At 43.0% G+C, this 69,502-nt stretch overlaps 4 protein-coding genes and 1 non-coding gene across 6 annotated transcripts; 2 read left to right on the forward strand and 3 right to left on the reverse strand.

The window, feature by feature from the left end:
- Nucleotides 1–4,166: 4,166 nt before the first annotated feature.
- TRNAD-GUC (transfer RNA aspartic acid (anticodon GUC)) lies at nt 4,167–4,238 on the reverse strand. Its single transcript has one exon. It is a non-coding gene; the product is annotated as a tRNA-Asp (tRNA).
- A 256-nt stretch (nt 4,239–4,494) lies between these two features.
- On the forward strand, nt 4,495–20,325 carry LTA4H (leukotriene A4 hydrolase). The gene is made up of 19 exons (XM_054183220.1): nt 4,495–4,695; nt 5,773–5,903; nt 8,011–8,131; nt 8,633–8,701; nt 9,400–9,504; nt 11,805–11,857; nt 12,482–12,554; nt 12,854–12,994; nt 13,217–13,240; nt 14,266–14,336; nt 14,448–14,559; nt 15,496–15,640; nt 15,722–15,825; nt 16,077–16,147; nt 16,720–16,774; nt 17,509–17,604; nt 18,097–18,179; nt 19,374–19,478; nt 19,794–20,325. Exons 1-19 carry the CDS (start codon nt 4,549–4,551, stop codon nt 19,912–19,914), a joined length of 1,827 nt encoding a protein of 608 aa, XP_054039195.1. The 5' UTR covers nt 4,495–4,548; the 3' UTR covers nt 19,915–20,325.
- Nucleotides 20,326–22,848: 2,523 nt separating this feature from the next.
- On the forward strand, nt 22,849–37,611 carry HAL (histidine ammonia-lyase). The gene is made up of 20 exons (XM_054184417.1): nt 22,849–23,230; nt 23,680–23,740; nt 23,918–23,945; nt 24,244–24,318; nt 24,413–24,485; nt 24,574–24,640; nt 24,843–24,880; nt 24,961–25,086; nt 26,335–26,474; nt 27,993–28,040; nt 29,030–29,177; nt 29,262–29,357; nt 29,475–29,533; nt 30,358–30,438; nt 31,304–31,369; nt 31,475–31,640; nt 34,075–34,209; nt 35,736–35,844; nt 35,939–36,008; nt 37,042–37,611. Exons 1-20 carry the CDS (start codon nt 22,984–22,986, stop codon nt 37,189–37,191), a joined length of 1,983 nt encoding a protein of 660 aa, XP_054040392.1. The 5' UTR covers nt 22,849–22,983; the 3' UTR covers nt 37,192–37,611.
- A 3,391-nt stretch (nt 37,612–41,002) lies between these two features.
- AMDHD1 (amidohydrolase domain containing 1) lies at nt 41,003–53,551 on the reverse strand. 2 transcript variants are annotated; one of them, XM_054184427.1, is made up of 9 exons: nt 53,363–53,551; nt 52,052–52,158; nt 51,041–51,105; nt 50,196–50,473; nt 45,863–46,088; nt 44,769–44,893; nt 42,315–42,408; nt 41,748–41,908; nt 41,003–41,294 (listed from the first exon to the last, which is right to left on the reverse strand). In XM_054184427.1, the coding sequence occupies exons 1-9, from the start codon at nt 53,497–53,499 to the stop codon at nt 41,180–41,182; spliced, it is 1,308 nt and encodes a 435-aa protein (XP_054040402.1). In that variant the 5' UTR covers nt 53,500–53,551; the 3' UTR covers nt 41,003–41,179. The 2 variants fall into 2 exon arrangements, with proteins under 2 accessions (XP_054040402.1, XP_054040411.1); XM_054184436.1 differs by lacking the exon at nt 53,363–53,551 and adding an exon at nt 52,314–53,229.
- Nucleotides 53,552–59,954: 6,403 nt separating this feature from the next.
- On the reverse strand, nt 59,955–61,373 carry SNRPF (small nuclear ribonucleoprotein polypeptide F). The gene is made up of 4 exons (XM_054213493.1): nt 61,220–61,373; nt 60,961–61,086; nt 60,642–60,706; nt 59,955–60,071 (listed from the first exon to the last, which is right to left on the reverse strand). The coding sequence occupies exons 1-4, from the start codon at nt 61,220–61,222 to the stop codon at nt 60,005–60,007; spliced, it is 261 nt and encodes an 86-aa protein (XP_054069468.1). The 5' UTR covers nt 61,223–61,373; the 3' UTR covers nt 59,955–60,004.
- Between the last annotated feature and the right edge of the window lie 8,129 nt (nt 61,374–69,502).

Here is a 69,502-nt window from a genome sequence, read left to right on the forward strand (position 1 = left end):
GGCTTTTATTAGCATTGCTCCACTGACCCAAGCGGGGCTGCAGCAACATGCAGCACCTGAAGACCCAGATCTGTGTAAAGACATGGGAAATTTTCAATGAAAGGACTCGATCTCCAGCTCCTTGGTGGCACGCTGTGCTCACTGACCTGCATCCTTCTCCGCGATGGTTGGTGTGCCAGGGAGCCGCGGGAGCGGGCTGCTCCTCGGGGGCTGGCAGGGGCATGCTGCCACCAACAAGGGCGCAGCCTCCCAGCACCCGCACAAGGAGAGCAGGGCAGGGACAGTGACAGCAACCGGGGACAGCCACGGCCCAGCTGGCATCCTCACGCAGCTCTTTTCCCAGGGGCTGATCCAAGGCTGGCACCGTCACAGAGCTGGTCGAGGGGCACCAGCAGTCAGACTCCTCAGTGCAGGGAGAAGACTGCAGAGCTCATTGGGGTCCTCAGGGCCGACAGTCAGTGGACACTAACAATGACAGGCTAAAACTTCCTGAGTTAAAATTAAATTCTTCCAGGTGCTTTTTTTTTATTTATATGATCAGCTGGTTCACCGTGTGTAGGGATCAGAAGCATATATCAGCTACTGCTGCAAATTGTTTCAGCACCTTATGAGGGCCAACCACGTTCCCCTCTCCTCTTACCAGGTTTAGCACCAGGGATGTCTGTAGAGAAATCAAGGTGCAGTAGAGGGCTTGTATCCTCTTAAATGGTCAGTCCATCATGCTTACGTTGGATGTCCTGACCTGCAAGAAAGCTTGTGAACAATTCGCCACTGTCTATTCCTGCTATTAGCCCTTGCTGAGCACTTATAGCGACAATTTTTACTCTGCTGTACCTGATCTCCGTATTTATTGATTAGTTTCCTTCTCAGTGAGAACACAAGTAGCATATTTTCCGTAGATGGTTCTGTTTAAGTTCCCCCCTTGGGACTGCCTAGAACAATTGCCAAGCACTTCTTTTTAACTGGGCTTAAAACATGAATTTATTGCTATAGTTATTAGGTTTAAGAAGGGGATCCTCTCCTCTTCTCCTTAGAGTAACCAGCATAAATCTTCCAAGATTCTCCGTCCTCATAAGTTTGTGTTTCGCCATTAAAAATGACATAAAGCAGTTTCCAACGTTTTGGAAAGAAATCTTTTGCCTTCCAAAAATCTTCTTGACAAAGGTTAATTAAAACATTTGGCAGAGTTAAGCATACATAAAACACGCTTGGTTAAATACACATATGGACACAGCACAGGGGACTGGATACGCAGAGTTACACCATACCCAGGGCTTGAACACGCTTAAACAAGATGCTTTAGCAAGATGCTGTTAACATGCTCATGCTGAGCCTCCAGCCCAGACCTCCCCTCAGCGCTGCTTTGCTACCACACTGTGTGATCAGCAAGGCTGCAAGCTGTAGTTTACTTTCCAGCCTGCTCTCATCTTGCTGGTTTGGTCACAGCTTTCTCTCCCAGCCATAAGGCTGATATCGGCTTTCCTTGAGCTTTTGATAAGGTGAGGATAATAAAACCCACACGTGACGGGCAAGCCGAGTGGGATGACTAGAAGCCTCAGAAGAGATGCGGATGAAAGCTGTACGTGGATAATTCAGTAGGCATTTGAAGAAGAAATCAGGGCAAGATTTCTACTAGCAATACGGCAGTGTTTGCTCCTCCAGATTTCATTAGTGCAGGCCTTCATTCAAACTTTCCTTCTGCAAACACTGCAGGAGGCTTCCTGCCAGCGCTCCATTGCCTTGGGCCTCCTGTGGACTTTGCCTGTGGGGAAGCTGGCCTGGACCACACCAGCATTCTCATGGAGGTCCGAGGCGGTGTGGGCAACTATGGCTGGGCTTGCCGGAATTGTCATTCTTGTGGTGCTGGCTCCACGCTGCCAGGTGGGGTGCAACAGCATCATGGGTGTGCATGGGAAGGATTTGGTACTGCAGGAGAGGGGAAAGAAGTTGAGTTGACCTGGGGGAGACTTAGGCAAGAACAAAGTGCCCCACAGGTGGAGAAGGACTGACTTTGTAAACCCCTCAATGCCCTAAGCTCCTTTTTCCTCTTCCTTTTACCTTTGCCCACGCACAAATGAGGGTGACTTCCCGGGATCCTAGAAGCTACACGTTGATAGCAAAACTTTGCCTCTTGGGTAGCTTGCTTGTGCACTGTGGAAGTTTAATCTGAAAACAGGACTGCTGACTAAGCAGGTATGGAGTTGCTTGCAAGACTCTTTTTTTATGCCTGAAAAGCACTGTCAGCATATTTCTGTTTTGAATGAATTTGCTTTTCTAATCTTTTATTGTTTTATGACAGCTGAAATTGCCTGACTGGATGCCAACATGTATGAGCTACTAAATGGTTCTTACAACTTATTTTATGGTCCATCCTCTTTTTGGAAATAAAGTGCCTACTAAACAAAATCAGTTTCTTTGTGTTTCTGTTGACATATATATGTGGATTTTGAGAAAGGGAAGTGGGCCTGGGAGGAAATTCAGAAATTGCAAAAGGAAAAATGTTGGGGTCATTTTTTTCTTTTTTCTATAACACACGCAGCAATAGACCTACTGAAAGTCCCTTCCTCTCACATCTGGGTTCATCTGGGTTGTCTGCATGTGGCTCTAGTCCATCTGGTTTATACAAAGCTCCAGAGTGTCACTGTAGACGATGCTCCATGGCACATCCCCTCTTCTTCATGTTCTGTCACATTCCCATCTCAGAGTCACATCCAGATGGGACAGCTGGGGCAGTGGGATGCTCTCCAGAGGCCTATGGGCTTTGCCACCAGCTGGTGAGCTCATGGAAATCACCTCTTGCTCTTGCGCTGTACCTCAAGCCTTGCATCCCTCCTGTGCCTGCAGCTCCCCGCAGCTCCTGGTGCCCTGCTCCCGTGGCTGTGTGCACATGGGCTGAAGATACGCTGTTTTGGGAACTGATTTCTAAAGGTGACAAAGGGTAGGTTCTGCATTCAGCATTACATGTCCATGGCTTCCGGCAGTGTTTTCTCAAGAGCAATTGCCCTTTGTTGCCAAACTCTGCCATCAAATTGTATCTTAGCTCTTACTACACAGAGGTAATTTTTCTTGTGTATGTCCTCATTTGAGTGCTTGATGCGAGGCAACTCGTGGCACAGAACAATTTGTTTTCAATACCCAGGTCAGGGCGTCAAATTCATCTTATCGAAACTGAGCGCACAAAGCTGGGGCCAGAGCGGAGCCCTCCAGCCCTCCCGAGGCGCTGGACACCAGGCACACACAGACGGCCGGGCGCCTTGGCCGTGGGTCTCGGGTCCTAATTCCTCACCCTTTTTACATCTGATGGGCTCTTTCCTGATGCGCTCTTTCCTGACTCAGAGATATTTATTTGGGCGATCACATTGACTGCTCGGCACCTGCTGACCTCCCGCAGAAGGGAGGAGATCTCTTTTCGTATCCTTGTGCTGAAATGCTAATTAATTAATTAAATAAATAAATAAATAAAGGATGCCTTTTTGGCAGAAGGATTTAAAAAAAAAAGGGGGGGGAGGGCCTAAAAAAGTGTTTCCGATGATACTAAGTAAATGTAAGGAGGGATGTTGGAGTCCCGCAGCTGTTTTGCAATGCACTGTTGGCTGGTGCAGCCGATGGTACGGGCCCGCTGGCTGGAAGCACAGGCTTGGGACGGGGTCCAGCAGGGGCTTTGGGCTTCCGGCTCTCTGAAGTTCTCGTTCTGAGGATTAAAAGAAGGGGCTGCATTGCCGCAGGCTACGGGACTTCCTTTGGGACTCCACGGTCCCTCTTCTGCCGCCTCCGTGTGACCTGTCCCCTCTGCCCATTGCTTCTGCCTCAGGCTTTGGTGAGGCTGGGGGAGTTCATCTTGGTTTAAGAAAGCAGGCGAACGTTTTTGAAAGGCTTGATTAACCCCCTTTGTTCAGCTGTTTTAGCTATTTAAATATGAAAACACTTTCCCCACTCTCTCAGTTAAGCAGCTGGGCTTGCTTAACCCCGCAGCCCCACAGGCTGCCTCGGGCCTGAAGCGGGTAGGCAGAGAGGCCTCGGCCTACGTTCTTCTTCCCCTCTTCCTGCTCTAACGTCGCAGAACTCTTCCAAGGGCGGTCTGGCAGCAGCTTTGATTTCGCAGAGAAATTGCTTTTTGCCCTTGGGGTGGAGGCCCTATCAGGAAGGGGACGAAAAAGAATTTGTACCTCCCCGTCGGGGAATCGAACCCCGGTCTCCCGCGTGACAGGCGGGGATACTTACCACTATACTAACGAGGAACTGTACAATAAATACTGTCCGCGCAGGCATGACATGCTTTCCACATGCTGGCATCCCGGAGGCGCGCCTGCCCCTGCCCCCGGCAGCCAATCACGCTGCTCGGCGCGCCTGGCACCGCCTCCTCCCCGCAATGCTTCACGGGCGTTGTAGTTCCCACTCCGCGCTGTCCTCCCCCTCCCTGCGGAGGACGGAACTACGCCTCCCAGCGGCCGGCGCGCGGGCTCACCCTCCCACCTCCCGCCCGCGGTGGGCGGGCCGTCCGCGGCGCTGTCCGCCGCCGCGCGGCAGACGGCTGGTGGCGCGCGAGCTATGGCGGACCCGTGCTCCTTCGCTTCCCCTGCCTGCTGCCGCACGCGGCACCTCTACCTGCGCTGCCGCGCGGACTTCGGCGCGCGGGCGCTGCGAGGCACGGCGGCCTTCACCGCGCGCGCCGAGCGCGAGGCGCTGCGTTGCCTGGTAACGGCGAGGGCGGCGGTGGTGGGGGCGTGTGGGTGCGGAGGGGCGACCGCGGCTTGTGAGGGGAGAGCCCCGGAGTCCCCTCTGAGGGGGACGGCGGCCCTGCCCGGCGGCGCCCCGTCTCCTCCGGCCTCGGCGCCGCTTCCCCTCAGCTCTCTCCTTCCCCTCGGCCGTCAATCCGGTCCCTCCGTCCTTCCCTGCCGCCGTCGGCGGCCACTTGGCCCTCGGGCTCCTCCGGCGCCTCCTCGTCTGGAGCCTCGGCGCTGGGCGGGCTCGCCGACCGCGGGCGAGCAGCGCCTGGCTGCCGCTGGACAGCCCAGGGTTGCTGCTTTTCGTCCCCAGAGCCGGGGCGTTGTGCAAGGGAAGGGTCGAAACGTGTCTTTTCCCGTTAAAATGGCGAAGAGCCGGTTGCCGAAAAGATGGGGATAAAGCGTTGGAAAACTACGTTTATGTCTTTTTCACCTGTGTGTTTTATTATGCCAGCTGCTTTCTCGGTTAGCTGTGCAAAGAAATGTATAAACCTCTTTAGTGTTCCTTTATACGTAAAGTGACATTTGGGGTTTGTGGTTGTTTTTTTTTTTCACGTTGGCCCTATAAATCCTTTTGTGATTGGCGTTTATTTTTTCGAGAAAAAAAAATCCATCCTGTTAATAATAAAGAGTAAAACTTCACTTAGGCTGCATATGGGAATGCAGCGTTATTTAATTCATCTTCTGTTGCATGAAAGTCTTGATTCATAGTGGCTAGTTCCAGGATGGAAGCCTTTGCAGGGGCTTTTCTACAGTTCTCCTCATTTCATTGCAGTGCTGTGAAGTCTTTTACCTTTGTAGTTTACTTCGTAAACTGCCGTTTCCACTTTGATGGTCAGAAATTGGTTTTCTTCCTCTTCCCTCTCCAGTTTTGTAAGTTCGGTGCTGCTCTCTTAAAATGCTCATTCTGTGTACTCGAGATAGTTAATTTTTCTGGTTTTACTTAGTAAATACCATTTCCTTCAGAGAGACTTGCGCTTCAGATTTGATGAGGGCTATGTTAATTATTATACTATTTAACAAGTATGTAATATTTGCTTCGTTACAGGTCTTGGATACAAGAGACGTACAGGTATTTAAAGTGACCGTAAATGGGCAGGATGCAAAATTTGTTTTTGGAGAAAAGCACAGTTTCAAGGGAGCTCCCCTGGAAATCACATTTCCTTTTGAACTAAGAAGGTACACACTTCTGCCTGTTCCTTTCAGTGATTTCCGAAATGCACTGTATAAGGTGCTTGTCTGCCTGTAGGGTCATTGCGTAAAGCTTGCAGAGGGACTTATAAATTAGGGTGTTGCATTTATTTGGTGTGATCATGTAGGGAATTGGTTTTTTGAATATTTGGTTTTCATTAGACAGCCAAAACTTTGAGAGTCTTTGTACCTGTCCCTGGGTCTTATATGATGTACAAAATTATTTGCTAAAGTAAGTAGCAAAATGACGTGTAATGTATCACAATTTTTCCAGTGCTTCTTATGAATAATATTCTTTCTGCTTCAACTACCTGAATTTTATCATGTTCAGAATTGCTACAGTGTGGCGCATGTGGAGTTACAAACCCTGTTTGCTTTTCTTTTATACAAGGGCTGATCTTGCATTTCTGTAGAACTGCAGGTTACCGCTATGATTAGATAGAAACATGTTTTCAAATAATAAAAGTTATATGGTGTTGACTATGCTAGGCCCAGGTCCCTAAAAAATGGAACTTGAGTTTTGACAGTGTGATGGAGAATGAACTAACCATAATCTACCTCTTAAGTTGCACAAATTAAAAAGTTGCTGCCAGATTGCAATATGCTTTTTGGCAGTTTGCTTTGTATGTTATAACTCTGTGGTATCTCACGTGCAAAGCTGAAAGCTGAGATTGTATAAGGAGGTTTGCTTGTTTGAATAAAATTTTATACTAAGTTGCTTCTTACTGTTTTATTTTCAAAACTGGTTACTACCTCTACAGACTCATGTCTGGTTTCTAATTTTTTGTTGTTGTTGTTCTCCGAATTAGTGCAATTTAGAAACACACATAATGTGGAAGAGAAAGGAATGTCATACAACAGCTGTCCCTTCTGGGGAAATGCTTATGATGTGACATGAAATTGAACAAATTAAGTACTTGAACAAACAGGCCACAGCAAAAACTTGTGTCTGTTTCTTTTGTTTGACTTCCAGCTTTTTTTTATTGCTAGATTTCCCGTAAGAAAAAAAGCTACCCGGGGGAGTTATGAGTCGTGGTCATAAGAATTTATAATCTTGTCTGAGGTGTAGTCCCCCACGTAAATATACAATAAAACAGTTATAGGAAAGGGTAGGAGTTGCAACTGAAAGTCCGACTTTCAGTAAGCGATGTGTCTTGTGGTAATACAAATTATTTTCTCTTTTCTTGTCAAATATGTACTTTGGAATAGTGGTTATAAACCAGATAACCAGATATGTATACCAAGTCAGCTTATCTAGTGCCCAACTCCTCTGATTACCCGAAGTTTGTTCTGATTTATCGTTACATTGTTAATTCTATAAAGTTGCGTGTATTACCTGGAACTTTGTGGTAACAGAAGCGAGTACTTCTGTGTGCTTTTGGTGTCAGTGATGGTTATGTTTTTGAAAAATAAGAGTGTGAATGTGTCAGGCTTATGTGTGTTTTAGCAAGCTGGTACCTGTCTTGCACAGAACTGTTAGTTTTTAGTGTACACCAGTTCTGAAACCCTGAACAAAATTTGAACGCTTTTTATTTTTCTTGTTAACCCTACTGCCAATAGAGTTTTCCAGTAAATTACTGTTTTCAGTATTGTTTTATTTTCTGATTAAGGATCGTACTTACAGAACATAACATCAGCTGCAAAATCTAAATTTTTATTTACAGAATACACAAATCCTATGTTATTAAAGCATGCATGTTCTTATATAAGCTTTATACACTTTTTTGTTTGCTTATTGCAGTGGGGTTTTTATACTTATATGTACAATGTTAGGTAGCTGTGACAAAACTGTGTGTATGTAGCCAGTCCAAATAATTTAAAGAAAAAGTCCGTGTTCTCCTTGAAGAGAGAAAAGGCAAAGTTTCTGGTTAGTAAAAACAGTAATGGAAGTGTCTTGGGACATTGAAATTTAAATAAACCCAACTAATTTTTACTATCATAATCGAAAGGGAAAAGTTGTTTTTGATAGGCTACTTGTTTTTCTTTTTAATGCTTTTGAGACAGTACTGCTATTTTCCATAAATCTTTGTAGAGGAATTTCAGTAGTGATGAGGAGTTACGTCAAAACAGTCTGACTATATTCTTTATTACACAGGGGACAAGAAGCAGTTGTTGAAATCTCTTTTGAAAGCTCTCCAAAGTCTTCAGCTCTCCAATGGTTTACTCCAGAGCAAACTTCTGGAAAGAAACACCCGTTTCTCTTCAGCCAGTGTCAGGTTGAGTGGATTGGTTTTTTTTATTTAAACTTGTTGTTTACATGCCACTGTAATTGCCCCTGGTTTCCAAAGAGCTGGAGAGGAAGGTTAGGAGGGGAAAGTACAGTAGCCCATAACTTCTAATTGTGTGTGTCAAAGGTTCTAAATGAAAACACTTAATAAGTCAGGACATTGCTGAGGTTTTATTATATGTTTGCAATTTAATAATTCCAGAGCCGCTTTACCCTCTCCAGTATTCTTGTTGAACAATATGCAGTCCTTTGCAATCCATATATGTGGCTATTGATCTGCCTTACCTACCATTATTTCTTTTAGAAAACCCTTAACTATGAAAACTACGATAAGCTATAAGTGATAGGAAGTATTGGTTTGTAGATAATGAACTCTCTGGAGGAGCTGTATAGATTTCCAATGTAATATATTAGTTTGATTTATTTCTACTCCTCTGCATTAGAAAGATTGTTGGTTTAATTTGTTTTTGCTTTTTTAATCCCTCTCCAGGCTACCCACTGCAGAGCCATCTTTCCGTGCCAAGACACACCTGCTGTGAAACTAACCTACTATGCAGAGGTAGATGAACCCAAGTCATGTGTGTCTAACTAAAGACAACTACTACCATGAGTGAATTTTATTTTTTTTTGTAGCTGCTGGCATGTGGCCTAAAATAAAACCAGGGAATATTGACTTTTAGCTTAATGTAAGAGTCAAAAGATTGCTTGTCTTCCCTTTGGCACTCTAGTCTTATAATTATTTTTTTTTTTAATATATTTCATCTCTCTTTTCATTCATGTGTATCTTTATTTCCAAAAGCAAAAAAGACCAAAAAAAGGTGCTGTAGTAGAAAAGAAACATGTTCTTAAATCAGTAAAAGCTGACAGTAAGACAACAAAGAGTGCTGTGAAGTAAAAATCCTTGAAATTACTCTCATATATGCCTTAAGAAGTAATGTATTCTGGTACATAGTTAGGGGATCTTTGCAGTTCTGGCATAAATAGTCCGATTGTTTTAAGGAAGTAGAAAGTGAAATGTGATATTACAATTCAGTAGTGTGAAGAATGTGAAACTTTTAACTTCTGTCGGAGGTAATCCTAGTTAATTAAATATCACCAGCCTTTAAAACAAAATTTTCTGTATGCCTTGTATTCTCCTTGACAGAGGGGACTTAACAACAGAACAAATCTGGGCTACCTCTCTTGCTATCGCTGCTTCTAGTATATTGTATAATCCTGTGTGACAATTGAGTTCCTCATAGTTGGGTAACCTTTCAGATATCTGTTCCTAAAGAGTTGGTGGCTCTAATGAGCGCTAATCGCGATGGAGAGATGCCTGACCCGGAGGACAGCAGTCGGAAGATATACCTTTTCAGTCAGGACGTAAGTGCTCTAGGCTAGTAAACACACGCCTGAGGTCTTATTCCTAACTCATGCAGTTCACAATCACTTCAGATATGGTTTTGATGTCATTGATAAATCATGTGACCTATGATGTCTCTTTCTCACTGTAGAAATACGAGGTATTACAAATCTCCAACTCTGAAAAGTCAACCAGGTGGTTGATGTTTACTGGTTGTTTTGTCAGAAAAGCCAAATTAAGAGTTTTAAAAATATTTAGTATACTCAAAACTAGTACTGTCAAAACCCCTTCTGTCTGCACTGATTCTTGGGAAGTAATGCAGGGACTTGAATAACATGGGAGTTGTGGAAAACAGGTCCTGCAAATTTTCAGTTTACCAAGATCTTAGCAGTGAGGCTGAGCATTGGAACCAATTTTTAACTTGAAGTTAGGCAAATTCTGACAATAGAGATATTTTTTTTCTTAAAGGTGAAAACTTTGGCTTTTATGGAAAGTATTTCCAGCTAATTAAAGATTACTGTTCTCAAGATGAAGTTTTATTAAGTGGTGCAGCTAGTTTAATGATTCCACTGCTCCTGAAGTGGCAGTCTCAATTTACTCTTCTGGTGTTTTTGTTCTCTCAGCTTTTTGGGTTACAGTTTTGATGTTTAGGGGATCTCTTGGTGAGCCTAGTTCATTTTGCCGAACAAGCAGATAAAATTAATATAAGCTTAGAAAAGAAATTGTTTTAGTAAGCTGATCTAGGCTGCTGAGGGACTGAATGACTGCAAGGGAGGGATGGAATTGAGTGACTGGAATAGAGGAGGGGAACCTACTCTGAACTGCAGTAGCTGTTGGGTTGATTTGGCTGCCATGTGAAACCTGAGTGGCAAGAGGGGAGAGAGAGAGGGAAAAAGTTGTTACCTTATCTGTGGGCTCTTCCTTATGTAGTGTTCTGCCTTCTCTGTGGAGCCGAAAACATTTGCCACTCTCCGTCTAATGCATAAGGCTTCTATGTTGTGTATTATCCAGAGCTGTATGTTATCTAGAAATACACTGTTGATAAGTTTGGTGGACCTGTACAAGGAATAACATTTAGTCTAATTGAAATTATACTACACTTTCTAATATAGAAAGCCATTAGATTAATTTGTTAGAAAAGGTATGCGTTTCATTAAATAAAAAAGTCAAATGCATTGAACACAAAATATATAAATGAAAAAAGACAAATGTATTAAAGAAGACATACATATCATCTCATCTACAAAACTATGAGACTGATTTGTTAGAAAAGGCGTGTTTTTGCTTAGATGACAAAGGCAAATGCATCAAACTCTTGGATATTTTTGTGTGCTGAGCTTACCTAAAACTACTTTTTTTGCTCCTGCATGGCCAGGCTGGTAAGAAGTTTAGTGGAGATCAGCCTCTGTAAAAACGAATTTATAACCCAACAGCCATTGAGATTTGAAGTAACTTCAAAATTTCAGGTTAGCAAATTGGGCACTAAAATGTGGGGATATATTAACAGTCTTCTAATAACTTGTCTATAACACTTAAACCTTTTAAAGAATATATTCTGTGGGTTAATATATAAAATTAAAACACAAGTGATGATATGGGTATTCTAATAAATGCTATTAAAATGGTTTGGGGATACTGCTGGAATAAAATTTTCTGAAATCTTTTCTCCAAGTAATTATGATTTAAAATCTTGCTTATTTAATGTTGTTTAGTCAGATCAAATAGAATTTTTACAGGGACGGCTGTGTTACCCTCTTGTTTCCAGAGCACTGGGAGAAAGCATTTCTCTATAGATACTGTAGCTTTGAGATTTTTTTTTCTTAAAATAACAAATGTTTAGAATTTATTTTAATTCCAAACAAGGAAATTGAATATCTTTTGTATCCATAAATGTTCTTGTTTACTTGAATTCATAAAAGCTCTTCATGCATCTTTCTGTGTGATACAGCTGCCCTTTATCTGAGCAGTATCTCTTAACTTCTTCCGTAAGGTAAAACTGACTTCCATGGTAAAACTGACTTTCTTTTGAACAGTATTCAAACCAGTGGCATTTTTGTATGCTCTTATGCATGCAGATTTTTTTCAAACAGATGATACTTAAAATTTTGTGGCCTTTGTACAAAACAGCTGTGAAACAAGGACTTGCAGATAAAGGAATATAATTTGGGGAGGAAAAAGCAATCTCTTTATTATAACATAAGGCAGGAAACTATGGAGAAAATGTCCACACTTCTTTATTTATGTACCTTTGTTTTTCTTTGAATCAGTTGTGTTGATAGCTCACATTACAAATTTCTTTTTTTCTCATGTTCTCCACTAGGTTCCCATACCTTGCTACTTGATTGCTTTAGTGGTTGGAGCATTAGAAAGCAGGTGAGTGAATCTGCACAAAGCAGAAATATTAATAATCATAATAAATCTTTAGAGTTATCTTTTTTGTTTCTTGGTCTTGTTTGTAGTTTTAAAATGTTTCTAGAACTTTGATGTATCAAACTGCATGCATCTTGATTCACTCTTGCATCATTTTTTCTATAGAATATGCTTTTGCTGTAAGGTAAAGAAATACCTTGAAGAGTTTGGAATTGATTTGAACCACTAAGGGGTTTTTACAGCTCAGAGAATAGTATCTCTTTCCTCAGGTAACAGATAAGCCTCATCATGTACAAAATGCAGAAAATTGTAGCTTTGGCGTCATTGCTCATCTGCACAAAGACGTGTTAATCTAGGCCATAATCATGCTTTTATATATGCTTTACAGCATTTTAAAATCTATAAATGTGTTTCCTAGTTATTTTTCCCAAACAGTGGATGTTTGTGGTTTGGTTTGTAAAGCTTTACTTTAGCAGTGGAGCAGAAATAGAGACAAAGACTCTCTATTGAGTTTCTTCAGCAACATGAGTTACTCATGAGCACAGTTAAACATATGCTTTCTGTATTAGTTTCCCATAGAGTTATTTCCAGTTCATAGTGTCTTAGTGGCATTTTTACTTTCAACAGAAAGATTGGCCCAAGGACACTGGTGTGGGCTGAAAAGGAGCTAGTGGATAAATCGGCCTATGAATTTGCTGAGGTGGGTAATTATAAAAAAAAAATGTTTTGTAAACTTTCACATAATACTGGAAAAGGAACAGACTGTAGTTCAGTGTTTTGTTCATCTGTAGCTCTCCTTTCTTTGCTTCACACCCCAAAAAATGCTGCTGTTCTATTGCAACACAAAACTACTACTGAAAATAAATATTGATACAGTCTTGTACTCATTTTGCTTGTGGGACTTGCCAAGGTGAAAGAGAAAGGGATCCATAGCTTATTACGTGTTCAGTGTTTGCAGTCAGAAGTCATGTTAGAAACTAATGTGAATTCTTGTTCCAGGCTGAAGCTATGCTGAAAACAGCAGAAGACTTAGCAGGACCCTATGTATGGGGACAATATGATTTGTTAGTGTTACCACCTTCTTTTCCTTACGGTGGTATGGAGAATCCTTGTCTTACTTTTGTAACTCCAACACTACTGGTAAGTCTAAAACTGATAAAAGTCAGTTTTTCCTTAGGGCTTGCATTTCCATCAAGTGATGGATATTAATCCACAAATTGGATTAATCTTCCCCCTAAAAAGAACTGTAAATATTCCTGCCTCCTTTGGAGTCAGGGATCATACATGAAACATTAAGTGGTGTATTTTGAGGTCTACTTGAACTGACAACTGCCTTGTCTTTTTTTTTTTTTTTTTTTTTAGGCAGGTGATCGATCTCTATCAAATGTAAGTGCAAAATAAGTTCATGTCTTCAAGTAGAACGCAACTTGAAGTTGTATCTTAACTTCCTTTGTAATAAATACCTGAAAACTTGGTCTCTTTTTCATTGGAGGAATTAAAGTTAAGGCAGTAACTCAGGGAGTCTTACAAAGTGAGTTTTAGTTCTAAGTAAAGTCTAGAAAATGGGAGACATATCTATTTTGTATAATGAACAGATGAAAATAATACGGCTGTCTGTATGCATAGGGGCCTGACTTGGAGTTAGCTGCTCAGTGGCTCTCTTCCTGTCCCGTGTATAGATATGTTTAAAAACTACAACTGAATTAATCTCATCAAAATTGTTTGTAGGGAACTTCTTTCTCTATATGTCTGCCTGTGCACTAGAACTCATATTATGTACAGTTTTCTTTTAAAGTGAAAATCACAAGTACGATTTGAGTAAATTCTGGTTTTTTTCTGGAAAATTGAGTACTCTGGACGCTGTTTTATCTCATGTGTCTTTCTACTAGACTGATATACTGCTTCAAGAAAAATAATATGATTGTCTTATCCGAAGAATACTGAAATATTTGACATGGACACTTTTTGATATATCATGCATCATTATCCTTCTAGGGGTGACTGTTTTCCTCCTATTTGATGTTTTAGAACATCTCAGCGCTGCAGAAGTTGCTTAGGTGGGAAAGTAGTATTAGTCCGTCACTGGGCATGGGTTCACTATTCTGAAATGTGATTTCATAAACAAGTACCTGCATTGTGCTACCAGAGGAATTATTTTTGTTTATCAGGGCATCTCTGTGACTTGCAGGCTGGACACTCAAAATTATTCCTGAGAGGGTTCAGCAGGATAATGTTAGTCCTTTAAATATTTGTATGGATAGATTTACGGAGCTGTCAATGCTAACTGGCTTTGGGAATGTAGCACAGTAAATGAGATCCCATTAGAGTTTTTTTTTCTTTCTGTTGGGATTTGATGTTAATTTTCCAGAGTCGTCTAAACGGGAGTTCTGTCGTTGTTTTCTGTATTTTAGGTTATTGCTCATGAAATATCTCACAGCTGGACAGGAAACTTGGTAACAAACAAAACGTGGGAGCATTTTTGGTAGGTGTGATGTTCAATGCAATGCAAATCATATTTTTAACTTAATCTGTAGAGACCAACTAAATTCATTTTGCCACCTTACCAGTGCTGACTTTATCAATGTATTTCCAGGCTGAATGAGGGACATACTGTATACCTGGAACGCAGGATTGGTGGTCGGTTGTTTGGTGAGCAGTTCAGGCACTTTAAAGCCCTAGGAGGTTGGAGAGAACTGCAGAATACGGTAAATATTTTTAAAGTTAACTTTATGTTTAAGCATATACCTAAATAAAAAAAAGCTGGTGTTACGTGTTTCCCACAAATAAGGCTTGTCTAGTCAGCTTTGCTAACGCTTTTTTATTAGAGGATGAACAACTTTGATTCCCAAGGTAATAGCTTATTATACTCAGACTAGATAAAGCTTTTTGAACTGTTTTAAGATGTTTTGTAAGGATGAACATCTCTTCAGACTTTCTTGGTTGTTCTGGGTATGGCTAAATTTCAGTATTACCTGTTAGCATACTGGTAAGCAACTGAAAGCTTGTCAGAATTATCTGCAGGCATGACCATCAGAATTTCCAGTGCCTCATGCAAGTAATTGATTTCTTGTTTTCCTGTGTACTACGTTATAATTGGGCATATTCATAATCTGTTACTGTGTAGGAAAGTTGTTTAGTTTTGTGTTTAGGTAACATGGTTAAACTTCAGTTTTTGGATTTCCAGCCTGTAATATTCCCAGCCCTCTCATTCATTTGGTGATGCAGTTTTCCTGGCTTACTATAAATATTTCCTCATTGTATTTTACTCTTTATATCACCCATTTAAATTAAGTAGTTTGAATAGTTTGTTAATAAAGGGATAAATATAGATAGTTTATTAGGTGCTTGTGGTAATGACAGACATGACAGTAATAAACTGCTTTGAGACAGCTGGAGCACAGAGTGATTGATCCTAACATCTTTCTGTTTGATACGCGATCAGATACTGATACAACAAGAAAAAAGTTCAGTAAACTGTTTTGTGCAGATTCAGAATTTCAGGAAAAAGAATGAGAAAGAATACTTTGAAATGAGCCCATCTTAGTTTTGGATGGATTATACCTTTATAAATAGGGTTGGTAGTGATTTGCAAGAGTGCGAGTTTTCCTAGATGAATATATTTTCTTGTATCTTTGTCACAGATAAATACTTTTGGAGAGAAAAATCCTGTAACTAACCTTGTCCCTGATCTGAGGGATGTAGATCCTGATGCTGCCTATTCATCTGTTCCGTATGAGAAAGGCTTTGCTTTGCTTTTTTACCTTGAACAACTTCTTGGAGGACCAGGTAAGTGTTAGTCAGTCTTTATATATGATTATTTCCCATTTTAATTTCAAGCACTAAAACATTTTGTTTTTTAACTGTTAGATGTCTTCATTGGCTTCTTGAAGGCTTACATTCAGCAGTTTGCGTATAAAAGCATAGTAACAGAGGACTGGAAGAAGTTCTTGTACTCCTACTTCAAGGATAAGGTTGGGTAGTATTTAAAACTAATTGCTTGAAACCTTCTGATTATGTGAAACTTAAGATGATTTTGCATTATCATGCTTTTATTTTTTCCCTAGAAGGGAATATTTTGTTTTGAAGTAGTCTGTATAGGATTCTCCAGGGTAACTGGAGGGATGTTAAAAAAAAAAAAAAAGATTGAAACTAGTTTTTGTAGAGTATACTTTTCACTAAAAATAACATGTAAAATTGAATATGAATTTGTGTTGCTTTGTAGGTAGACATTCTTGATAAAGTTGATTGGAACTCATGGTTTCATGCTCCAGGAATGCCACCAGTGATGCCGACGTAAGCTGCATTCTTTTATAGTTCATCCTTTCCTTCTTCAGATTGCACATGATTTTCCAAAGTCGTAAAGCAGTTTGTAAACATGGTGAAAGTCTTCCCACAAATGTTCTATTAGAAAATGTCCTGTACGATGTAGAAATTAATATATGTGTATATATAGCAGGAAAAAATGTTGCTGTTCATATTTTCATTTTTTTATTATGGTGGAAATTCATGTTGCTTTGAAAGTTGCTAGGAAAGATTCTTTTTTCTGACAGTTTGTTGCAACAGTATTCTGTTTTCGGCTATAAGCCGTAATATATGTACGAGCATATACGCTCAAAAGTATTAATCATTTTAGGAGTGTATGAGATCAAGGGATAGTGTCACCTGTGCACTAAGTGCTTCTAACTAAAACTAAAATACGTATGATTCTAATCAATCTTTTGTAAATTGTGGTGCGAGCTCGAGTTGGAGTCTATAACAAACAGATATGGAACCATTTGAAAATAACTTCTACGCATTCTCATAAAAATACTACAGGAGCTTTTTGTGTTTCCAAAGTGTGATCCTTTGTTTTTAATTTTTGACAGATATGATATGACACTAGCGAATGCTTGTGTTGCTTTGAGCCAAAGATGGATCCAAGTGAGTAGTTAAAGAACGCTGAGGTGTCTGTATCTGGAAAAGCTAGCTCTCTTTATATAAAGTGAGCCATTCTCTCCTGAAATCTATCCGGTGCCGAGTGAGAGTGTATTTAGGGTGCTAGTATGGCTGCCAGGGATTTTGCATTTCGTACACTAGCCTTTCATCATAGAGTCTGTGCATTTACTATGACTTCTGTACATGAAGTGCTGTACATATTTTAACAAGGCACACCACCAACTTTTTGTTATAAATACGTAGTAACCAAACTGAGAGTATTCTTTTTGAAACCCTGATATTACGGCTTCATTTAAAAACAAATGCCAAGGTATCTCTACATTACTGATTGTATCGTATTAGTAATAATTCCCCTACATTATACTGGAGCTAGTATGCATTTCTCATCAAAAACTGAAATACATAAATCATAATAGGTAACTAATAGCATACAGTTTTCTCATAATTTTAACCATGAGACTCGTACAACTAATAGAGAATTCAGCATACCTTCCTTTTGTTAACTCTGGCTTTTCACTGTACTTGTATTTAACTTTCTTCTCCTCAATGTTACTTTTTAAAGAAAAAGTATGGGATTTTTCACTTAACTTTAACAGAAAGACAGTGGATATCTTTTATGTGGAATGGCTCAATAGTAAATGTGGATGTCCAAACAAAAAATTACACCTGATTGTACTTTGAAATACCTGGTAGAAACTTAAGTAACCGTTCTCTTTTAGGCAAAAGAGAGTGATTTAGGCTCATTCAGCTCAGCAGACCTGAAGGAAATGTCATCTCATCAGTTGATTGAGTTCCTGGCACTGTTGCTTCTGGAGGTAAATGAATGCCTGGAGTAACTTAATTCTGGTATCACAAAAGCAGGCGCAGAAGCCCAAGTGTGCCTTGGGAATTAAGTTGTCAATTTTCTTTTAAGTTTTGCTAAAATAACCTGCTCTCACCATACATGGTTACTAAAACTTCAGCCGTGCCTCCCAGATTATGTCTGGCTCTTCAGCTAACGAGCAACATATAGAGTATTTTGGATTGAAAAGTAAAAACTATGAATTTGTCTGTATTTGATCTTATAGCAAATACGCTATAAATAAAATGGAATGAAAATGCTTCAAGTTTTGAATGTTTCAGTAGTACATTGGGTAGTACTGGATGTGGGAATTTGTTAACGTTTATTCCTTGCCCCTTCCCTAATACTATGAGAAGGTGAAAGAAACAAATACAAATATTTGTCTTTTAATTCCTTTGTAGCATCAGTGTTCTTGAATTTAAAGTGTGCCTCTGGTTTATTCTGACTATGCAATTTCCTTTTTCAGCCTCCTCTTCCAGTGTCCCATGTCAAACGAATGCAGCAAGTATATGACTTCAATGCTATACACAATTCTGAAATAAGATTCAGGTTTGTTCTAGTATGGGCATTTTCCTAAATGCTTTCGTGAAACAAACTGTCCTGCTTCATGAGACATGCTGTTGTATACAACTGGTGTAGGGTTTTGGGGTTGGGTTTTTTTTGTTGTCGTTGTGGTTTGTTTTTTTTTCTGTCAGTGCATGTGGAAGCACGCTTACCAGAGTGGTATTCTGTTACTTGAGAATCGGGTAAATCTAGTCCAGTAAAAGAACTGGAAGTGAGCAATGGATTAGCTGTGCTTTATTTTCATCTGTCATGCTAGCGAAGGAACCTGACAGCCTGATATTATTTTGGGAGTTGTATTGGATACTGCAAGAGTGAACCTCTCTTTGACTCAAACATGCCTGAAAAATCTTTCAAAAAATTTAGTCACATCTTCTGACTTAGCTAATCAGTTCTTTTGCTGATGTTTTTTTCAACACAACTTGGAAACATTTTTATCACATTTTAATGCTCACTATCACAAAGCTTTAATCTCATAAAAAAAAAAAAAAAAAGTAAATATCAAAGCAAGTTTCTAATCAAGTAGGAAATGCTTGTAGCTAAATGCCTTGATTCTTGTGCCATCCTAATTTCTTCTGTTTTGTATGTACACATTGTGTTTACATATGTCACTTGTTTAAAAAAAGGTATCGTTGAGGACGTAAGTAATCTTTAATCTTGAAGTATTACATATTTTGCTACTGGTACATATTTGCATACACTTGCAATAGTAACGGTTATTCTGCCTTAGCTAACATACAGTATAGTTTCTATTTCTTGTAACAAGATCAATTTCTTATTATTTTTAAAACAAAACAAGCACGTTCCAGTTACTGTTGATGTTTTGTTTGGGTTTTTTGTTTTTTAATCACTTTGTCCAACGTGACAAGTGCTATATAATTAATCTCTAATTCTGAGTGATGCAACTGGACACTGCTGTAATATAAAAGAAATATATAGCTGCAGAAAATGATCAGGCCATTTTGGAGAAACTTTGAAAAACAATATCCTATTTTATAGAAAAGTCCGCTTGTAACATGCCTAGTCAGACACTAAATATTTTATGTCGAACTTCGCTAGAATCTCATTCCCGTGATGACATAGCACTGCCTAGAGCGCTTATGGGAACAGAATCATAAGCTAACTAACCACCACAAATGAAAATAGAAGTGTAAATTTTTTATTTTATTTTTATTCCTCCAGGTGGCTGCGTCTCTGCATCAAGTCCAAGTGGGAAGAAGCTATTCCTCTGGCTCTAAAAATGGCAACAGATCAGGGCAGGATGAAGTTTACTCGACCCTTGTTCAGGTAAAAGTAATCTCCAAATTGTAGGAGCTCACGCTGTTGGCATTTTTAGTTTAATGGAATGTATAATACTTGATGTTGCACATGTATTTATGTTATGCTTTGAAGTGATACAATCTGGAATTTTCTGTATACTGCGAACAAGCTTATCTTCAGAGTTGCTTTCCACTTGCTGACTTTTTTAATAGAAGAAAGCTTAGTCTCCCAGTATGCACCTTAATGTGAGGCTTTCAAGGGAAAACTAAAAGTTTGAGAAAACCCCCGTTGTACGATTTTCACAGATATTTGTAATGGTGCTTTTTTTCATTCCTTTTACAGGGACCTTTACAATTTTGATAAGTGTCGAGATCTGGCTGTCAAGACGTTTCTGGAGCATAGAGCCTCTATGCACCCAGTCACTTCAATGCTTGTGGCCAAAGACTTGAACCAGGATCAGTGACAAATTTACTGATTTCTTTGAAATGTTCTTGTTGCTGAAAGAAGAGACTGATTCCACAAACTGCTGATATGCGTGCTTGACTATGCCATAAAAATGCTCTGCTGCTTTGTTACTAATTTAGCTTAAAATGAACTTTCTAAATCAAGTTCAGTAATTTCTGTTCTGCACCACCAAGTAGAACAGCAAAATTGCTAAATCTCTGGAATTGGGAGAATCATTTTGTTACACACAATTTTTAGAACGCGCAAAAAAGCTGTTCTGAGATGCAGTCATTTGTCAGTCATGGAATTTAAAAACAGAAAATTAATTGATGGATGGTATGGCTCTTGTGCACAGCTTTCTTTTTCGTAGCAATGTGGTTGAAACTTCCCGTATCTGAAGCCTAAAAAAAATAAATCTTTTCATTGTCTACTTGTCTGTGTATTGATCTGTACATAAAGTTTTGAAATAATAATTTTGCTTTATTTACTCTTCTTTGTTGTGGGAGAAATTTTTATTATGGATCCAAGAGGAGTATGAAGACTGAAATGGATCACAGCACTCCAGTGTTAGAGCAGAATTTCTGTCCAGCCCTATTTGTCGTGGCTTTGTTATGTCACTCAGTTCTTCACGTTAATCACAATATGATGGATTTACTTGGTTTTCCCTATTGGATCCTATGCTGTGCACTAGTAGTTGTCTGAAATACTTTCTTGTTTTCTTTTTTTTTTTTAACAGAACTGGGATTTTTACCAAATTTCAGTTTTAATATCTTGCCGTCCTTTTAGTATTTCAATTATTTCAACCCACTATCTATTTTCAAAACTTGTTGTAGAGGGGACTAAAGCCCAAGTCTGTCTTTCTCCCATTTGGATTTTTTAATCTTTCAATTTTTTACGCAGTTGTGGGCACTACCACTTACACTAATTTAACAACTTCAAAATAAGGTAAAAAACAATCAGAGAGCTGTGTTTACTTAATTGCTGCAAGGCTTAGGTTCAAGTTGATCAAGATGGCGAATGCTGCCATCTACGGGTGGCTTTTTGAAGTGAATTTGAGAAGAACTGCTTTTCCTGGAAATGCTGTTAACATGAGTTAAGTGTGTTGACATAGAGGTAACCCCGTACGGAGGAGTAACAAAGCAGGGGGGGGAAAAAAGTGCTCTTTTAGAGGAGGACGATCCCAAATACAGGCCGCGGCAAAAGGTTTGGATTTAATAATAGCACGTAGAGTGGGGGTGGAGATCTGTCAATCAGTTTATTTCTGATGGGAGTTTTCATCAGTATAAGCTTTCACATGGACCGAGTTACGAGCTTTACCAGGAGATTCATCTTTTCATGCTGGAAGCTCTAATATAAATTAAAGCATGAACATATCCTGTTGGATTTTATTGATTCAAGGCATCCCACATTCTTCACTCAACTTTAACCTACATTATGTCTAAGGGGTTTAAATAAAAATGATAGAAAATTAACTCCGAGGTGACTGAGGCTCAAAAATCAGTTTAAATTATTCCTGTGAATTTTGCACCACTCGCCTTTTAATGAACACTATCAAATGCTGGCTTTTTTTGGAACCAAAACAGTGTAATTTTCTTGCGCATGAAGAATTTACAGGCTTTCTTGTGTTGAGTTTTTCATTTTCATGCTGCTCCTCTGAATGAGTGACAACTTCTGCTGGAAAACTCACTGAAAAGAATTTTTCTAGATTTCAGGTTAGAAATTAACACAATTCCTTTTGTTCACTCCCAAAGTCTAATTAGGCTTCACCGGAATGAACGGGGATTCTCTGGGGCAAGGCGCTGGTAGGAGGAAGGGGCATCTGGTGTTAACAGGTTCTGGTTGCAGCTATCAGATTGCAGTAGAAACTCCTGTTCTTTGTTTTAGAAATGTTATGTGTTAACTCATTTTGGGGTAATGTTTTGTTGTAAAAGCCCACATATCGTACACAGTGATTTGGCAGTTGGAGTTCATGCTGCCAGCTAATCTGGATTTCTTGCTGTCAGAGCCAGAAAACAAATAAAATAGTGGGAAGCACGGCTTTCGCCGGCATTGTCCTGCTCTGCCGGGGCAATGTGCCCCACATAGAGACTTCCACCCATGGGTCTCGAGGTAAAATTCCCTACAATAATTCACCCCAGGCAGGTGCACCTTATAGTATTCCCTTTGTCTGGGAATGCTTTTGTGGGTAGCATGGACTACAAGTGTTGTCATTGTGTTGTATTTAAAGACAAAGGTATTTTCCTCTTCTGTGTTGACATGGTCATTGCTAAACTTTATTTTGGCACCATCTTAACAGGTATTTCTCCATATCTTTTCTGCTTTGCATCTGCCGGCAAAAGCAGCCGTGGTGGAGCAGCACCAGGCTCCGTAGTCGCAGGCGTGGCCTAAAATTCATGCTACCTGCTGTGGCAGCATCTTCCAGAGCATAAACGAAAGGGTAATGGAGGGAAACTCATTAATCCCCTTCCCTATGATACAAAATGATGTTCTATAATTTCGGTTTGGACTGAGCAAAGCAGGCTTGCTGCCTGCCCTGGGCAGAGGTGTTTGGGTGTAATCCAGTCTCCTCTCAATCCTGGCAGCCATGGCCAACCCCCAATAACGGGGTGACTCTCTCCCAGCCCTGTCCCTCATGGGGGTTTTCATTGGTGGGATGTACTGCCAGGTGACAACTCTGTTAACTTTTGGTAAACCCTTAAGTTTTTAGAATGGTTGCATTCCAGTTTAGTCTGATTTATTTATCTATTTTGGCTACATAAACTCCAGCTCCCAGATTTTCATTTCTCTCCTCCTGATGTGATAGTTGGAAAAAAAAAACCAAAAAATCCTGTGGTCATAGGTGGGTTTTTTCCACCTTTCTCTGAAAAGGGTGTGCTCCCTGGGTTTGGTTTGATTGGATAAAGTCACCTAGATACATCGATCTCGCTTATTTACAAAGGTGGGGATTTGGGGGGTGGATTTTTGCCTCTATCTGATTGCGACACTGGACTCCAGCTAGACTGCCGCTCTTCAGGCCATCGCGTGGTAGATGTAAGACGGCTGCAGGCTGCAGCCCTTCTCGGTCAAGGGACAGTTTTGGAGAGAAAGCATGCCGAGATACACGGTGCACGTGCGAGGAGAATGGCTGGCAGTGCCCTGCCTAAACCCGACGAACACAATCAGGTGGCTGGGGAAGGAGGCCGTGAGACGCTACATGAAAAACAAACCCGACAACGGGGGATTTGCCTCGGTGGAAGAAGTAAAATTTTACATTCGAAGGTGCAAGGGACTTGGCTTGCTGGATCTTGACGATACAGTGGAGGATGCTCTGGAGGACAATGAATTTGTCGAAGTCGGTAAGCAAAACCTTTAGCAACGCGTCACAGAGTCACCATGTTGGCATCTGAGTCAGTAAAATCTTGTTTAGTTTATCTAAAACTGCATCTGAGACAGTGTCTGCCATTTTTATGGCAAAATACCAAAATGCACCCTTAGTTTTTCAAGTGTAGAACTATATGAGGCATAGAAGTTACAGGGTTCTATATACATCATTTGTATATGATATATATGTTAAATGATTGTATGGGATATGGAGCATGTGTCTAAGGCTTGGGTGGCTCCTTTGCCTTTAGCATACCTTAAATAAGCTACATGGTCTCTTGTTATTTTCCTAGAAGCATACAAATATATTTGAAGCTGATAACTGCAAATTAGAATTCTTACTGGTGTGTATTGCAATGAACAGCAAATATATATATAGAATGCAATTTAATCCTGTTCATGTTTATTTACTTATTTCTTCTAGTTATAGAAGGAGATATAATGTCTCCAGATTTCATACCATCTCAGCCAGAAGGAGTTCATTTGTATCCTTTTTTTGAGCATTCTCTGAACATTTTTTTATAGTTGCAGATGTATAATTTCCTATATTTCCCTGTTCTTTTAGTGTTCCTTCATTCTTAAAACACATTGCCAGCTGTAATCGAATGGTCACTACCTGTGAAATCCTGTCTGCCCTTTATTTTCCTTTACAGAACTTTCAGATACAGCAAATACCGAGAACCGGAACAGGTAGGAATCGCCAATGATTTTACAACTCGGTAACAAATCCTGCCGTTCCCCAGAACAGGCCGAGAGTTGATCCACTGCGGCATTCACAAGAGCAGGGGCTGTTAGACTGGCTGGGTCCAGGGATCTAAATTATAATGTGTTTATTGTGTTTTTGTTAGCGAGTTCCTGTCTTAAGAATGAGTGTGAGCAAGCTTCCTGTCACTCTGAGTTTCGACTGTGTTGGTTTTTTTTAATTCTAATTATTAAGCAACTATATATGTATACGTATCCCAAACTAAAAAGTGGTTTTTTTGTGTAGTATATTTCTTTGGATGGCAACAGCTTAACAACGGAGGACTTGGTCAATTTAGGAAAGGGGCTCTACAAGATAAAGGTAAAGATCCTGAACAAACACAGCTAAGAATTACATGTTTATCTTCCTACAGTTAAATAATGACAGATAAACTTATGTTTAAACTACGTTGTAGCTCACACCTGAAGCTGAAACTAAAGTCAAACAATCGCGAGAAGTGATTGAAAGGATTGTAAAGGAACAGACAGGTAAATATTTTTACCTCGAACTATTAATCGCTTAGAGAACCTTATCGAGTTTATCCCCTACTTAACCAGCAGTGTACATTTCTTCCAGTTGTTTATGGAATCACCACGGGGTTTGGGAAGTTTGCCAGGACTGTCATCCCAAACAGCAAGCTGATGTAAGTTGCGTGTGCGGCTTTTCCCATCCTTTCCTTTCCTTCCTCTCAGGAAAGGAAGAGGAGGGAGCAGTTGACTCCCTACATTTACAGTCCGTCGTTAGATGAGAGGGCTGCTTCGGTAGTTCCCTTTGCTTTGTGCAAAATAAAACCTGACAAGACTTATTTAGAGTTTTGCATATTTTGTGGTTTTTTTTTTCCATAGGGAGCTTCAAGTGAACTTGGTTCGTTCACATTCTGCAGGTAATGAGAACTCACTTGGCCTTTTCCCTTTTCTGCCGCTGTTGGTAGCGGGCTGGTAACCGAGAGGGTTCCTCTTTCAGGTGTGGGGAAACCTTTGAGCCCAGAGAGGTCTCGCATGCTGTTGGCGCTGAGAATCAATGTCCTAGCAAAAGGATACAGTGGAATATCCCTAGAAACGCTCCAGCAAGTCATTGAAGCCTTTAATGGTAAAAAGATGCTTAAAGAAAATTTCCATTTACCCTTTTTTTTTTTTTCCTTTAACTGTTTCGTTAAAGGGTGTAGCCCAGAGCATCAAGCTATGGATGTTGGTCTTTTGACTTGGTAGTTGTGAGAGATCAGGACCAAAACTCAGCTGCGACTGGTCCTGTAGAAGACCATGATTAGAGACCGTTCCTCTGTTGAAGAACATGGGGTGTGAGCAGGAGCGACAGAAAAGGCTGAGAGAAAGGGATGCAACAGGTCCAAGTTTAGGAAATGAGCCCCTGAGAGGTCAAGTAATTAGTTCAAGGCTAAGCTTGACTGAGAGCATGGCTGACTCTGGGTGAGCTCTGCTGCCAAGATTCAAGTCTCTAACTTTTGTCCTGTCGCATGTGCCACCATCTTTTGGCATTTGGATTTTTGGTATTTCTACCATGTAGAAAACTGCACATGTTGGTGTTCGTCAAGCAGACCCACTTGAGCAGCACCTGTTCTTGTGAGCAGACCCCCTGAGACCTACACGGGTGTTCATGAGCAAGGGCTACAAGGCAGCCGCGCAGAAGCAGACGGCCGGTCGCCAGCTCACGTGGCCACTGCTATCAAATCATTTAAAGCTGGGTGGCCTTGCTGGACGCTGCAGCAGGGCACCCAAAGGGGTGGCTGTGCTGTTCATTAGCTGGTATCCATTAACGGTCCCTCCGGTGAGGCATGCCAGAGTGGCTGTGATGACCAACGAGCACCTTCTCTCTCTGCACAGTGTTGCCCTCTGCTGCACAATCCTCTTCCTCCTTTTTCTCCTCCCCCCTTCTCCCACAGCAGGTGAAGGAGCCGCAATTCAGTGTTTAGCTCTGCAAAAGAAGCAAAGCAGACTGGTCTCTTCCCTGCTTTTTCCTCAGTTCCTTGGGCTCTGTTCCTTCATTTCCACACTTTCAGTGCTCGGAGGGCTGGGGTGGGGGGGAAGAGGGCTCAAAGATTGTTTGTAGGAGTCACCCAGTGTGTGGCTGTAGATGCAATCACCCTGGGCTGTGATCCCCCCAGTCCAGAACTAAATGCAGCAGGGAGCTGATTCCTTTATGAACTGTCGCGAGCCTGCAAGCAGGGCCAAATCCCAGTCTGCAATGAGAGCAGTCCTGTTGGTGCCATTGACCATGACTGCAAGGGTGTTACTGTGGCCGCATTCATGGGCTGGTTTCTCTGTTTTCCAAGGAGCATATCGAGGGGAAGCTCTAACACGATGGTTTTTCTTTTCTTTCTAGCGTCCTGCCTTCCTTATATCCCTGAGAAAGGGACAGTTGGAGCCAGCGGCGACTTGGCCCCCCTCTCTCATCTTGCTCTGGGATTAATCGGAGAGGGAAAGATGTGGTCCCCGAAGAGTGGCTGGGCTTATGCTAAATATGTAAGACTCATGCAGCTGATTGATTGGTTGGGTTTTTTTTCTGCTTGCTGGCTCATTTGCCAAACTGCATGTAGCTTTGAGAGAAAGACAGCTTTTGCTCAGGTTAATAACAGGTAAGAGTCTTCGGATTTTTTGTACCGGCTTGAATCGGGACTAGGTTGCCTTTAGCAACTCATCCTCTGCCTTGAGGAAGGTGGATCCATGAGAATGGAATAACTGATTCACATGTCACCGGAGCAGATATGAACATGCAGCATGTTATTAAGTCCTAAAGAAATATCATGTCGTAGTATTGCAATACAAGAAACTGCGGTGACATCAGTTGGGACCTGGAGAGAGGGACAGGATGTGTTATCAGCTTTGAAAGAACTGTTCCTACATCTTCAGCTCCATAAACATCAACACTGTTCCAACAAACACACGAGCACCTCTCAAATTCAAAACTTCAAATGCTGAGAGTAACTGGAGATTTACTGGAGGCAGGACCTTATCACTAAAATTTCTACTGATTTTATAATGGCGTTAAGTGAACACACAGGTTTGGACATCTCATTTTTGATAGATTAACTAGTGTTACAGGGAACCTTTATAGCATCCTCTGTTAAAAGATGGATGCTGTACAATGGAATTATTTTTTAATTAATTGTTATTCTGTCACTAATACATCAGCAGATTGATCTAGTGCTGAATATGTCCAAGTCTGGCCCCTCCCTACTCCCTTTCATGGTAGGTTCTGCTACACCTCTCTCTCGTATATTCAAATATTTGAACACCAGATTCGAATATTTGAACACCGGATTTATTCATGGATTGATAGCTGTACCGTCACTGTAGGCTGGAGAGGTACTGAGAACTACACAGGGAGAGTAGGTGAGAAGCAGGCCAGTCTGTTGTGGACCTTCAGGACCAGAAATTATAGTTGAACACCTCTGAGATGTGTTACCTCTTTAGTTGGAAAGGCTGAGAGGACTCTAATCAGAGTCAAGGTTATAGCTTTCCTCCATTTCCCACAAGAGCGATTGCCCTGTGGAATAGATGCGTATAGAATAAACTCAGTAGGACTCTTCCTGTCACTGGAGATTTTCTATAGAAAGGGTTGGGGAATCATTTATGAAGGAATAGTTTATGCGAAGCCAAACTTGCTACGAGGCAGGGCGTAGGCAGAACCACCTTCCCAGGCTGTTTCCAGCCTTCTCTCCTGTTATTCTCGCCCATCAGCTAATACATGGTAGATGTTAATGGGCTGTGACAGTATTTCACTTCAGCGCTCCTACTGCCTTCTTTTACTGGCACTGGGAAAAGAAGTGCTAGTTTGGAAGCCCCCAAGTGCTGTCCTTTCTTTAGCCCAGCACAAAAAAATATTTTAAGTGTTTGTGCTATAAAGCTCTTTTTCTCCTTTCGCTTGAGGAATTTGTTAATATTTTTATTTATAGAAACATTTAAGATCTAAAAGTTTTGGTGGCTGAATTGCCAAAAAACTTTTTTCATTAATTACCTTGTCATTAAACTCCTTCACAGGTCCTGGAAGCCCACGGTCTGAGACCAATTACCTTGAAACCAAAAGAGGTAATAAAGTATAATGATGCCAGCTGATGAAAACAAGCATAGTGAATGCTTTGTGAATGCTTTATACTTACGATTTAAGCCTGAAATTAATTAACAGGCATATTAAATCAAGCTCCAGAATGATATTAATGAAGTATTTTCAGGCGTGGGATTCACCTCTCCTAGTGTCACCCTACCTGACTTGAAATGTCAGACCCAACCTTGATGCTTAAATTGGCTCTGTGGTCATCTTCAGAAAACACTTTATAGCATCCTGAAACAACTGTCTAAGAAGCCCTCTCAAGGTACCTATCTACCCTTTGACCATAACAGGAGCTCAGATGACTGACTTGAACCAGGTATCTGAATTCTAGATCATTAAAACTAGGTGAGATGACTCTCACTCCAAGTATTAACATTTATGTGGGAGCACAACAGATTTGAGGGCTCCGATAAGGGGCCTCAGGAGCTGAAAAACAGCACCAGGACCAAGAAGGCAAATCCAGGCAAATGGAAGGCTCCCATGGACCTCATGTTTGTTTAGAACAAACTTGAAGCTAGTTTTAACTGAACTCAACAAGTCTTTTAAAGCAGTTATAACTTGTAATTCTGTTTTAATTCTCTGCTTCCCATGATGGGGTTTTGCACCCGCCCATGCTCATAGCTTCTTTGGTTTAACTAATAACTTATGAAGACATTAATAAAAAAAGCATTCCACTTCCAAAGAACTGGAGAAGAACAGAGATTTCCTGTACTTTTTTTGCTTAATCTGGAAGTAACATGACATAAACCTCTTGCTTGAAACTACTGGATTTCCAAGGGTGTGTATAATGACTTAGTAGGGTCATGACCATTGACAATTTATGTAGCAAAGATGCCCAGTCAAGCATTTTATGATTTCAGGACAATCCCAGGAAGCTGAGCAAAGGTCTTTACCTCATTCATATGAGAAGGAGAATTATCACAGAGGTGGGGAATGAATTTGCTTAACATCTGCTCTCTCTTTGAAGGGTCTGGCCCTCATCAACGGGACACAAATGATCACTTCGCTGGGATGTGAAGCAGTTGAAAGAGCCGGTGCTATTGCTAGACAAGCTGACATAATCGCTGCCCTTACACTGGAAGTCTTGAAGGGTACAACAAGGGCCTTTGACACTGGTGGGTACTGGGCCTTTCCTGTCTGTTTGCTTAACAGCCGTTGACAAGAGAAGCAAAACCTAACAGTCTAACTTGTTTTACTAGATATCCACGCTGTGCGCCCACATCGAGGGCAAGCTGAGGTGGCATTTCGATTCAGGTCTCTTCTAGATTCTGACCATCATCCATCAGAAATAGCAGGTGAACAATCTTGACCTTCACCCTCTCGCGTTACCAGGACAGGCTGGGTCTTTCAGCAGTAGCCCATATGCTTTTGTGTGAGGAATATTTGGTGTTTTCCTCCCTTCTTCCTTCTAGAGAGCCACAGATTTTGTGACCGAGTTCAGGACGCGTACACGATGCGCTGCTGCCCTCAGGTAAAAACTGACTTTTATTTCCTTTCATAGCACTCAAAAAAATGATGAAGTTCCCACATCAGAAATACTGTCAACTTTGTGTTGTCTGATTCCATTAGAAGAAGTGGTTTTACCTTGCTTCTCCCTCAGTTCAAAGTTAGTATTAATGGAGACATGTAATTCACTGATCCCCTGCACGCACCCATCAGGCAGACTAACAAAGCTGTGTTCGGATCCGAAAGAGGCCAAGTGTCGGAAGCAGGAGGAAGGTGCCGGTTCCTACTTTGGCAGGCTTTGTAGGGCATTTATTCTGCATTGATGCTAAGACCCATGGCCTGGGGAAAGGTGTTTCCAGAAGGAGCCAGAGTCGTAGGTTGTTCATCTACCTGTAGTATCTCTAACATACTGGAAGAATTCAACCCCGTGGGTTTTAACATGAGCAAAGCTATTAAATCAGAGGAAATAATGAAAGTTAATTAATGAGAGGTTTTGTTTTCTGTGGGGGATTTGTGAGGTTACTTCTCTCCTAATAACACTTCTGCCACTCAATAAGTACCTTATCTTCCATTTAGGGTAAATCAACACAAGCAAGTAAAGAATGACACATTCGGATTTCCCTTTTAGCAATACTGTCATAATAATAGTAAACACAGTCTTTTGGGAGTCTAGGATGGGCGGTGTCCCACAGTGATGCTCCTGATTTGAAGAGCAAATACAAGACCACCTTCGTGTGCGGATGTAGAGACAGGGATGATGGGAAAGAGGGTGCTTGCAGCTCAGTCAGCACCCTGAAGATGAACTAAGTGTGGATACTGATCTCAGGGGGCTAACGTCTTTTGTTCTAGGTCCACGGAATTGTAAATGACACAATTGCTTTTGTGAAGGACATCATGACAACTGAAATCAATAGCGCCACGGACAACCCTGTATCTTTTTTGTTACTTTATTTCTATGTAAAATTTTGCTTGGCCTTTTTTATCCTTTTCTTCTATATAATTATTTGCATAGGAGGCAAAAAAGTCATAACTGGTTTCAATCAATAACTACCATTGGTTGCAATAGCAACCTCTCTTCTTTTCTCCATGTCTGCATTGGTGTTTGCAAGTGTGTGTCTGGGCAAGGAAACCACGTGTGCATGCAGTTTAGCAGATGTTAAATGTTTCCTAGATGAGATTCTATATGCTTATATTGAATATGCAGATAGATTGGTCTTGGCAACCAAATGGATGTAAATGGATGGTGACTTGTCATATGAGACAGCTGTTGATGCAGCATGAGTGAAACCTGCACTATAGAGCGAGATTTGTGTCCAGGGAAGACAGACAAAATGTGTGTGGCTGGTAAAGCCTTGTCATGGCTCAGCCTGGTAAACTGTGCACAGTTCTTGCATTGGCATTGAGCAAGGCTGGATTCCCCTCTGCAGTGTAAAGACGCTGTGTGTAGACACTTCCATAGCAGATAAGCGTTATTGCTTGTAACCTGTCTAAAATTGTATCTGCCGTGGAGAAAATCTACCAAGGAACTGAGAAACCACACTAGGATCCAAACACGCGTGTTTCTTTAACACCCCTCCCCATCCCCAAAGGCAGACCTCGTTTTATGTAGTCTACCTGAAAAAAATAGGAGAACTGAGATGGGGTCTTCATTTTCTGAAAAGTGAACATGCAGATGTAACATGATGTGCTTGCAAATAAAAACCTATCAGCACAAACATTCCTTCTGATTACTGACAGATTAGCTGTCATGTAAACTGTATTTCACTCATGTTTGGGCCTTAACTTCTCCTTAAAGATGGTATTTGCTGAAAGAGCAGAGACCATTTCTGGGGGAAATTTTCATGGTGAATATCCTGCAAAGGTAACTAAGCGTTTGGAGAAAGAAAAAAAAAAAAGAAATCAGTGTCTTTTTGCATTTTTTTTGTTTGTTTGTTTCTGTCATCTGGTTTAATGTGATCTTTTATAGGCTCTAGACTATTTGGCAATCGGTGTGCATGAACTCGCTGCAATTAGCGAAAGGAGAATTGAGAGGCTCTGCAACCCCTCGCTCAGCGAGCTGCCTGCATTTTTGGTCACTGAAGGAGGCCTGAACTCTGGCTTCATGATTGCCCACTGCACAGCAGCTGCCCTGGGTGAGTCCTTGAGCAATATCATCAGGAGAGCAAGCTAAAAAGACCAATTTTTATCGAAGCAGTTGTAAGGTGGTAGTATATACAAAGGGATCTCACTCCTGTTTGCCATCTCTTCTCCACGTGCTTTGTGCTGCCTGGCTGAAAAGTTTGAGCGTTGAGAGCAGCTGCAATTATTTCAGCTCGGGATTCTTTATTCTGCACTGATCCATGGGCATGTTTAGTGCTCCGAGCATGCAAACCTGTAGGTGGACTGTAGTGGGAATGCTTGCCTGCTTGCATCTTTGGGGGATTGGCAGGGAGTGCTCTGATGTACAGCCACCAACGTAAGAGCTCTGGCTGAAATCAGTGACAGCTGCGTCCCCAGGAGTCGGCAAAGCAGCTCAGATAGGGCTGTAATTAACAGCAAACAGTGCAGGCAACAAACATACATCTGTCTGAGCCCCTCTGCTGAACCTGGAACCTCTGCTTGAATAGTTACGGTTTGTAAGCAGGGGATACCTCTACCTCCCACTATCACGGGGACGCCACTTGTCTCAAAGATGGGCCTGATACCCTTAGTACTCGATGTCTCTGTTTGGCGGCCAGGTCTGTATATCAATATCAGACTTCACAGTCCTCAGGAGACCGGAGTTCCCAGGGCTGGTTACTGGAGGAGCACGCTAAAAATAAGCGTTAGTACATTTTTCCTCTAGTGCTTATGACTAAGGCAACAAGAAGCCTGCTGGCCGCTGGGATATGACAGCTCAAAGGTTCAGGAAAGCAGGAGCCAACATAAAAATAAACGTGCTATGAGTAGAGGGTAAATTATAAAAGATACAAACAGACAAAGGAGGACAGGATGTCAGATAAATGTGTAGATAAACATCCTGCAGAAAAACAATCAATGAACTAAATCAATGTAATAAAGGAACCTTACCTAGAGGCCATTTTGGGAAGTGGGGCTGGAAAAGGAGCTGAAGTGCTCATCCCCTTGTTCAGAGGCTGGAAACTTTTCCTTTTGGCTGGGCAGACTTTAGGATGACTCCAGGCCCTAGCTGTTGCTTGGCTTCAGGTTTTGCAGCTCACTTCTGCAACCTGGAGCAAGAGATTCTGGGGTGTTCGTGGTCTCTGCTGCAGGCAATGAAAATGACAGCCCCGCCTCCTAACTCATTGCTGCGCTGACACCAGGAGTCTGTGGGTTAAAACCATCTTTCCTCTGGTCAAAACAGCCAGGAATTTATCTAAAAATGAAGTTTGAGCCTTTTTTTTTTTTTCTTTTAACACAGTACTACTAGTATTTTTAAAGTCACTCCGCCAGTGTCTAAGGTGTTTGCGTACCAGCTAGTGTTGTTCACTCCCAGGGTTAATAGATAAAACTGGGGGAAAAAAAAAAAAAAAAAAAGCAGATGTTTTGCAATGCTGCTGGATGCATCTCTCCCTTCTTCTCTGGTAGCACTGTGCCCACCAAACCGAGCTGTTTGCCGCAGCCACACGCAGCCTCTCTGGGACCTGCCCAAATGCGCCAGCTGGGCTCTGGCCCTGGACTGTGTCACTCCAGCCTATTTGCAATTGGTGTCACCACCTCTCTGTTGCTCTTGTTGCTTTTCTGCAGCTCTTAATTTGGTGAGGGCCTTAGGCGGCGTCCTGCTGGGCTTCAGAAGGAAAAGGTCTGCCTGCAGCCAGAGCGCTGTGAATGCTGACTTCCTTTCTTCTTTTCTAAAGAACAAGTCTCAACAACCTTGAATTGTCGTTGGGTGGTGCCTACAGCCCTCCCTGCAGCCAAACTCCCCAAGCACCCAGCTTTCAAAGCTGGAACGCTCCCTCCCTCAGGGGTGTTTGGATGTGGGCAGCCTGGTGGCGAGGCGAGGAAGGTGGGAGAGGATTCGTACCAAGGAGGGTGGGAGAAGATTCGTACCGTGCTCCCGCAGCATCTTCATGGAGCAAGTTCTGCAAGTGCCTCAGCTCCGATGGGAAGAGACCAGACGCTGATCTCTAGTTCTCTTCTCGAAACCAGGCTAGGAGCAGGATCTGTGACAAAAACAGAGAGAACCAATGTTCTCCACAAAGAGTTGCCCTGAAGTAACAGGCAAGAGCAGGCTTGTATTTCGGTTATGCTGTCCACTCGTTTTCTTCTTCAGTTTCCAGCAGGCCTTTGAGCCAGAGCAGCCCAACCCCAGAGGTGGGGGAGGATTGAGCAGTCTTTCTGTATTTCTTTAATATTTGCTTTTAAAGACTGAAATTTGTTCCGGTTTTCAGAGGCAACGGTAGTTTTCAAGGTGTTTATTACAAATCACTCAGTCCAGGTAAAACATGCACGCATTCTCCGAAGAGGAGCGATAGCTGGATTCTCTGCTGTCACCCAAGGTGGCGGACAGGTTCCTTGCTCCAGGTTGGCCATTGCTTCTGGTGCCTCTTGCCCATTCTGTCCTATATTCATTGCACTGGATTTTTGCAGTTTCTGAGAACAAAGCCTTGTGCCACCCCTCTTCTGTGGATTCTCTCTCAACCAGTGCTGCTACGGAGGATCACGTGTCCATGGGAGGATGGGCTGCAAGGAAAGCTTTGAGAGTTATTGAACACGTGGAACAAGGTAAAATTAAAATGCTGATTTCCAGACAGACCCCTTGTGTATGTAACTAGATGAAAGTATTAGTGCCATACTTTTTAGATATATTTTAAGAAAAAAAGGAGTTAATGCATATGAAAGAAGTATCTAAAGAATATTATAGTAAGTATGTACTTTTACAAGCATTTGGATCTTTCTAACAGAAATGAGGTAAATCCAGCACTCGGTGTTTCTTGTGAAACAAAGCTGCTTACTGCAGGACACTCAGCAAAACTTTCCTCTCTTGCTTACAAGGACAGATCACTCTCTCGCTTTTTATTTCTTTACTTCTTTGTTTATTTGGCAGATGGTGTGCTTAGATGCAGATGTCAGCTGTTAGTGGAAGAGCGCAGTAATACAGGGCACACAAATACTAAACTCGCTTGCCTGCTTAAGTTTATACATTTGAGTGCTCTGAAGAGTTCATTCTATAGAAATACATTTTTTGTGTGCAGACATGAGTTTGAGAAACTGTGTGTTTCAACGACATGCTCAGAAACAGTTTGTCCTATATCCAGTTGGTTCACTTAGTTTCTTGGATGAATTGGCTTGTGAAAATGAGGAACTAATGCCAATAATGATCAGGTGTGAGGTGGGCAGATATGGTGCAAACTTCTCCAGATAGAAGGCTGTATTTCAAAGCTCTGTAATTTTACTGGTGCTTTCACGTGGGCTCTTGCAAGCTTTGTGGGCAGAACTTTCTTTTATAGCTCAGGCCCCTTTCTTCACAATCCTAAAGAGGTTTTCTGATTTATGATGATGGCCATTAATTTGAGTATTCAGGATACCCTAGAGGAGATTCCTATGGATTTAAGACTGCGGTGACCAGGAGTTCCTGGCACACTGAAAGGTCTGGATGGCACAGCACCCAAAATCTGCTTGCTAAAATGCTGGATGCTGCGCCCAGCACCATCCATATAATGGTCCTGCTGCTGGGCTGCCTCTCTTGGTCCTGCGGATCCACCAGTCTTTTCACATTGCCTGGAACTGTATCGTGTTGAGCCTAGAGCACAAGTCTTATGAGAAGTGGCTGAGGGAACTGAGATTGCTTAGTTTGGAGGAAAGGAGGCTGAGGGGAGACCTTATCACTCTCTACAACTACCTGAAAGGAGGTTGTAGCGAGGTGGGGGCCAGTCTCTTCTCCCAAGTAACAAATGGTAAGACAAGAGGAAATGGCCTCAAGTTGCTCTAGGGGAGGTTTAGGATGGATATTAAGAAAAACTTCTTCACCGAAAGGGTGATTAAATATTGGAACAGGCTGCCCAGGGAAGTGGCTGGGTCACCATCCCTGGAGGTATTTAAAAGACAGGTAGACATGGTGCTTAGGGACAAGGTTTAGTGGTGGTTTTGCACTGTTAGGTTAATGGTTGGACTTGATGATCTTAAAGGTCCCTTCCAGCCTAGACAATTCTATGATTCTATATTGGCCGGAACAAACGCCAGGGATAGCTTTATAAGGGAAAGCTCACCTAGAACTGCCGAAAATATCGTTTGCTGTTCTGATTTTCTAGTTCTGGCTATTGAACTGCTCGCAGCCTGCCAGGGCATTGAATTCCTACGCCCTCTGAGAACGACAACCCCATTGGAGAAGGTCTACGACCTTGTGCGCTCCGTTGTGAGGTAAGATCAGATAAACGCCTCCCCCAGCCTGGAGAGCGGCTGCCAGTGGTGGTGGTTAATGTTTGGCCAATGTTCACAATGTGTCTTCTTATAGGCCCTGGATGAAGGATCGCTTCATGGCCCCAGACATCGAAGCAGCTCACAGGCTGCTCGTGGAGCAGAAGGCAAGTGTTGACTTTCGTAACGTGCTGTAGGACTGTCCTGAGGAGCGCGCTACACCTCTGCTTTGGAAATACCCCTCCACGTGTTCACTAGATGGCCTCTCTAAAAGCACTTCTCTGCCTGGGGCGAACCCACCAGATGTTCTGAGATTTGGTTTTCCCTAGTTTTGGTGGGATAGATTTAGAAATCAGTTCCTAAACTTGCCCTGTGTAATAAATAGCTTACATTATCAAATCTGGTAGGGTCCAGACATAGGTCCAACTTTGAATTGTTTGAGGGCAGGGTCCTGTAACCCCACAGATGTCCAGAGAAATCAGTAGTCTCTCCAGATGGTCATCCTCATTCCTGGGGCAGGGAGGCTTCCCCAGCCTGGAGGCCCTTGGGCATGGTCCGGAAGCAATAAGGGGATGTGGATGAGGGAATAGCAGTGGTGAAATGCGTTAACCTGGGCCAAGTGTTTGTCCGGCTATGGGATCTATCTATTTCATTTGTTTGTAAAATACAAGTAACAGAAGAATTGAGGAAAGTAAATAAATGGGAGAAGCAAATCCCCCCTCCCCCCGCTTTTTTTTGGTTGCCTTGCAGCCCTCACAGGAGGAGAGACAAAGGAGGCTGTAAAACATTTTCCTTTTCTTCCTTAAACCCCAGCTGCTGTCCCTTCCCCTTTTTCTTTGTCCATGCCAGCTGCCATTTTGCTTCCCCGGCCCCTTCATGACCGAGTGGTTTTGTAGCAAGTGACAGCGATCCTCTCCCAACTATTGCACACAGAGCATTAACCTGGTAACAAGACAAGACGCAACGTTTTTGCCTTGAGTCCTTTCACCTTGTTCCCCTGGAGGTGTGTCTTTTCCCATCCTCTGTCAACTCCATCCAGATGCTCTTCACCGCACCTCACACTGTATCTGTGTAGCTCTGTGATTCTCACCTCCATCCCAATAACTTTTCTACAGGGTTTCCTGAACTTGCGCATTGATGTCTGACCTGACCTTTTTCTTTTTACCTCTGACTCTGCTGTTTCCATTTCTTGTCTCGCAGGTGTGGGAGGTGGCTAAACCTTACATTGAGAAGTACAGGAGGGAACACATTCCTGAATCGAGACCCATTTCACCAACAGCATTCTCCCTGGGATTGCTGGAAATGAAGACGGGTGTTGATCATGACCACGGGCATCAGGATGAACTTTAAGAGCTATGGTCCTCTGGTAGAGAGCAGATCCCCTCCGGCACCTTGCCTGAGGGTGGCTGTTCTACTCAAACTCAACGTGGTTTCTCCAGGTGACCCAAAGGACCTGATGTCTAGCACATACAGATAGTAGAGAAATAGCTCACTCGTTTCCTCACATGTGAAAGACAGCTTTGTCATGACAGTGTGGTTTTGATTGAATTTCCTGAGCTTCCAAGCGCAAAACATTCGGACTCCTGCTGATACCAGGGGATGTTTTATACAGGGCCTCCTGTATTTGTTTCATTAGTTCTTCGCTTGTTTTCTCTTCATCTGTGCCAATGATACCGTACAGCCTGGGTTTGATATTCTCACCCTTTTTTTTTTCCTCTTTGGGGAATTGGTGTGGTGCCCTTCGTTCTGCCACAAGCAAAATTATCTTTACACTAAATTATCCTCTTTTTTGCAGATCATATGTGAGGTACAGGTTCTTGTATAACAAGAGCATTTTTAGAGCAGGTGCTTCACAAATCAGAAAAGCTGTGTGCATAAAAATGTGCTACGGATATCATTGCTCCAGAACAAATATATTGTATTCTGGTGATGGACTACACTTAATGCAGCTTTCCAAGAGCTATGGGCTCACACCTGCAATAAATAAACTGAGGCTTCACATACGGCTGCAGCAATCTGTTTTCCTGTCATGTGTGATGATGAAAACGTAAAGCAAAAGCTTAATTTGGAAAGAAGGAGGACAGGTGGGCCAGGGGCCAGGAAAGGGGGAGGAGGAGGAGGAGGAGCTGTAGGAGTGGTGGATGTGAACCAATGCTAAAGCAATAGCGCCAAGCTCTACACTCCCATGGCTCACCAGGTATCTGCCTGGCTGCCGAGGGTTCCATCCCCACAGAGGGGCTCGTGTCATAGCTTGCTCTCTGTTACAACACTGACCTCTGGCACAGGCTTTAGTTTGCAATGGAAGAGCCGGGACTTAGACTTCACATGATGGAGCAGTGATGGCATGTTAAGGCTGGTTAACAACCATCAGCCTTGGCACTACTGGCCCGATACCCACGGCTGCGAGGGGTTCGGTGTGGGCTGGAAATCTTCCCAGGCTATAGGCTTGTGCTGCAAGGGGATGCCAAAGTGCTCGTGTGGGGCTTCCATTGCATGTCTGAGACCTTCTGTGTCAAATGTGCCCTGAGGAGACAACTCATGCCCGTTGGCAAGCTGGCAGGGAGACACCTAACCTTGCCAGAAGACCTGAGAAATAGGCTACCCACCCATGGCATGTTGGCTCCTAGCTCAGCTCCTTCCTTCTGCGCCTGATTTGCAGCATCTCCAGCCTCCATCTCTCCCTTATGTGCCAAGTAAGCTGCTACCCTTTCAGCTCAAGGCTCTCTATAGCAGCTGTACCTCAAACTCCCCCTGAAGCTGTTCCATTTTGTATAAAATCAAGTATTAATTAAAATCAAGCATGAGAACGAACAGCCAGGCATACATCTTGTAGGCTCAACCATTTTCCTTCAGCCTCACGTTATGGCTAAATGATACGGTTCCTTCAGCAGCAAAGCTGGCAGAAGTTCCTACCCACTTTGCTGTTACCTATGCTCCGCTCCCGGCCGCTGCAGGAGCCAGCACAGTGAATGTCATCGCTGACGTGAGTCACTTTAAAAACAAGCAAACAAAATCTTCCTGCGTTTCGGTGTGGCTGTGCTTTCGCCGGCCAGGACTAAGTAGCTGGCCATCAGGAACCACTTAAGCCAGCTGCGCCACTGAAGTATAACCACATCCTCTAACTGCAAACCTGCCACTAATTATAGCCCTGGGGCATACTCGGCTACTGGATTCAGCCAAGCTGGTTGGGCAAGCATGTGGTTTGACTTTCCCGTCAGAACCAGAGCTCCTGTGTGAGAGGAGAATCCCTTCACATCAGCAGTTTCAGGCCATGAATTCCTGTCCAGCAAGAGAATATTTGAGGTTTTCCTTATGCAGTCTTGAGCTCCCAAATGCCTCAGGGACTTCAGAGAAGAGGTGCTGGGCATTTCTTCCCACCCACCTCAGCCTTGGGCTGCCTGGGAGCAAGGGACCACCAGCACATGCTGCAGCAGGGTGGCCTCAGCTTTGCCCCACACCTAGGCAAAGCCAGGAGGCACCGTTCCGGCCTCACGCTGCATTTCAGAAATGCCTGCACTCCTGCCCTGACAGCTTTCCCCAGCTGCCTGCATAAACGTTATTTATGAAGGCTGCCTTGGGCAGAATGGACCGTGCGATCGCACACTTCAGATGTTCTTCCAAGCTCTATAAAAACAAATGTCCACACCCACATCTGGTGCAACATCTGCTTGCAGGAAAATGCGTCTAGTGGCGGGAATGCCATTAAATTGTTTTAAAAACTGATTGAGTTGGCTAGCCTGGCTCAAATAAAGCATGAACAAAAATACTTTATGGTGTCCCTTACATATTTTGGGTATTAACAGATGTGCCCAAGGCTCAGGAAGATCAGAAGGTCATAATAAAGCTCATACATTCTTGTGATGGCTTTCAAATACCTGTTAATCAGAATGAGACTGTTGTCCTTCCTCGGGGGTCTGGTTCACTAAAGCATTCTGCTCTGTACCACAGGTTATGTCACCTGCTTATACCAATAATTATTTTTGACACTATGTTTTTCATGTGTGTCAGGTGTAGTTTTATGACTTCACCTTCAGAAAGTTAAGCCCTTTTGTTTCTGCAGCCACCGTTCATTTGAAAAGTTGAAGAAAAGCCTCAGACAGTGTGTACTCAGAGACCTTCCCTACCCGAGCCCCTCTGCTTAAGCACTGCGACAGCTTGAACTCTCCAGAGCTGTATCATCCTTTTTTCTACATATGACATCCCCAAGTGACAGTACACGCCCCAGAAAAAAAAAGTAGCTGAAAGAAAAAAGAAAGCAAGTTTTTTAAAAAAAAAAACAAACAGGATCTTCAGTTTTGACATTGCTCTGAGTTGGAGTTGTCGTACTTGTACTCAACTTATCATCAGAACACATTCAAACTTCGATGAACAAATATATCTTATGTTATTTCGGATTCAGCCTAGAATAAATGAAATTAGGTCTTTTTTTGGAACATCTGGATGACACTGCTTATGATCGTCTTTTGAAGATCAAGGTAATTGAAATTTTGAGGGGTTGGCTGTTCACACTAGACTTCCCTGGCCTAACTGCCTTGAAGAGTAAACTGTAAGGTTTCGGTATCACTTCCATCAGTAGGCCTGATTCAGCCTCTAACTTACAGCACACTCCAGCTTTCAGGAGCCCAGTGCGTGGCGTACCTGGCTGCATTTTCCTCTCCTCCTTCTTCTTGTGCCCCTACAGCCCTGAAGGAGCCGCAAGATCCTCAGCAAGGGAAGATGTTGGATATCAGCTGATAAGCAGCACCTTGCTGGGCTCCCAGCTGCTGCCTCCCACTGAGTTTCAAGGCTGCAGAAACCAGGAGATTTGGTGTTTTGGAGAGGTAACGTACTGTGCTTCACACCACGACTGTGGTTGCTGGTATCTGCTGAGTTTGAGAGAGAGCAGACCTGGGAGCTATGAACGTTTCCTTGGGATGCTGTGGCCTCCCAGCACCACCAAGGGCCATTCCACATGTGCATGCCTGAGCCCCTGGCCCTTAACATCACCCTTCACAATAAATCTTACCTGGATCCAAACTATTTAATTCATTAGTGGTTTTTTCTTTGGGGTTTTTTTTTCAAGTATAATGATTTTATAGATTAAAATTGTATAGGAAAACATTTCTGGAAAACATCTTATTTCAAATAGATACAATTTGAAGTTATTTTTATGCAGTGAAGGACAACAGACATGAAGATGCACCAGATGGGTAATGCTTGGTAAATTTTATTTGAGTAAGAAGGCCGGTAAGGTGAGCAGGCAATCAATTTACCAGTAAATACAAATCTGATTTGTCTGTTGCTTTAAAATATTCCATGCTACTTTGATTATAGCAGCTTCCTGAATTACTGTCTTCTCTCAGTAACTGCTCATTGTCCCACACCTCTCATTTTGATAGACGACTTTTCCTTTGACTATAACGTAGTCGATCAATGCTTCGTGTCCCCCAAACTGGTAAATCAAGTGCTCCCACCTAAAAAGACAACAAAATGTTTAAAAATATCCAGACTTGCATAAAAGCTGGTCACATACCTCGTATACCTGGCAATTACAAAATATTTGCTTGAACCATCGGAAAACACTATTCCATGTTTACACATTGATCTCTTGTTGCAGGCACACAGTGAGTTAATGTAGAAATCAGTAGAGAATTTGTTCCACAAAATAAATAGGTATTATCTTTAGATAGTTTGTAATTAGGCATGGATTATTTGTAATATTGCCCCCAAAAGTTTTAGGCTTTATTTTCCACTGGAGCGATTAAGGTGAATGAAAGTGGGTCTAAAATGCTAGCAGTGTCCCTTTTTACACATGAAAATAACTTCTAAAGCACGAGGAATTCACTAACTTCTCCACTGTCCACAACAGGTGAAAAACAAAGTCCCTTATATTAAATCACATTGCAAACGACAATGGAAGAACAAACCTCGATGAATTTATGATAACAAGGTCCCCCTGCTTGCCAGTCTCTATGGAGCCATGCGTGTCCGATTTTCCCAGGGCATAAGCTGCATTAATGGTGGCAGCTGCTAGTGCTTCATTCATTGACATTTTCATGTTTACACAGGCCAGATGCATCACCATAGGCTAGAAGGCAAGTTAAGTGGAAAATGGGAGTTACCAGTATCACAAATACAGCTGTTCATGCCTCAAATCCCTAAGCACTCTCCTCCCTCCTTGTGCAACAGAAGGAGTTGTCCTGCATGATGTAAATCTTGCCAACTCCAAAATGAGAACTCTAAAATCAGGAATTTTGAGAGCCTTTTTTATAAGCCTTTCGGTGCATATGAAGAATAGAAGCCCTTCTGGTTTCAAGAACTTCTGGCAAAAACTAGCAACCCACGTAAATAAGCATGAGCAATTGTCTGAGCTGGGCACACAGCTCTCTTTGCAGACATGAAGACTGTTTAAATTGTGCAAATACCTATACACAAGTTGTACAAGTAAGAGATTTCATAGTTTTATGTTGTTATAAGTGTGAGCAATAGCTTACCATTGAAAAACAGTATGCATTAGGGTTAAAGTCACTGCCAAGAGCCACTATAACTCCTTCTTCTAACATTTTTCTAGCTGGAGGTTGCTTCAGTCTAGTGGGAAAAAGACACTTGTCAGCACAATTTGCTTAGTTATTACTTGATGAATTACAAGAGCAAAAGTCATCACTCGGTTTGGCCGCGCTCATGCCTTCAGTTGCACTCATCCTTTTGGAGACAAAAGGCCAAATTCTCCCCTTGGCTCCCTACCTGTCACCCTACGGGCAGCAGAAACGGGAACTGTGATCCACTGCTTTTGCAGTAACAGCACATGGCAGCAGCCAGTATCAAGCACCAGGCTGCAGGCCGCTGAAATTCTGGTATTTACCCAGATCTCAACCACTTAAGGATTTACAAGGTGAAAATCTTAATTTCTCCAAAAAGTACTTTTCTAGTCCTTATAGCTTCAAAGACAGTTTCCCAAACATGAGCAGCGGCGTAAGCAATGCAATAGTCCCTTCCCGATTCTGCTGGCAATTCGAAATAGTAAGTTGAGGCTGTGAATTTAATTTATAGACATGAGGATTTTCTCACTTAGCAGTGTTAATGCAAAAGACATTGTCAATAACTTCAATATCTGGAATATCCATTTCAAAATTGTTTGGCCACTGGATTAATCTGGGTAGGCGTTTGCAGGGGTGGGCACTAGGAAATACACACTCTAAGAAGTTTTAGCCATAGTTGCCATAAAGCCAATAGTGCCAAACATCATGTCCGAAAATAAACCAGTGTAACAATAAAAATGAAACATTAGAGCAACTGCTTCTCAAAAAGTAGTATTAAAAGCACTGCAGTTAACAGAAAAGAACAATAAACGAGATCTTGCTGAAGCACTTACATTTGGTATAAGACAACCCTCTCCCTATAGAAGCCTCTTCGCAGATTTATGAGAAAATACCACCTGTTCATGCACAACACGCTGCTCCAGGAGTTAACTGTGTTTAAAAAGATTTGTCTGAAGAGCCGTTCCGTGTCCTCACGTGTCCTTCCAGCCTCTGCACCCCTCCCTGTGCTCTTGCTGCCAGGCTCCTTGGGAGAACTGCAGGCAACGCTCAGCAAAGGCCAAAAGGAGAGCGTGCCTGCCATGAAGCAACTCTCCAGCTGCACACTTTGGCCCACCACCAGGTGAAGTCCTGGCCGCTGCTGCTTTTCTTAAACCCAGGGGACAGTATAGGGGCAGGACCTCTTGAGGTCTGAGCTCTCCCCATTGGTGCTGAAGGAGCTGAGGGAGGTCAGCAAAGGATGTACCACATCACCTCACAGCAACTTCTGTACATTGCACAGCTTTCACCCCTCTGCTGCACTTTTAAGCAGTATCTGAAACGTGGCTTCTTCATTTTTAGAGTGTATTAGATTGGAAGCCCATGTTCAGTACATAGTGCACCAGACACTGGAACAAACGAGTCCCGGTATTATCCCCATCTTAGACTCATCCTGACATTATAAACTTCCACTGCAGGGAGTCTCTGGAGTAACATGTGAGTTGCAGCCACAGGCTTTGCCACAGTGGCTGCGTCTCTGTTGTCTCCTTTACCCCCCTGCCTGGGGTCAATTTGCAAGACCACAGGTCCTCCGTGAGGTCTGTGTTCTGGCGGTGCCAGTTGCAATCAGCCAGTGGTTTAAAAGCACTGGTGCAAGACATGGACAGATAACCACAAACAGAAACACAAGTACGGACATAGATGTGAACACCGGTGGCACTGGCACAAGCCTCGATGCCTCAGAAAGCGGGCTGCTGAAAATAAACCAAAATTAGCTCAAGGATCTTCCCTTCTCAGGAGGGAAAGTATTATTGGGTCATGGTCTTCATCATCTACTTGACTTATTTTTGGCATTAAGCAGGTACGCCATCTATGCTTATCTGGAATATCTGTATATGGAAAATAGTGTGCTGAAGACAATTCTGTTCGGTGTTGCCTGGGCAAAATCAGAGGAGATTTTAAAAAGCTACCTACAGTCTTCCAGCGCTTTAGATAACCAAAGGATTCATTTCACAGCAAAACCTTCTGCAAGAGAGCCAATACATACATTGCAGATAGAACTTGCCTGAAAAGAAGCCAATTCAGTTTTCAAAGTCTAAATGGGTTAAAGAAAACCAGTGCAGTTTTCTTCTTAAATGAATGCCTGATGATCACCTTAGCCTGTCATAAGGGTTAAATTCCAGTGCTGAGCGAACCACTCGAAAACTGCTGTGAGACTTCTCAGAAGTACCATAGTGCTTCATTTTTGAGGATCTCCACCAAACCCAAGAAATGAGGAGGCTCATTCAGCACTTTGTATTTGTGATTGCCTTCACTGATCCAGCCTGATCTTTAAGGCATAGAGGCAAGCTTGTGTTTTTACATCAAAAGACCCTAAAACCACAAACGTGGTTTTGCTGTTACAAAAGTTTTACTCCAATCTAGTGGCCTTACCTGAGCATGTAGGCAGTTGTTGGTAAAAGGACAGCGGCGCACTTAGCTCTTGCCATCGCCTTGATACCTTCATCGCTAACTTCTTCCAGGTGGCTGATAGCCCGGGCTCCCAGCTCAGCTCCAAGCTAAGCAAATTTTCAAGAAAATTACTCACTGTTCTCAATTAATTCAGTAAAGCAGTGTTGTTATCAAATGACCCGAGGAGATAATTCACTATTAATATAAAATTAACCAAAAGAAAAAAAAAATAACAACACATTTTTGAAAGAACAAGCAGAGACAAAATATATACTAATAAAATAAGTATTAAAATATGTATTAACCACCCAAAAGGTGGAAGTGCACCTTTTGTGTTGTTTTTAATAGACTAACATTCAAACTACGGGACAGCTACGGATAAAACCTTCATTCACTCCCATTCACAAAGTATCCACCAGAAAAGGGTTGACAAAACTTACACTGGTTGCAGAACTTGTAGTGCAACTGCTGCCTTCAATGGTGAAGCACCAAAAAGGCTTTTATGATCAATCAAGTTTTTGGTTTGGTTTGATATTTTTTAAATACAGCAGAGAATAACTTGAGCAGACCCCACAGGAAAGAAGCAATGTTTAAATGATGGTAACACATGGTCTCAGAGTGACTTTCTTTATCAAGATGTTTGGGAGCCTATTCTTGACTAAACCATCCCTCCAAGTGTGCCCACTGCACATCTGACTTGTTGCTGCTAACAGGACATTTAAGCAAAAAAAATTTCAAGTTGGATAGAAACCGTGTTTTTGTCATTCTTGGGTTCGCGGATATCCACCTTCCTCATCTGTATCCCATGTGGAAGATAAGCAAAGTCAATGTTTGATTAGGCAGTGCGTGTTAGTCCCAGAGGTCAAGGCTTCCTCCTATGTCCTTAACTCCAAAGTTGCCCAAGGGCAGCACTTTCTGTCGTCTGACAGAAATAGAAGTCTATGAATGGTTTGTTTTATAAAGTCTTAGGAAAGAAAACCTTGGTTTTGAAAACTGCAATTCTTTCAAAGATTCGGGTCTCACAAAAGCAAAGCAGAAAGCAAAAATGGTTTAACTGAATGTTAAGAAAGACGTACCTCAGCAGATTTCATCGGATGGAGTTCATCACCATGGAAGTTAATCTGTAACCCTATATCTTTTCCAGCTTGAAGAATTCTCCTAGTAGAATCCAGATCAAAGACTCCCTTCTCACAGAACACATCTATATTGTTAACATGTATTTCACCACTTAGTTTGAGTTCTTTCAGTTTAGGGAGATGGTTATTGATAATGTCATCTGTGGCTTCAGTAGCAGTTTTCCCTCTAATGAAAAGAAAATGTTATAGACCCATAAGAATAACATCCTTGAAGTCTGGCAAACATTCAAATTGTACGAGATTATTTAGAAAATGATTCAAACACAAATCACTCAAAAAACCTTCAGGCTAAAAAATGTTAAGCTCCTGTACTACATGTACTCTCAAACACTAATTACTTGCCATTCAAAGAATATTAGATTGTATTACTAGATATTTTTTATAAGGTTACCTTCTTGGATGCTAACCAAGACATGGGAATTTTAAAACCAATTCTTCTGCTTTCCTATTCATATATTTTGACCTACTTATACTGTATTCTAAAACACATTTAAAATATGCAAATGATTATTTAAATATTTTAAACAGTATTGAATGCGATATTTTTATGCAAGTATCAAAGCTCAAAGGGGATGTGCAGCACAAATATTTTAAATTGACCTCTCCTCCTTTTATATCATGCAGAGTGATAGCTAGATAAATCAGAGGGGCCTCCCGAGGTTCCATTTGTCAAAGCCAGAACCGCTTATGAACCCCCTGTTACATAAAGATAACCCAGGAGAGATCAGTAAATGCCTTTGAAAGAGTGAACAATCCCAAAACATGCAGTTGAGTTAGTATTTTGCAATTTTAAGATCTAAAGGTACGTGACGTACTGCAGCTGAATGTCTGTGACATCTCAATCCTCATGTCAGGCACCGTAAGGCACGCGCAGACCAGCATTCTATGCGTGCCACACGTGGGCAAGTTGGGAGCTTTACAGTGGCGGTAAATTCAAGAAGCCACATTCTGCTCTGATTTACAAAGAGGTTGTGCAGTCATAAAGCAGAGCAGAACCCGGCTTATGGCACTTCTTTTGTTCATGTCTCACTGAAACAGTCGTTGAGGTTGCTCAGGCTTTTAGCATGCTGAGCCTTCTCCCTTTCCCTCCAGCCTTTGGAGGAATTTGGACGGAAAGATTAGGACCAAAGTCAAGACGAAACAGAGGGAAACATCTTGGTTTCACTTTTCTGGGGGGACATAATGCCCAAGAATTCAAAACTGTCGTTGTTCTAAGGCAACAGACTTCTGCTCAGGAAATGACTTTGAAAATTTCTTCCTAAAGATGAAAAGGGCCCAGTGAATCTTTGCCAATCAGAAAAAAAAAAAAAAAATTAGAATCAGACATCCTCAACATCATGAATTTTGATTCAAAATGATGACTGGAGGGATGATAGAGCAGTTATTTTTTTGCCCCCTCTGCTATGAGCTTTTTAGGTTCATTTCCTAAAGAACTGGAAGTTCTGAGCTGGAAACATTTTTAAAAGCAATGGATGGGAACAAGTATCACTAAGAACGGAGCAGCCTTATTTTTCTCTAGGATGGCTCAGACTAAAGTAGCCTGCACTGTTTGGTGCACATTTCAGTATGTACTGCCTGTTACCAAAGTATGTACTGCCTGTTACCAATCACAGTCCCACAGAATAACTGCGTTTGTAAGGACCTCTGGAGCTCATCTGATCCAACACCCTGGCGCAGAGCAGGGTCAATTTGAATCATGCGTCAATGGTGCCTTCTAGAAGCAAAAAATCAGCCTGAATTACCTTACACCTAGAAATCGTGAACAGATACACGCTGCAAGTTCTCAACATCTGCCCAAAGCTAATTTCCAGGTGGGAAAAAAGAATAACCACTGCTGGCAAGTCTGGAGGTAGGCTCCTCTGAAGAGTCCATATACTGCAGCTTTACAAGCCACATATTGCAAGACTTGGCAACATGGAAGACGTGACACCTTTATCCATTGAATGAACCTTCTGGTGATGCTTCTGCTGTCAGAGGTCAGACTCAGAACAGTGAATTAAGCCAAGTGTGAGAAGCAAGAGATTGGCTTAGCAAGAACTTCACAAAGCTCCTCAGCAGCGGGGGTCTGAGCAGCATTTTTCGTGAGCAAGCATAATGTAGCCCTCTTGTTTCACATTAAATGGAAGGATTTAAAATTGATTCAATGCTAGCAGATTGGCAGTAACAAATTTGCATGACTATGGTCATTCCAAAATCATGAGAAAATCATTAGACTTTTAATGGCTATCTAGTCAAGAGTTGCCACTAAGTACCTACAAGAAAAAAGAGCATTACATTTTAAGACCTGCATAAATCAGGAGGATGTAAATTAAAATGGTTAAAGCAATAGTTAAATCTTTTGTTTGTATGATTTATGCATAACTGAACGACAGCACAGTTCTGTGGAATACAATGATGAAAGAAAACTGGCATGAGCTTAAGTGACTTGGGAGATGTCTGTTTAACAGCTTCTAAAATCCTCAAGATCTCATTTGCATAAATAATATCAAAGAGCAATTCCCAGCCCCAAGCCTGCGGGCAATATGTTCCCCTTGCGACTCTCCACTGTTACTGAAGCTGCAGGAAATTCAGTTTAAAACCGGAGCTCAACAAAGCGGGATGCTTCCCTCAGCATGTTAGTGGCCCAGATGTTCAGGAGCCAGCCAAAGGCTGAGGACCACAGCTCTGAACATCTGGGCTCAGAACAGGGAAGAACCGCAGAATTCCTCCTGGTCAAAATAAATATGTGAGGCAGAGACTAAGTTTAAAGGGTAACAGCAAAATATTCTAGACATGAACATTTGAATGAAAAGGGAAGAGGATTTAAGAAGGCACAAACTGGAAAATTGAGATAATTCATTATTTCCTTCAGGACATTTCCTCAAATCCCCAACTACCTTTTCTCCTTACTTACAATACCATATCCTCGCTATCTAGATTTTGTTATGCTTGAAGTGCAATCAGTGGGGACAGAACTGTGCAGAGTGTGATACGGTAGACCTGCCTTTCTAACACACAAGATTTGATATATTTGTAAAAACACTGGAATTTATTTCCTTAGTTTATGGAAATGCTTGAAATATTTTGGTGGGAAAAACTATTTATGGGGATTTTGACCAAAATCCTACCAAGGCTTTTTAGGGGAGAAGGAAAGGAAGGGCTGAGAATTATACACAGTTTGGGGTAAAAACCTCGATTATATTTTACCATTGAGTCCTCCAAATTTTAGTAGAACTTCTTGAAGGAAATATTTGGTGTTTTCAGCAGATTTTAGTTACTTTTTATTCTCAACCATCTTCCACTTACTGAAGATGATACAGGTTTCCTTTTGAATAGTTACATTAGCAAAAGATAACTTCCCGTCCTGCCCTGAATACGCAATAATTAGATTTTAAGTACATTTTTCTAGGTCATGTTTTCTTGAATGCCAGAAGAGGTAGATTTTTTTTGGAGTGCGCTTTTCTTTTTTAAACGAACACCTCTTAAATATTGCCACAGTATCACTGTGACGCTAGGCCTGCCTCCACCTCACAGGCCTTGTTTTGCAGTAGCCTACTGCTTAGTCTGTCAAAATATATGTTTCACATACACCTACCTAGCTAAAATTCCTCATTAATTCTTTCATACAATGAAATCTGGTAACTTGAAGATGTTATTTTCATCATAGGGAGAAAAACGTCGAAGTGAGAAAGGCTTGTTATGTCTACTTGAGCCATTAAAATAGTTGCGATTAAGGACATTTACTTTAATCCTATTCATCTCATACCTATTAGATATATGCAATTTTTCATTGCACGGAAGCATAATTAAGCTTTGTTTACTGAGGTATATAAGGATTAAACACAGTATTTTTTTTTGACTAGTTGGTCAGAATAAAAGCTCACAGTAGAGGCTGAGCTTGAAGGGTTCAGGATGAAACACAGTATTTTTTTCTGTTGGCTGGTCAAAATAAATGTTTGTGGCAGAGACTAAGCTTGAAGGGCAGCAGCAAACCCAAGCAGAAGAACTGTCTGTACAGGAAACCCTGTAACGCGTGTTACGGTCAGTGTATGAATCAGCTGGAGGCAGGGATTCTGTGCTAAGCTTATGTTGGCATTTAGCAGCCATTAAACTATGCTTCCCCGTCTTCCTTCAAATTAAAATTTAGGAGACCCTTCTGTAAATACGGCCTATTGTTTCGAATATGATATATTTTAGGAGGGCTGGGCAAAAGAAACCTTTCCGAAAACAACAGCCAATTTTCAATGCAAAGCAGTAATACCTAACAAGAGCAAGAAAAATCAAGTCGTATTACTTCGGCACAGAATGAGCTCCACAGTAGGTTGAAGAAATGCCAATATCCATGGATTGCTTAGCGCGCTCGATCACCCTGAGCATTTTGAGCTCTGTTTCTAAGTTTAAGCCATATCCGCTCTTGCACTCAACCAAGGTGGATCCTGCGCCGCGCATGCGTTCCAGTCGGTGTTTGAAAGTATTGAACAGCTCTTCTTCTGAGGCCTTCCGAGTGTGCTCCACAGTAAAATGTATTCCTCCCCCAGCCTGGTGGATCTCCATGTAGGACGCACCTGCCAGCTTGGGGAAAAAAAGAAAACAAAAACCAACCCCCCCATACAATTCGCTATTAATTGTGAATTTTCTATCCAAGGGATATTGGAAAGTGCCTTGAGGTCTCGTCAGCGAGACAGAAAAAGAGGAGGGGAAAAAATCCACATTAATTCTTCCCCCCTCCCCTTTCTCTTCTCTCTCCTCTCCGTTTAAGTGAAGAAATGATGTAAGAAGCGACATAAAGAGAATTATTCTAAAGATTTCTTTACGTCTAAGCCCAAGGGGAAAACCTATCTCTAGGTGAAAAATTCATTATATGGAAAAAAAGAAAAAAAAAAAAATCAAGATTTAGACGGTAATAGAAGACAGCACTCCTGTATTGCTTCAATTAATGCGGAAATATATGAAGTCTGGCTGCAAAGGCTGCAGTTACACTCCTCTCTCAGCCTATCATCCCTCCTCCCTCAGTTAGATTATCTGACAGAAATTACATCTTTTTCTACAGAGGAAAGATGGGAATCACTAGAAAGTAGAAACAGTTACACATTAAAAAAAAAGGAAGAAAAATCCAGCTGTGTAATCTTGTGCCATTACCTTCATTGCAAACTCATGAACTCTGTCACCAGCCCACACTGGATGTGTATGTGCATCTACCAGGCCTAAAGAAAACAAAGTAAATGTACGCTCAGGTTATTTCACTGTGTAAAAGAAAAGTTTGTGAACATGCAAGCAAATGAAATGCACAGCATAAGCTCCCCTATAAAGCCTCTGCTGCTTAGAGAAAAAGAAAAATCCAACCAGCCAAAAATCGAGGATTTTCTTCAAAGGCTACCAATTTTCTTTCCATTTTTTTAGGTGTGACACCTAATGCAAAAGGTGTCTAGGTAAGTTGTCGAGTTTTTCGTGTTGTTTTGACGACATTTTCAAACTGTGGGAGAAATGATAAAGGACAAACTTTGGAAGAGTTCATTAGACTTTAAATCTTTGCTCTTTAAAAAAAGCACAGTGCTCAGGCTGGGCTTAGCACACTGACACTCTCGCAAAAGTCCACTTACTCCAGCGGGAGCTTTTTCTATGAGCTGTGAAACCAACACTGCTGAATGCCCAAGGCCATTGCAAACAAAACAGCGGTCTGGCAGCTCGTGCGCAAACACCGCTTGCAAAGTTTACCATGAAATAGATTTGCCCAGTTTGTTTTTGGTTTGTTTTTGGTTTTGTTTTTATTTTTAATCAGGTAAAGTTGCAGAGTATGTGACTTAAACTCTTGCGCTGCCCTTTTGCTTCCAACCAGCCAACGGGCAGAAAGGGTGGAGAAAAAGAGATGTGCAGCTGAAAAGTCACTGGTCGGGCCAGCTGCCTTACTGCTGTGATCTGTGATGCAGGGGAATGGGTGAAAAGTGAAACAAGAGGGGACAGAGCTCTACCATGAAGCCAAAAAAACCCCCATCCCAAATGCTGTGATTTTCTCCTTGCAGCACTCCCGATGAGGAAGCTACGATACTCTGCTCCTCAACACAAGGCAGAGGGATATTTAATACACATCAACTTTGTCTCTAAGCACTTGCTGCCATTCAGCATTGTATCATCATTAAAAAATACACCTACCTGGTAACACACATTTCCCAGAGCAGTCAATTATTCTTTCAAATGTTGCTCCTGAAAACTGGTTGCGAATAACATCTGCCTGGCCCACAGCTTTGATGCAGCCATCTCTGCAAACAACAAATAATCAAGAAAGGAGGCGTGAGCCTGTCGGAAAGCCAAGTGCTCACTGACAGAGCTTCTGGAGCAACATCTCTCCAAAAGCAGAGACAGGGACCTTCAGCAGGACTGAAGATGCAGGCAGGAGGCGGTATGTTAGTCTTACAGATGCACAGAAAACGATGGGGTAATGCCAAGGTTTTCAATTTGTTTGCCATAAAATTTGTCACATCCTCTGCTTAGATCCCTCAGGACGATGCTGTGGTACTCTTCCATTCTAATTTCTGCTAGACAACATTGTTTTTCTCCTGTGGATCAGCAAATATACAGCATTCCTCCAGCAAGTATCTGCAGGGCGCTCTTCTCATGGAAATCAAACTGTCATCACCAGCATCCTCTGCCTGGATCTGACTCATACCCTTGTGCCCTTGGAAGCCACAGGGATAAATCTCTTTCGGGCTGATCTTCGGTTCAATGGCAATTTTCTCCCGGTAGAACTCAAGGATGGTACTGGGAACCCTACACTGCACTGGAGGGATCCCTTCTGGCCATGCATGGAGGTCCATCCAACCCATCTACACGAGAAGAGCTTCCCAGGGCACAGGCGGCACCTCTGTCCTTTCAGCCTTGTCTTTCTCCATCTCTTTTCAAGCCACTGGAATAGTAACTGGGTTACCTCATCACTGATACCTCGCTGGAGGTATCTCTGCACTACACGGCTGAATTTTTAAGAGGCAAATAGCAGTTACAGCATTTAGAAATGGGAGAGGTGTAATTATATACATTGGTTATTAACTATAATTTCATTAGTTACACAAATTATTTATAGGATTGCTATCGGTTCATATCAGTTCACCTAGAAACAAAGCGGAGAGCCAGAAGAGGGTTGCAGCTATCATCAGCACCGGGCTAAAAGTTAACCTCACGAGTCTGGAAACGCGAACACAGCACAGTAACGGAAGTGATCACGATATGGACTGTGAAACAACCCAAATTGCGGAGCTGCATTTCCACGCAGGCAGGTGCCTGCAGTGCCAGGGCAAGCCCCGGACCCAGGCGACCTGGCAGCTGTCGCACAGGCTGTCGGGGTTGGGGGGGGAGCTCACAGCAACCCCCTCCGCCGTCACCCAGCACCGCCGATCCCCCGACCCCCTGCCGTCATCAGCCCGCCGCCCCCACCACCTCTGCAGCCATCCCCGCCGCCCCGGCACTCACAACCCCACCACCAAGCTGGCCCCCGGCAGCAGGGCCAGGCTGGCGGCTCCATCCCGCCGCAGGTACTCCTCGCCCCGGCTGCAGACGAGCACCAGCTGCTGGGCGTTCTCCAGCAGCAGCCGATGCCTGCCCGCCATGGCTTGCAACAGGGCCGCTGCTCGGCTCAAAGTCCTCCCTCCACCAAAGTCCTCCTGCCCCCACCTCGGGCCAGGCCTGACCCTCACCCTGCCCGGGCTGGTCTTTGCTAACCAACCTCCCGACAGAGGGGGAAGGCACGGAGGCGGGAAGCAAAGCTGGGGGGCAGGCGGGATGATTCCTGCAGGGCATGGGTGAGGTGGGTGGCGGTGGTCACCATCACTTGGCAGAAAATTGGGTTGGAAAAGCTACAGGGCTTTAAGAGTGAATTTGGCGGCAGCCTGCTGCGCTTGGCGAGAGATGCTGTTCTTCCTGCGGTCCGGGCCGACATAACAACATCCATACGTGATGCTGGTTTATGATAAGCTCCAAAGCACCAGTTCTGCCAATTGGGGATTCCTGGAGCCCTCTGCCCACACTGCACCACCTGGAGATTTCCCTTTGCCAAGAAAACAGGAGCTTCTGAATTGGGAGCATTTGCCTGACCATATACCCCCTCCCCAGCTTCCATCACCTCCCCAGCATCCATCACCTCGCCAGGATCCCAGTACCAGCCCCTGAGGGACCATAACACCTCTCACCGCACCGGATATTCAGGCAGACATTAATTTATCCAGGCAGATATTAATTTATCCAATTCCACCATCGGTAGGTTTGTGCGATTCTGCTGCCCCCTACAGAACTGGGAGAGTCAGGGAGCAAATATTTACTCTTGATGTAGATTTTTGGTTTTCTTCTCTCTTCAAACATTCCTAGTGAGCACAGGGCTCCAGTAATTCCCAGGTGGCAAATGGAGTGTATTTCTAAATAGGTGGTCCCTCAGCCACCTTTCTGGTGGTAGTAATCTTTTTTAGACCTTCTTTTCGTTTAGAAAGGGGATCAATTTTAAATGCTTATAACACGTCTATGTGCATATATTCCTGTACAGCAGAGACAGATGGATACGTTGGCTCTTTGAATGAGCCTTTCTGGTGAAGTCTTGTTTGCAAATGAGGCAAAGTATGCAGCTAAAACACAGTAATTTGCATTTAATAACAAGCCTGAAAAGTGAGTAGAACTACGAATAGCGTTAGGTGTTATCTTGTGATACTGCTCCACTGGTTCAATACTGCACCACCACATAATCTTTGTCTTCCTCCTACACACCGTTTCTTGCTGGGTGTGCAGAAAGTTGACAGGAGAGGTGGTAGATGGTGCTTTACTGCTTCCAGGAGTTCCTGCTGCTGGCTCTGGCTTTCCCCGGCACTTTCACGCTACGTTTGAAAGCAGAAATTAAAGAGGAACCTCGCAACAGAGTCATAGCAAGGACAGAAGTACAATCCATGGGGGGGAGATGGTTAAGCAGCAGTGGTGAGTAAAAGCTGGTGTGCCAGGAACGAAATGGAGCCTGGCACGGGCCGGATCGGGCCTGCCGCTAAAAGCAGCGGGGAGAGATGGTCCAGCCGGAGCAGAAGGGAGTACCCCCCTACCCGCGCACAGCTCCCTTCTCTGTGTGCAGTGAGGTGGCGGGCAAATAGAGAGATCTAGAATGAACAGCCTCGCTGCAGCGCTGTCTTAAGGCAGTGTAAGTGCTGCGAAATCATCTTCCTTGCATTCACAAATATTTTAGGGTATATGTTCAGTGAGCTGCTCTTTCTGCCCTTGAAGGGACCACCAGGGAACATTAAATTCCCACCTGTATTTTCACGTCCCCACGTTTAATTGCCTGCCTGCGCAGCCGGTGCTTCTGTGAGCAAGGGCTGGAAGTCAAACAGAAACTGGCCTGAATGACTCTTACATTTATGTTTCTCACATCTACACATTCTTTTGGCTTTGTCCTCTTTCAGCAATTCCAGAGAGAATTTTGAAGAGCAAAGGTGACATCTGCAGCTCTATTTCTGGTTATCCAATCTCAGACTCCAGCCACTCGTAACATTAGTTTTGGTAAAAGGGGGGAAAAAAGGAAAGATAAATTCTGTGTAAAGCTTTATACCTGTAAGAAGTGTGTTCTTACACTCTGTAAGGATAAAATTCAGTTCTGTGCACTAGGCTTTTCCAAGAACCAAGGGCAGATCCTGATTTAAATCCTTAGAATAAGTGAAGATTTTATGATTAGTAAGACAGGAGTGTATTTCATTCACAAGCTCACAGTAAAAGTTGGAAAGACAGCTCTTTACAGAGCTGATGGGTCTTTGCCCACTGAGAAGGTGTGTGTTCCTAAAACAGCTTGGGTGACAGTATCCTGTCCTCATTGTACTTATGCTATTATCATTGGTTATTTTAATTTCCTTAAGTTTGCCAGTTTGGATTAGAAAATAATTCTTTTCACCAAAGAATTAAACAAAGGAAGGTAGCAGAAAGAATACAGAAGGAAAGAAGTAGTAAAAGTAAAGATAAGTAAAAAAGTCAATTGAGTATCAGGTTATCGATTTAAGAGATCTCATCTGTTCTTGCTCATGCTTTGTGTGATACATTTATTCCTCAAGGAACATCTGTTCAAATACACTGTCAGGGTTACTTCAGAATATTTATTCTTGTAAACAACTTGCAATTAAATACAGAAGGCCCAAGACTGGATATGAGTTTTAACCCAAATATTGGCTACGTTTTCCTTAAATTTGTATGCTAGTTTTTTTCTTCTGCTGAATAGACCTTTACAACAATACACATAGCATGGTGAAACGTCCTGAAAGGAGATATTGTGCATGTCTTAAGAATTAATTGCTAGTGCAATTTACTGAATGCTATTTCCCTGTTCACAAGAGTAGCAGAGGCTGATGAACCCTCAGGTTCAAACATAGAAATTGCTTTAAATGGACGAAGCTGACTTTCAGATGTGGAATTGACCCAGACTAAATTGCAAACTTGTTATGTCCTCCTGGCTCCCCTCATCAGATTGAGTTTTACGTCAGAGTTACAAATATTTTTTGCATAGCTTTGCAAAAGTAAAAATGAAGCAATTCTGCATTTTCTTTTTCTCATTCAGAAAAACTTCGCACCTCTCAAACCATGGAAACATTGCATTTGCTCAAATGGGGTTTCTGAATCGTCCCTCTGTTCCCAGGTTCTGTCTTAATAACTCCTTTGGCAGAGTTCGTAAACTCCTGGTGACAAGGGGACCTCTGGGATGACACCCCAGTCTGTCCCAGATGACCTAATTTGGCAGGAATGGTTCTCTCTGAGCATAGCCTAACCTTTCCTACCGAAACGCTTAGGTTTCCTTTTCATAAAAACTACAGCGAAGGGGAAAAGGAGAGCTTGTGTGCACCTGTGTCCTGTTGGGAGCAAGGACGCAGACACATCCAGACACAGGAACTGGTATCATTCCAGCATCTAGCCTTATGGCCAAAGCTCATCATTCTTTGCAGTCAGTGATCTCCATCGGAGAGGAGAATTCATGGCATTTTGTCTCAGCAATTATAAGATTTAGGGTCTTCTCAGCTAGGTCATGTACTGTTTTTTTGGCTACTCCTAGGAACGTGAAGGTTTCCAAGTCAAAAATAATCAGCAAACAACCTGTACTTGAATGAGTAACACAAAAAAATAAGCTCAAAACTAGATGTATGTCTTGTGTCTTGCTCTAAGTCTTCCTAGGCTTTTTTTTTACTACGTAACTTCTTATTTAGTAAGTAGTTTTGCAGGGTGTAACTTTTTGCTCATGAAGCGTCCTACTACTTTGCCTCTGATTTCTTTTATCCTGGAAACAATTGGAACTTAAACACATGAAAGTGTTTGATTTTTAGTTGCCTTATATACCTTGTATTTCAGAAGCAAAATCACAAGACCTTTTATTTACATCTTCAATGCATACTTAATATCTGTGAATACTTGCAATTCTTCTGCCTTTGGGACTTGCTCCAGAAGAAAGGAACAGTCTGTTGCTATTCCTGGGGCTTACCCTGTACCAACTAAGGACCAGCTCCAATTACGTTGATATATTCAGAGAACCTTCTTACCTTCACCTGTATTGTAATTCTTTTCACTCCATTTAGGACCAAAATCTGAATTAAGTGCATGCCTAAGTCTTTGTCTAACAACCTGCATGAGTTTTCCCATTGAAATGAATGGAACGCTTTATGGCAGCATGCACCTTTGCAGTGTGTGGGCATGAGAACTACAATTAGTTTTATGAAGTTATATGCCACAGCATTATTTAGTCACTGTGTTTGACACCCGGTGATGCGCAAAAATGAAAGCGTCTTTCTGAGTTTGAAGTCTAATGAATGTACCTACCAAAAAACCCTGTAGATGCGTAACAAAAAATCTCAGAAGAATCTGAAGCTACGTGACAGGAGCACACTTTCATCGAGAACAAAAACTCAAGACTCTCTAAAGCAGGGGATCTCAGTCTCTGAAAGAGGGAGACAAAATACAGGAGAAAAATTTATTTACTTTCTTTCTTAGTTCCAACTGGGCTCTTCCTTTTGCAAAACGTAAGTCCACTTGTCTTTCCTTTCGCATTACTCATCTTAGCCTAGATTAGATTTTCATAGAATTTTGACTTTTTTAATCTAGATATGGGTTTTAAGGCCAAGGTCTGCTGTCCCTCCACAGAAAGCTACTGATTTTACTGGCCCTTTTAGAAACAGCAGTCCACATAGATTTCTTTCTTTCCATGGTTTGTCCTTCAGGGGATAGTTAAAAAAAAAAAATTGGAACCATATCCAGCTTTAAATGGACTGTTAGGCTTTGTGATAAATTATCATTTTTCTTCCCATCTGTACACCACAGCTACGACAGTCTGCTACTAAAGAAACATAGAATTTTAGTATGCAAACGAATGAATGAAAGCCAGAACGTTTGCAGGGTTCTACCACATTTTGTGGACAGATAGCAGAGCTGAGATCTGCATGCCGTGATTTCCGTGGCATCATTTACTAGTAAACAACCAGCACTAGTTGAGTTTTTGTGGAATTGCACGCATGATTGACTCATCTCTGAGACTTTTGACTTTAAATAGCTCAAAACACTGATGGTTTTCTATACATGACAAATAATAATAGTGTTTAACCTGAAAGACAAACTGATTTGTGAATATGCTGGAGGTATGAGGTTGAGTTTATTAATGTCCCCCGTGTTGATACCTCATTTCAGAAGCCTTTGCGCCGAACTGCTTCCAGGACACCAGTGGCAGGACCCCAGCCACCCTCTGCTTTGAGCGGTTTACTCAATGGCCTTTCATTAAGAAATTCTAATAGGTAAGGGACATTCAGTTAACCTCAACGTTTAAGATTAAACATTTGAAAACATGGTTATTGTGTTCCTGCTAAGACTTTTGATATGCCGGGTGCCTGGTAACAAAAAGAGACTTTCTTTTTACAACAGAGACTGGGAAAGGTGCATTCCCATTTTGCAGTATGTTGTCTTAACTCTATTAATGCCAATGAAGTCTACGGACCTTTAGAGCTGCCAGGAAACTTCTGTTTGCATGAATATTGGCTACAAAGTTGATACAAATTTGTCCTTCCTTAATAAGGATTGTACAACCACACTTCAAGCTTTGTGACTCAAAGCAGCAGGATATTTCTTAGAGACACAGGGGTATAATGGATCTCCACATCTCACCCGGAGTGAAATCTTCACAACTATTTCCAAATAGTTTATGAACAGGTTTAAAGAATAAGTATATTTAAATAGTAACGACATACAGACTGTGAACTATATAGACTGCCATATTTTCCTGTGTTTCAGATGCAAAGATAACTGGTATTTTGTTCAGAGCCTTCAGCTGTCAAAGCAGAGAAGACAACGAATGAGGTTCCTACAAATACTGAAATGACTTACAGCTTTTCTACTTAAGAGGTGAAACTTAGTTTCTACTGAAACAAGGCTACAAGGCATTATAGCTGCATCCTCTTAATTAACCAATTCAGAACTGAAGGAATCATAACCAAATCAGCAGCAGTCTGCAGTTAAGTGCATCACGATATTTTTTAAGACTTTTTCCTGTTGCTCATTCCACAGCCCGTATTATCATCATTACGGAGAGAAGAGGCTATTCCTGCAGCTCCTTTGATCTGCTCAGCTACGCAGCTTAGAATGACACAAGAAAGTCACATACACAGGATGAGACGTTCTTCACCTTCTATTTCCCGCTAGTCCGCATTCAGTATGAGTACCTGACACCAGAGCACTGACACTGATGCTAAACTGAGCCGATAAACAAATGAACTATCTATTTTCTTTTGGAGTACAAACTTGGAAGATTTAACTTATTCCAGGAATCACTTAAATTCAGGTATTTCCCTTGACAGCAATGGCATTTGTTGACACCGGTAATACTTAAAAGTTGTGGGGCTTTTATTTGTTTTCAATATTCACTTTTCATTATAATATTTTCAGTTTTAAGTTGAAGTAATTGTCTATTCCTCCAGCATTATATTTTTGGACACCAATAGAATATTAGAGACCTTTCCAAGAGTTAACTTCCCCATATTAAAAAACAATGGAAAAAAGTAAACACATTATTACAAAACCATGAAAAAAAAACCAAAACAAAAAAAGTTTATTTCCAGATATACAAAACACCTATTCTCTCATTTCTCCATCTTCTTCCTCTTCTTCCACACCTCTGATGTACAAAACATTATTGCACCTGTAAATAAAAACAAAGAGTTCCCTTAACTATGTTTTAATTTTCCACCCCTTAACTACACCGCTTTATGCATTCCCCTTCTTGAGTGTAGCCTGGCAACAGCCAAATTCCGCCTAAGGAATTGCTGTTCACCTTGTGCAGCTTTCTGCAAGGTTCATAACAAGTGCAAAAACCTCAAGCTTATAAAAGCAGTAACTGGTTGACAATGCTGTACAAGAAATTTTTACTCTTCAGTTAACAGTTATGGTCAAGTTTAGTTCCAAGCATGCAAAATGTTTTCAGTAGCAATACACTAATATACTCATGCCGAGGAATTAATAGATGTACAATAATCTGGAAAACTAAAGTATTTAATTAATCTGAAACAGGGATTGTAAATACTACTTTAAAAATATTTCAAAATTAATTTTTCCTCCCCTCAGTAGGGATCTCATAGCCTTCACGTAAGAGTTACATTGACACTTAGCGTCTTAGTTACACAAAAAACACAGCACCTAGCAACACAAGTTTTAACACAGGTGATAAGAAGATTTAAAGCAACCCTTCCTCTGTCATAAATACCCCAATTACCTTATCAAAACTTCACCCAGGTGTCCAGACAACGCGCCGTCTATATACTCCTCTGTGTTTGCCAGCTTAGGAAGAAAACCAGCAAGACTCAGAACGGTTATAACAGCAGCGGCTTCGCAAAGCACACGCCGGTTTTGCTCGGCAGTGGGCGAACAGAAGGCGGCAAAGCGGCCCCGCTCTCACCGCCGATCCTTCAGAAGCGCCTCACTTTGCCCCCCCGCTCCGCCGGGGCCGGGGCCCGGCGCCCCCCTCCGCCCCAGGTGCCTCGCCGGGAACCCCGAGGCGGCTCCTGCCCCTGCGCCGCCGCCCCGCCCCTCACCTGCATATTCATGTAGCCGTCGACGGAGACGAGGTAGCCCTTGTACTCCATCCCCCACTTCAGCTTCACCATCACCGGCTTCCCCGTCAGCCCGTTCAGGAAGGGCTTGGGGTTGAGGGGCAGGCTCTGCCGGGGAGAGCACCAGGTCAGCGCCGTCGCCCGACCCGCTCCGCTCCGCCCCTCCCGCCCCACCCCGGGACCGTTAACGGCCGCGGCTCCCGCCGCCCGCGTGCCCCCCATCCCCGTCCCCGTCCCTCACCATGGCGGCGGCGCGCGGCAGGCAAGCGCTGGCGGGAAGCCCTCGTGCGCGCCGCGGGCGGCGGGAGAATGGGAGGCAGCGCCGCTCACGGGCTTCCACTTCCGGGGCCGCCGCCGCTCTCACCTCTCACCCCTCACCCCCGCCGAGCCGCACTTCCGATAGGCTGCGGCAGCCCCCTCACGCGCGAAGCGACAACCGGGGCTGCCCATTGGCTGGGCTGCTCCGGGGTGTTCTCTCTCATTGGCCGGGCTGTCAGCCCTCCCACCTGTCCCAACCAATCGTGTGCCGTGCTCTTCAAGGCGGGGGTGGTGCTGCCGTTGCCGGGCGCTTGAAGCTGCCATGGCGGGGGCGGCCGCCATCCTGCGCGCCTCAAGGCCGCAGGCCTTTCCCTCCCTCTCAGCTTGCGGTCTCCTCGCTGACCCCCAGCCCCGCAGGCCCCAGGGGGCCGGCTTTGTTCCCTCTCAGCCGGCAGCGAGCTTATTTTGCCTTTCGGTCGGACGGGCAGGGCAGCAGCTGCCCTCCCGGCCCGGAATGGACGCCCGGCTTCGGAGCGGTGGAGCGTGCGTGTGTCCGTGTCCTTCCCAGCAGGGTGTTGCTTGCTTTTCGCCCCGCGATTTACCAGTTTTGAGGGCCGTGTTCAGCTGCGCAGCAGTTAGCCCCTGTGTGTTTCCATCTCTCTTTATACCGGTAGATCCCCACGAGGTGGCAGTGCTTAGCTGGCACGATGGCTGTGGCACATAACGGGAGGCCTCTGATACACTCTCCCGATGTTACTGCGAGCCTTGCGGGCGGTGAAAGTGTGGCGACATCGGTTTGTGTTCAAGAATAACTTTGCGGACCAGTATGTTTTCGTTACTCCACACGCACGGATAGAAAACCGCAGAGTTTATAAGACGCATAAGCGATGTCCTTGCCAATGCGCGAGTGCTCTACTCAGTCTCATTTGACTCACAGGTGAAGTTGCTGGAGCTTCTCTTGACTCTAGAGAGCATCAGCCTGCTCACACTCACGAAATGTCAGTTCTGCTGCAGCTATAATTTGTGACTCTTAACCTTTGAGTGGCAAATATGTTGAACCAACGTTTGTACTGTTTAGTAATTTGTCATGTCTATACTAATGTCTTCTACTACTCTATGTCTAAAGTCATCAAATGCCACAATGTGTATTTGTGTTCCTGCATACAGCCTATTCCCTTCATCTTTAATGTATTAGATGCTGCATGTGGAAAACATACATTTGGGAACTAACCTTGCTGTAACAGAACTGTTACATTTTTTTGTGCACTTTGCCTTCCAAAGGTCAGTCTGGTACCCTAGTGTTGAAAGCAAAACCATCATCACCTGCTTAAATCTGAGTGTTTAATGCTGTTGACTCAACAACCAGTCTTTTCCAGATCCAGACTGTGCTCATGCACAGTGGTTGTGGTACCTTTACGGATGGGTAGGAGTGAATAAGAGTTGGAATTGTAATTATTTTTAACTAGTATTAAAACTAGTGTTGAAAGTGCACTCAGATACTTGTTTCTATGATCACCAGAAATGAGTGTGGTTTTCTTTTAGAGTGTATTGGATGGTCATCAGATACAACATCAAAATTATTCTAATAGTCTTTCTGGTAGTAAGACTCACTATGGGCCAGCTGAAAGAGTAACTAAGTTATAAGATTTCTGTAAGGAAGCCTGTGTTAAGCCTATATAGGAAAAGCATGAACACAATGGGAAATGGTATATATAGCAAAATTTTTCATGCTGCTTGGAGTAAAGAACAGCTGATTTCAAGTGATGACGTGTATAATGTGTCAGAACACAATGAGCTTAGAGTGAGTGTCTTGGATAAAATCATATTGTGGGAGTAATTTTTGCACTTTTCTGACAATTGCCAAGGATAAATATGTATATCGGTGAATGGCAATATAACAGGTTTGGTATGTTATCTGTAAACAGCACTTCTTATTTTTACATATTGAACCAATTTTGATCACAACACCTCCTACTCATGTTGGGAAAACTTTTTGTGTACCAAGAAATACAGAAGCAATTACATTCACCTTTTAATACACTCTGTTCCTCTGTCAGATGAGTAAATACTTCAGCCCAGTTGTTATAAAGTTATCAAAAAACAGAAGAATTTCCCAGGGTCATAGATATCGGCATAGAAGTCAGAGAGCCGGAGTGCTTGACTTCTGGTTTCATAATCGGTGCATGAAATCACGCGTCAGTAATCTCATCAGCTGTAGACTGGGTCTGCAGCAATTTTGTGTGGCGGTCGGGAAGGAAGGAGCACTGAAAGCACAGAATGCGTGACTACATCTGATGTAGTTAACTGGATAACTTGGTTAATCAGGAAACAAAATAGCTTTTGCCTTTTTTCCCCCCCTCTGAGGAATTTGCTGTTTACCTTTTTGACTGAATCATTCTGACTCAGAGACAGTTTGCTTACGCGGGTCTTCTCCTGACCTTCAGCACAGGGGTGAAGTTCACCTTTTGTCCTCTTTGTATTTCCCTTTGTAATAGGGGAAGTAATCGTTCGCATTCTTTTCTGCCTGTGGTTCAGGGTATTTAGGCTGCTGCTCAACAGGAAATGAACAGGAAAGAGTTTTTGTCATAGATTAATCCAAACCTTAGATCTTGGGTGGATGGATAGGATTTTCTCTTACGACTCAAGGGTGGGAATTTAGCACGACTGCCTACACTCTGTTCCTAAGGAAACACATTAAGCAGCTGGGCATCTGACGGCAGCAGTATTTCTGGTGGAGGGACTTACTAGATGTCGTTATCTCTGTAAGCGCAAATGCTCACCGACATCATTAAGACTCCATGTCACCATAATGCCAGGCAGAGAGAGCTAGCCCCTGTACCCTCACATTGCTGAGAGAAAGCTGAGCTGCCCAGAAATATTTCCTGATTGAGTGGAGTTTGCCGAGACAGGAACTCCCTGCAATAACCCCCACTTCTGCCTGCCATAAACACATTTCTTAAGGAAACTTTCAGAGCTACCCCATGTTCCAGCTTCTCGACTGCACTTTAATGACCATCCAGTGCCTTTTCCTAGTGATATCCCAGTGTAAATGGGATTTTGATCTGCTGCGCTCTTCTCCCACATCAAAGGAGTTATTTCTGATACCACGCAGTTCATCTCCACTGGGGTAGCAGCAGCATCAACTTTGCCATCACACCAAAGACACCATGAGATGGGCATCAGTTACAATCACAGAACTTAAAGCAGCTGTGAAGGCATAGCCCTGAATTAAGAGTGGGGAGAGTTGAGTTAACAAAAAGGAAGGTCCACCAGGAGAAGGTGTCTTCAAAGGACAGGTTTGCATTAAAATCCAGTGTAGTGGCACGGAGTTAGCCCAGCTACGCAATGAATTAGCCTCAGCTTCTGGTTCTGTTGGGTTCATAATTGACAAAGCAGTGTAAGAACCCGTTGCTCTCCCCATATGAACCTATCCCAGGTGAAGATGTACCATCCTCCTTCCTCCTCCTTGCCAGTGTCTGGTTCTTGAAAATGTGAGGAGAAATGATGGCTCGGTCTAAGCTGGACAGTTGTTAAGTAGCCTTGTGCAGACCAGGAGTTGATTTCTGACAAGCTCTCTATTCTAACTACTTAGGGATGCAGTGGTTATCACGCTTACGGACCTAGAAGGATTTTGAGGCTGTGTGCACCCTTGGAGAGTTTTGCTGCTGTAGCAATACTGCTGAAATGTGAAGAATATCTAGGACTCAGCCTAAATCTTGCAATGAAATAAATTTATTTTTTCTTCAGCAATGGGCATAATGGAAGATTTGCCATTATAAATCATACTGTAATGGAAAATTTGCTCATGCCCACAAATTTTCTGTAGAAAGTATCTGATGAAATTTTGTCTACAAATCTTTTTCAATAAGGAATACAAATTTTTTGTATGTGCAAAGGATCTGTATCAGTTATCAGCTCTTGGTGACTTGGGAACTGCTGTGGCAGTATGTGTGGATTGTCAACAGACCTCACATGAGGTATAATCCTGACCTTCTGGGGCTTTGCCAGAATAAGTTTCTCGTCAAGCAGCATTTTCCCAGAGATCACTATCGGTAAAATATCTTTCCTCTCTCTGTCGATTGTCATTTTAATAACATCATCTTTGATCAAATCTCCATGAATGAGGCAATAACTGTCCACCACAGACCTTCACTGTGGATGAGGACTGGGATCCCTGGAGATATTTAAATGATGTGTAGGCATGGCGCTTAGGGACATGATTTAGTGGTGGACTTCGTAGTGTTAGGTTAACGGTTGGACTCAGTGATCTTAAGGGTCTTTTCCAACCTAAATGAATCTATGATTCTATGATTTTATTATCCAGTAGGTAGTGACATCAGGCTCCGGAAGAAGAGAGGTTTTTAATTTCTCTCTGACATCCTAGGATCATCAGCCAAACCAAAGCCAAGCTGTGCTGCAGAGGTGGGTATGCAGAATCCAAGTGCCAGGAGCCACAAAATTGGTCAACCTGTTTCAGGTTTGATCCAACTAACATGCCTCTCTCCGCATGCTGCCACATTCACATTTGTTGCACGGCTGTAGCCTAGGATAGATGTTTGGTCTTGCTGAACAACACTTGGAACAAGCTGAGTGATGTCCTAGTGATAGGACAAGGGATAATGGCTTCAAACTGGAAGAGGGTAGATTTAGTTTGGATATCAGGAAGATCTTTTTCACCATGAGGGTGGTGAGGCACTGGAACAGGTTGCCCAGGGAAGTTGTGGGTGCCCCATCCCTGGAAGTGTTCAAGGCCAGGCTGGATGGGGCTTCGAGCAACCTGGTCTAATGGGAAGTATCCCTGCCCGTGATTCTGTTAAGGGAAGGGCACAGAGGAACCCTGAAATCCAAGAGAGACTTGCCATCAGCTGTGTGTGCCTGGTGGTGGCTGGCATACTAATGTGAGGAAACACAAGCGAGATGCAAAAGTCTTTTTAAGGTGGACTTGCCCAATGAGCAGAGATCCTGCTGTGAAGGGCTCACAGTGCAGGAGGCAGAGGTGAGCTTGGGAAGAAGGGAACGCAGTGTTTCTTCTTGGGTGAAGGATTTGTGTGCAGTTTTGCCTGCGGAGCGACGTAGGTATGAAATGAGGTTTGGGGGGTGGCAGGTATATGCTAACAAAAGCCCAGATCTTGATGGTGTCACAAAAATTTTTTGCCCCCCACCCCAGGAGGTTTGCCGGAGTGTCCCTGCTGTGAACCTGTCACCAGGCTGGCCTGTGCCAGCGAGAAGGGGCATGGGATGGGTATTGTACAGAAATTAAGGGAACATTAAAGCCTCCTTTTATGCATATTGAAAACCTTTATTTGTTGGTGCAAATAGTATTCATGCAAATCATGCAGCTACACTAATGGGAAGCCCTTTAAGAATGTGTCTCTGAAAACACAGGCTCCTTTGCCAAGAAATAATGGGACTTCCTTAATTATCAGCTGTTATCTTCTGGTTTTGGCAAACTTTTCTTGCTTTATGTTGTTTCTTTTATGCTTTGACATTAATGAATTGGAATTGAAATTATGTGCTGAGGAAAACAAAGTGATCTGTATAAATAATAAAATGGCATTCTTGTGTGTGTCAGAAAGAGCGGGGATCAAGCATTGTGCAGAAGGAATTTGGAAACTCTGCTTTCACACAAACATCTTAATGGAAACTAATAGCTGGCTCCAAATCACAGAAGTGCTTCAAGAGTTGGTGTTTTGAGAAATCTGTCTGAGCAGAGCTCAGAAAATCTGGCTGCAGTTGGAGGCTCTCGATGTTAGGTGGCAAGCTGTGTTTTAACAGAGGACCTCGTCTGCATCTTCTCTTGTCCTTCTGCTTCCAGCCATGGCTGAAATTCCAGTTGTGGTGGTGGTACAAACCTAACAACAGTTTCTAAACCTTAATAGTGTTTAGAAAAAACAGTTTCTAAACCTTTCTAAACCTTAAGTCCATGGGACCTGATGGGATACACCCACGGGTACTGAAGGAACTGGCGGATGAGGTTGCTAAACCGCTCTCTATTATATTCCACAAGTCATGGCAGTCTGGTGAGGTCCCCACTGACTGGAAAAGGGGAAACATAATCCCCATTTTCAAAAAGGGAAAGAAGGAGGAACCAGGGACCTATAGGCCAGTCAGTCTCACCTCCGTGCCTGGTAAGATTATGGAGCAGATCCTCCTGGAGGCACTGCTGAGGCAGAAGAATAACGAAGAGGTGATTGGGTACAATCAACACGGCTTCACCAAGGGCAAATCATGCCTGACGAACCTGGTGGCCTTCTATGAGGAGGTCACAACATTGATAGACAAGGGGAGAGCAACTGACATCATTTACCTGGACCTGAGCAAAGCCTTTGACACTGTCCCACATGACATCCTGGTCTCCAAGCTGATAAAATATGGGTTTGATGGATGGACAATTCAGTGGATAAAGAACTGGCTTGATGGCTGCACCCAAAGAGTGGCTGTCAATGGGTCCATGTCCAAGTGGAGGCCAGTGACAAGTGGAGTCCCTCAAGGATCAGCACTGGGACTGGTCTTGTTTAACATCTTTGTCAGCGACATGGACAGTGGCACAGAGTGCACCCTCAGCAAGTTTGCCAATGACACCAAGCTGTGTGGGGCGGCTGACACGCTGGAGGGAAGAGATGCCATCCAGAGCGACCTTGACAGGCTGGAGAGGTGGGCCCATGCCAACCTCATGAAGTTCAACAAGACCAAGTGCAAGGTCCTCCATCTGGGTCAGGGCAATCCCAAGCACCGATATAGGCTGGGCAGTGACTGGCTTGAGAGCAGCCCTGAAGAAAAGGACTTGGGGGTGCTGGTGGAAGAGAGGCTCAACATGAGCTGTCAGTGTGTACCAGTGGCCCAGAAAGCCAATCGTATCCTGGGCTGCATCAGGAGAAGCGTGGCCAGCAGGTCGAAGGAGGTGATTCTCCCCCTCTGCTCCACTCTCGTGAGACCCCACCTGGAGTACTGCATCCAATTCTTGAGCCCCTACTACAAGAAAGATATGGACGTGCTAGAACGTGTCCAGAGAAGGGCCACGAGGATGATCAGAGGGCTGGAGCACCTCTCTTATGAGGACAGACTGAGAGAGTTGGGGTTGTTCAGTCTGGAGAAAAGAAGGCTCTGAGGAGACCTTATTGTGGCCTTCCAGTATCTTAAGGGGGCCTACAAGAAAGGTGGTGAGGGACTTTTTAGGATGTCGGGTAATGGTACGACTAGAGGGAATGGATTAAAACTAGAGAGGGGTCGATTCAGACTGGACATTAGGAAGAAGTTCTTCACCATGAGGGTGGTGAGACACTGAAACAGGTTGCCCAGAGAGGCAGTGGAAGCCCCATCCCTGGAAGTTTTTAAGGCCAAGCTGGATGGGGCTCTGAGCAACCTGATCTAGTGGGAGGTGTCCCTGTCCATGGCAGGGGGGTTGGAACTAGATGATCTTTAAGGTCCCTTCCAACCCTAACAGTTCTATGATTCTATAATCCTTTATCCATGCTGAAGCCCTCTTGGACAAACTGAAAAACAGAGGGAAGTAATTTTTAACAGTGAATCTTGTGGGTCAGAAGGGGAAGAAGGAGTGTTTAGGCCACAGGGCAGCCAGATAGGGACACGGGTCACTGGGGGACCTCTGGTAAAGGGAGATCTGGTAGATGTCATATGAGAGGTTCCCTCACTATTTCAGGGAAAAAGCAGAAGGAAACTAGCTGTAGAGGAGAAAGTAAGAGAGAGAAGCACTGCTGGGTTAAAAGAAGGAGCTAAATCCAGGGCTCCTGAACTTCTTAGAAAACTCTGTCTGAGCCCAAGCAATATTCTGGAGAGATGAGGCAGAGAAATAGGACCCCAGGCCCCAAAGAAACCAGTGACTCATCAAGGCTGACTAGCAGCTGTAGGGACAAATGCATCCTGAATTCCCTCCATTACACTGTGAGGCTTTGAATGTACTGTGGTTTTATTAATTTGGCCAGATACGTGTATTTTTGTGATAGCCAAAGGGAAGAGAGATTTGGGGTTGGAGCCTCTGCAAAGTCTGCTGGGCTACTTGCTGTTTGCACCTCTCCCAGGGGAGCCAGAGCTGATCCTGGGGCAGCTGGGCCAGAAAGTCTCATTTCCAGGAAGGGGCTGCAGACAGAAAAAATCCCCAACCCCCCTGTACTCTGAAAATGTTCCAGAGGCAACGTCTGCATTTCGTGTTTGACTTGAACCTGAGCCCAGGGCCCACATCTCAGCTGGGAGGCAGCGATTGCTGCCCTGCATCAGAGACCGGTGACTTCTGCCTCTCCGCTAAAGT

The sequence above is a fragment of the Rissa tridactyla genome, chromosome 1 (genome assembly GCF_028500815.1).
Source record: "Rissa tridactyla isolate bRisTri1 chromosome 1, bRisTri1.patW.cur.20221130, whole genome shotgun sequence".
Lineage (NCBI taxonomy): Eukaryota > Metazoa > Chordata > Aves > Charadriiformes > Laridae > Rissa > Rissa tridactyla.

What these genes read in the sequence shown, in the direction of transcription:
- SNRPF (XM_054213493.1), bottom strand. An exon ending in ACGGCTACATGAATATGCAG is followed by an intron (nt 60,707 to 60,960) that starts GTGAGGGGCGGG and finishes TTTCTTCCTAAG; the next exon opens with CTGGCAAACACAGAGGAGTA. An exon ending in CTGGGTGAAGTTTTGATAAG is followed by an intron (nt 60,072 to 60,641) that starts GTAATTGGGGTA and finishes TTTTATTTACAG; the next exon opens with GTGCAATAATGTTTTGTACA.
- LTA4H (XM_054183220.1), top strand. Translation starts at nt 4,549, where the DNA reads ATGGCGGACCCGTGCTCCTTCGCTTCCCCTGCCTGCTGCCGCACGCGG. An exon ending in GCGAGGCGCTGCGTTGCCTG is followed by an intron (nt 4,696 to 5,772) that starts GTAACGGCGAGG and finishes GCTTCGTTACAG; the next exon opens with GTCTTGGATACAAGAGACGT. An exon ending in ACTCCTACTTCAAGGATAAG is followed by an intron (nt 15,826 to 16,076) that starts GTTGGGTAGTAT and finishes GTTGCTTTGTAG; the next exon opens with GTAGACATTCTTGATAAAGT.
- AMDHD1 (XM_054184427.1), bottom strand. Translation starts at nt 53,499, where the DNA reads ATGGCGGGCAGGCATCGGCTGCTGCTGGAGAACGCCCAGCAGCTGGTG. An exon ending in GGAGCTCATTCTGTGCCGAA is followed by an intron (nt 46,089 to 50,195) that starts GTAATACGACTT and finishes TCTTTTCATTAG; the next exon opens with AGGGAAAACTGCTACTGAAG. An exon ending in GTTATCATAAATTCATCGAG is followed by an intron (nt 41,295 to 41,747) that starts GTTTGTTCTTCC and finishes TTGTCTTTTTAG; the next exon opens with GTGGGAGCACTTGATTTACC.
- HAL (XM_054184417.1), top strand. Translation starts at nt 22,984, where the DNA reads ATGCCGAGATACACGGTGCACGTGCGAGGAGAATGGCTGGCAGTGCCC. An exon ending in CAATGAATTTGTCGAAGTCG is followed by an intron (nt 23,231 to 23,679) that starts GTAAGCAAAACC and finishes TATTTCTTCTAG; the next exon opens with TTATAGAAGGAGATATAATG. An exon ending in ATGGTGAATATCCTGCAAAG is followed by an intron (nt 31,370 to 31,474) that starts GTAACTAAGCGT and finishes GATCTTTTATAG; the next exon opens with GCTCTAGACTATTTGGCAAT.